The sequence below is a fragment of the Borostomias antarcticus genome, assembly GCF_949987555.1.
Source record: "Borostomias antarcticus genome assembly, chromosome: 7".
NCBI classification, from domain to species: domain Eukaryota; kingdom Metazoa; phylum Chordata; class Actinopteri; order Stomiiformes; family Stomiidae; genus Borostomias; species Borostomias antarcticus.
This window is the reverse complement of record NC_140240.1, coordinates 8,559,066-8,619,065: the sequence shown is the minus strand read 5'-3', so window position 1 is coordinate 8,619,065 and position 60,000 is coordinate 8,559,066. Positions and strand designations below refer to the sequence as shown.

General features: G+C 45.3%; 3 protein-coding genes and 1 pseudogene across 4 annotated transcripts; 2 read left to right on the top strand and 2 right to left on the bottom strand.

The window, feature by feature from the left end:
- Window positions 1-3,251: 3,251 nt before the first annotated feature.
- pank4 (pantothenate kinase 4 (inactive)) lies at window positions 3,252-20,494 on the bottom strand (the record flags this gene model as incomplete). The annotated part of the gene is made up of 19 exons (XM_084440808.1): window positions 3,252-4,969; window positions 5,938-6,006; window positions 6,198-6,298; window positions 6,483-6,587; window positions 6,762-6,811; window positions 7,006-7,061; window positions 7,796-7,947; window positions 8,240-8,327; window positions 8,692-8,804; window positions 12,687-12,842; window positions 15,519-15,619; window positions 15,740-15,821; window positions 16,272-16,453; window positions 17,686-17,839; window positions 18,582-18,674; window positions 18,838-19,021; window positions 19,442-19,650; window positions 19,988-20,064; window positions 20,377-20,494. 19 exons carry the CDS (start codon window positions 20,492-20,494, stop codon window positions 4,741-4,743), a joined length of 2,319 nt encoding a protein of 772 aa, XP_084296934.1. The 3' UTR covers window positions 3,252-4,740.
- A 4,125-nt stretch (window positions 20,495-24,619) lies between these two features.
- On the bottom strand, window positions 24,620-25,393 carry LOC311311161 (transcription factor HES-5-like; annotated as a pseudogene). The gene is made up of 2 exons: window positions 25,162-25,393; window positions 24,620-25,042 (listed from the first exon to the last, which is right to left on the bottom strand). The product of its transcript is annotated as a transcription factor HES-5-like (transcript).
- Window positions 25,394-30,477: 5,084 nt separating this feature from the next.
- Window positions 30,478-36,190, top strand: LOC311311163 (transcription factor HES-5-like; the record flags this gene model as incomplete). Its single annotated transcript, XM_084440814.1, has 3 exons — window positions 30,478-30,540; window positions 30,660-30,874; window positions 35,983-36,190. 3 exons carry the CDS (start codon window positions 30,478-30,480, stop codon window positions 36,188-36,190), a joined length of 486 nt encoding a protein of 161 aa, XP_084296940.1.
- Window positions 36,191-39,673: 3,483 nt separating this feature from the next.
- Window positions 39,674-57,512, top strand: LOC311311160 (matrix remodeling-associated protein 8-like). Its single transcript, XM_084440811.1, has 12 exons — window positions 39,674-39,786; window positions 43,278-43,304; window positions 44,967-45,275; window positions 45,495-45,596; window positions 46,408-46,538; window positions 48,477-48,656; window positions 48,926-49,073; window positions 55,518-55,676; window positions 56,513-56,543; window positions 56,651-56,733; window positions 56,818-56,895; window positions 57,141-57,512. The coding sequence occupies exons 1-12, from the start codon at window positions 39,735-39,737 to the stop codon at window positions 57,164-57,166; spliced, it is 1,326 nt and encodes a 441-aa protein (XP_084296937.1). The 5' UTR covers window positions 39,674-39,734; the 3' UTR covers window positions 57,167-57,512.
- Window positions 57,513-60,000: the final 2,488 nt, after the last annotated feature.

Below are 60,000 nucleotides of genomic sequence, written 5' to 3'. Positions count from 1 at the left end.
CTCAGAGCAACCGGCTAAGAGCTGCACCGTCAAACAAAGGCCTGCAGATAGTCAGAGCAGCCAGACAGATTTCACAGGCAACCTCTTCAGCGGACGCTTTTAGGTGGGCCTTCATGAGGTGATTTCAGACCTCAGTTGTAAATCGCCAAGGGACCCTTTTGTCCATTTGTTATCTGGTTATTTAATTAACCCAATTAGCGAAGTTCCTGTTCCGCTTGGTTGCTAAGTGTGCGTTTGCTTCTGTAATGTGGTTAGTTTGTTTGTCAGTGAGGGGTGGGGGGCCTGTCAGAAAGGGTGACAGGGCTTAGGTGGAACCCGGGTTCCCTCAATGGAGAACAGCTGTGAGAAGACCTCAGGGTCAAAGATCCGGACTCAGGACTCATCCGCTAGCTGCTTCATCCAAAGAACAACGCAGACACACACCGTAGTTTATAGTTCTGTTCCAACTGTTCAAATCAAACTACCGTCAATATCAACTGACAGCAGACAGTGTAAAAACCCTCTTCCCTTTGTAGATATACCAAAGCCAAGCTGTATTGACTGCAGTTAATCTCCTCAGGAATCAATAGCACAGCGATTCAGAAGCTTGCTTCGTCAACCCAAAGTCTCCCCTCACCCACATGGGCTGGGCTGTCGTGTGGTGGCGGTGGAGCCTGTGGTCAGCGCCTAGGGAGGCCAGGGTGATAAAACGAGCCATAAGGAAGGTCCATCTGTCAGCCAGCCAGATGAGGCTGAAGGTCCCACAGAATGAGCTTGGGGTAACGGAACTCGGGGGCAGGTACAGCAGATGTTGTTGGGCTGGATTGAGCGCGCACACACACACACACACACACACACACATACACACACACACACACACACACAAGCACTTGTACAGTACACACACACAAACACACACACACACACACAAGCACTTGTACAGTACACACACACACACACATCCAAATACAGACACACAGACACCCAAATACAGACACACAGACACACAGACACGCACACACACACACACACACACACACACACACACACACACACACACATAGACACACGCACGCACACGCGCGCACACACACACACATCCAAACACAGACACAAACATATGTACTGTACACACGCATACACACATACACACACACACACACACACACACACATCCAAACACAGATATACACACACACACACATACACACACACACACACACACGCACATTCACAGCAGGGGCAAGTTCCCCCAGACAGCCACAGAGAAATACGTTCCAACAATGCTCTGAGACACAGCATTGGGAGCACAGCAACAGACATCCCACTGAGAAGAGAGAGAGAGACTGAAGGAGAGAGAGAGAGAGAGAGAGAGAGAGAGAGAGAGAGAAAGACAGACAGACAAAAGAGAGAGGGGGAACTGAGGCTAAGAAAGCTCCCTTGCAGAGAGCGAGAGACAGACAGAGAGACAGACAGACAGAGAGAGAGAGAGCTGATGCCAATAAAACTAAGATATATTAAGGGAGAGAGAAAGAGAGGGGGGGGGAGTATGGAATCTCTCATCATTTGGCACACACTGTAAGGCCAGTTGTATGTACAGATAAGGCTTAGTTAGACATAACAAAACAACAACTTTGTATTCTAAAACCAGCGGTTTTTCAGTCCTGGATCTGGAGAGAGATATTATTTCATCAGCAATCATGATGATGATGATGATGAGAGTAAAGCTTTGGCCAGGCGGCTCAGTCAGTTTCCTCCACAGCTCCTCCTGTGATCTCCTGCCGATTGGCTTGTCTCTAATTAATACGCCTGGTATTGATGCGGCCACCAGTTACGCGACGCGTTTGCTTGATATAAATGTTAAATTGATCTCTCACCGAGACACCGGACCAGAAATATACACTCACCACTTGCATGTATGCAGACATCAAATACCCCCCCCCCCCTCTCTCTCTCTGCTTCTCTTTCTCTCTCCCTCTTTCTCCATCTCTGTTTCTCCCTTATTTCCTGACTATGTTACTTGGTAGTGAGATTTATTTTAGATGCGCCCTATAGCCTGATGAAACACAAGCTTCCTATTCCTTTCTTACACTCAACATTGATTTTGTGTTAGATTAAATTCTGCCAAATGACCACACCAGTAACAACAGAACACATCAGATAAGATGCTTCAGTGCTGGGATGCTTCATGCCGGGATGTCCATTCGAAACCAAGCCTAGAGACGGGTATTCATTCCATTTCAGACATGTCAAATAACTTTCTTTAAAGCAACAAAAGTGACTTGCATGCACTGCAATCGGGAAATAAAACGATAACCAAATAAATATATTAAACAAATTTGTCAAATAACCCACAAACTCGATATATCTGTTTTAGATGGATTATTCACTAACTATTGGGAAAAAAATATCTTACCCGCGTCTGCTATACCGTTAAGGTTGACTATAATTGCGAAAGCTTGTCAGTCATATGTCAGTAGGGTGATGCAACGAATAGGACTGAAATTCCGTCTGTGTCCTCCGCTCGGTAGGATGTAGATGTCGGGATCCTGGGTCCGCTCGGTAGGATGTAGATGTCGGGATCCTATCTGCTTTATCACCGGCTGTGGGCGCGCGACCAGGCTATGCGCGCTCATGTGAAGGGGCTGATGTCAGCGTTCGTCCCATCCAGAGAGTTGTAGCCTAATGAATTACGCCAGGTAAGATTGCGAGAATATTGTCATATTGGAAACTGGGTGGTCCGCGAAGTCCATAGCTTCAAATTGTGCTTGAAAGAACAATATTGAATAGTGTGTGAAAATTGAATGGAATGCAGTTAGTTCAGTGCCAATAGGCTACTGCCTTGATTTTTGTGATAGTTTCAGATAGTGGCTATCTATAGCTCTAGGTTATCTATTTGATCAGTAAACACTACTGGAATAAATAAAATCAAATAAATTAAACAGACAAAAAGCCATACAGAATAGCCTACTTGTGCCACCTTCCAGAAGTTTATGCGGCGGTGGGGGGGAGAGGGGTGGGGGTTCTGGATATACTGCATGACGCAAAAACTGCAGCACCTCTATAAAAAAAACTAAAATAAAACCGATCTTTTTTCTTCTTTTTTTTTTTTTTAAAGGAAAAATAAGTGGGGGCACAGCATGGAGGCAAGTTTGTCGAGGACCCCCCGCTGGCTCTACAGATACGAGTCATTAGACGAGTCCACCCACACCCCCCTCCAAGCGCACGCACGCACGCACACACACACACACACCTGTAAAATATAGTCACCATTTATTTAAAAGTGATTGTCAGGAGAAAATCATACTTTTTCCCTACTAAAACTTGCACCATGAGCTCATACTGTATGCCAAGTAATGCAAATGAATTATTTACACATTTATATCACATGTATATACAAATGATAATATACACAATTATCACAAAGTGAGTCCACAGGTCACGCAAGCTTTGGAAACATGTTGACGGCAAGGTCTTAGTCCGTGACTCTAGACAACACTGTAGCTCTTTGATTAACAGTGCAACAGTGGGTAAAACATGAAGGCGACACACATCTCCAGAATGGCACAGATTTCAGCTGTATATCAGTGGGTGGGTAGGTGGATTGGTAGGTAGGTAGTTTTGTTTGTTTGTTTATGTATGTAGGTTGGTAGGTAGGTATGTAGGTAGGCCTAAGTATTATTGCCTTTGTTAAAGCGTATTTTTGAGTTGAGAGTTATCCTCACCTCCTTGCATGTGACAGTAGTTGAGTCAAATTTAAAAGTAATTACTTTCTCAGCATAATGGCGACAAGTCAAGATTGAGTAAGAATCAACAACAAAATCAACATCATTGAGATACATGGTCATAAAGTCCATTCAACAGCGAACAAAATACTTGTTATAGACACTTCACAGTAAAACACTGCCACCTTCTGGAATTCCAATAAACTCTTGACGAAATAATAAAACCAATTCCCTGAAGCAACATGAATGATCTCCAGACCACACTTCACCGGCACGTAATCTCAAATTCCATCAGCTTCAGCAGCGATAGAAGCAGCTTGATCATGGATTCGGATGAGGACGACACTCATGACATCGATTTCGAAATGAAAAAACAGACGTTACCATCCTCCAAGGGTCATTCCCTCTACTGGGGAACTGTGAGAGTTACGTGTAATAGGTTGCGCTTTGAGCAGATCACACTTGCTTTGATCACAACAACCTCAAGGCACATTAAGCACATTTCAGTGGAGAAGCTTTGCCACTGAAAGCTGTAATTACCTCGGTAGCACAACGCACAAGCCCCCCCCCCCCCCCCCCATTGTGTTGATGCAGCGTTGCCATGGTAACCGATGGGATGTCGGTGCTGATGACCGCCTTTTCGATAAATTGTCCCTCCTCCTTGTACAAGCAGACACATTCAACCCCCATTTTACACTGGCTTCATCCAGCTACTGGAATTAAGCTCAACTCAGGCGATATTCAGGCTGTGGGTCAGCTGGAACACAAGATGAGGACGCAAGCCAAGTACAGTAGTAGAGTAGGCTACACTGAAAAACCAAGGGGGGTAAAAAACAAAACAAAGAACACATTCTGATTTTAAGAAACAACTCCCACTTTTAAAATCCCTGCAAAAAATCACGGCTGGCCACCTGGCAGCACTATCGGCATGTCATTCGCCAGGTGGTCGTGATGTCATCCCCTCAGGAATGCCTCCCCCCCCCACTGCCTGGCGACCTCCGACCGGGGGGGGGGGGGGGGGGCGGTCTGCCCCGGCTCACGGGGGCGTTGGCTTCTGGGGTGGCACCTCGTACTTGAACACAACGCTGAAGAGCTTTCCCCCGAGCCGGTCGGCCAGCCAGGAGTTCTTGATGACGGCCATCTTGAGGCTCTCGCAGCTGAGCGAGGCGTAGTAGTTGGTGTGGATGGCCCGGCCCATGCCCTCGATCACCACCAGGTCTGTGTGGCGCTCGCGCACCACCGTGGCCAGCACCTTGTCCAGGCGGCTGCAGACGGAGGACAGGGAGATGAGGCCACTGACATATCACAACAGCACGCACGCATGCACACACACACACACACACTACATATAAATGTAAGGACGTGCAATTAATGCTAAATGGAAAATGTGTTTGGGTTCAGGGCAACTATTGTTTGGCCAACATTTTATATAGGGGAGGGTCATGTGACAAGGAGGGGAACGGAGAGGTGATGAGTGAGTGACGTGAAGTGATTGAAAAGGAAACATGTTCTGATATTGTTCCAAAATGTGATATAGTGATGTAGGAAAAAAAAGACGTAATAGAGTTTAGTGAACTAATGTGTTGTGGAAAGAAAATGTGCGTCCTCATCTAAGATGGTGGATATGGTGGAGTGAACGCAGACTTGGAAAATAAGCCAACGTGCTAGCTAACTTGCCGTTAGTTTTTTTTTTTTTTATTCATTAACTGTGTTGCATTACTGTATCGATATTAAAGAACTCAGGATTATCTATAATAATCAACCCCATAGTGCTGGCATAACTTTATATTATTAAGTCCAGTTTGGGGTTACATGAAACATAGCACATACATCACAATACACTCTAAACACACACACACACACACACACACAGTAGATACGCTGACCACACTCCATTCTGTACATATTACATATTTGGCGTTTGTGCTTTTCTTTTTCTTTTATTTGGTTATAGTGCATTTTCTATGTCTTGTACTGTCCTGTCCTGTATCCTGTCTAACGTTGTCTCCATCAGTGTATGCAGCATTACCCCAGACAAATTCCTAGTATGTATGAACCATATAGATGACAAAGAAAACAGATCTTTAATCTTGAATCAGAAACTGAACTACCACTGAGACAAGGAGGTAGTATTACCCAAGAAACACACATGTTGCTCTGTGTTAGAGTATTGAAACCAGTAGAGCATCTGATAAAGGTGGAACGCCATTGGTTTTTATAGAAGAAAACTGACCTCAAGTCTAGACAGGGAGAGCTGGAGCCACTCTGTACCAAGGTCAGCCTGTCCTCCTTAACAGCAGCGCTGAGCAACACACACACACACACACACACACACACAAACACATCAGTGTGTACATACAAACTCAACAGCAGCCTAGTGTCACTGACGTTCAACTGTTCACAAGTTACCTGAATCACTGTATATATATATACCAGTAATACAAAAATTAGAACGTGAAATGGTGGGAGAAACGAATTAAAACACATGCTTACTGAATAACTGGGTCCATCGCGGCAATTCTCTCAGTCAGGATCTGGAGCTCACCGTTGGTCACATCATTCAGGGCTGGACCAGAGTTGCTGGCGAGGACAACCTTAAAAACGGCATGAACATTTTAGAACAATTCTGGAACGATCCAAGTCCTCTTGCCGCATTTCTTCAATGGCCTGTTAGTTTCAGCGTAGAGGACGTTAGTAGCAGTTAAGAGACATGAAGGGCTGGGACAGAGTGTGTGACGGTGTTACGGATCTGAAGAGGACCAAGGAGAACGTGTTTACCTCAGTTCCGCGACAGAGAAGCTCCCTGACAAAGGGAAACACCCCCAGAATGATGTCTATCCCACTATTATCTACGAAAAACAAGGCACACTTATGAGGAGGACCCTGTGAAGAGAAAGGCAGCGTAAATAGTACTCACTCGTAGTCCCCGAGCATCGCGTCAAATCACATCGCACCGTAAACAGGTACACTACAGCACGGAGCACACGCAAACCAGTATCTACCGTAGCAAATATATATTCAAAGCGTCCGTACATGGAGCGTGAGCTGGGCTCTTACCTTCAGTCTCTCCAGCCACTGGTCGTAGGCGTCGACGAGCCACGGGCGTTCTTCAGGAGGGAGTTAGGGAGCAGACGACAGGGAGACTGTTACAGGACTGTCATTTATATATAGGCATGCAAACAGTGGTCAATACCGGGAGAGACCCAAAAACAGGATTTTATCTTAGCGTTATTATCCGTTACATCACATTCATGATGGTTGGACAGCCTGTGAGAGAGGCACACGGCAGGGGCGGTCTCACCTTCCAACTGGCGCTTGGCCTCTTCAAACCCAAACTCTGGGTCCGATTCCAGAACACTGCAAAGCACGCAAGTGAGTGAAATTGTGGTGAAAATGTAGAAGAAAAAGGAGTTAAGTGACAAATATACAGTGTGTGGCATATATTTGAGTCATAGCTTGCTAGTGTCCCCAGGTAAAACTCACAACCATACACCCAATATGGTCATGGTTTTGCCGGTTCGATATATGGCCTGGGCACTTCAGCCAACCCCTGATGGGCAACAGAAAGAGGGTACAGGCCGGTTTTTGACAGCCCATTTGCTCTAGAGAGTTCCCCCAGTGGCTACAGTACTGTGTAAACAAGCATCACACATCAAACAAGCATCACACATTTTCTGGCGGGGATATTAGAGTGATTTTGTGTAGATTTGGAGGCCATAGTGTATTCATAGTACCAAATATATTAAAGAAAACATTTGGATCTTTTTGATTTCTGCTGAACCAGACAGGTTACTAGAGTGTAAGGCAACACTCCAGCCTAATAATGGACTAATAATTTGAGTAGAGCCAGTTCCCAAGGGGCTATAGAGGTGCACACATACAGTAAGTACTACTCAGCTATGTAGTGATGCGAGGACAAATCCATATGAGGTGTAAACACAGATGATAGAGTGATAAAGAAGCTAGTAAGGTGCAGTGGTAGGTGACCCCAGGTGACTGTCAGTCTCTCGGGAGACCAGGCGCACTGGTCAGTCGTCAAGCGGCCACGGGTCAACGAGCTTCATGGCCCCACCATCCGCTGAGCCACTCACTCGGACACGGCCTTGGCTCCCCAGTCGAACACGTTCCCAGCGAGGAGGCCTCTGACCAGAGCGAACTGCCTCTGCTCCCAGCTCAGCTGCTCCAGGGAGCGCACCGCCTTCTGGTAGTACTTCAGAGCCATGTCGTTCTCCTTCTGCTTGATCTGTCAGAGGGAGGACAGGAGAGGAGGGGGAGAGAGGGAGGCGAGAGAGAAAGAGAGCAGTGAGACATGGCCTCAAACCCAGGGTCATTAATTGGACATTAAACAGTCTTCAGTAGACGTTATGTTTGTTTAACCTTGGTCAGCTAGTGCCAAACCAACTGAAATAGAGCTGGATAGATCGATGGACACCAGACAAACGGTGCTAATGAGAGAATTAACAGCAGTTTCAAAAAAAGAGGAGAGGAGAGAGACAGAAAGAGAAAGAAAGCTAGAGATAAGAGTCTGCTCAGACCTTAGAGTAGGGGTCGGGAAAGTTGAACTCGTTTAAACAGTGTTCTCTTGTGTCTAACAGACTTCTGACAGTGAGCGATCCATAAGCACTAGAGGTGAGGAGAGAAGCACTCTACGTTAGCACGAGAAAAAAGACATAGGAAACTACTGTAATCACACGCACACATGCACGCTCGTGCACGGACACAGAAATTACACAATGTGGACTGTATATAGCATCATTCATAAACATTGGGACATACCGAAACCTCAGCCTTAGTTTTAACATTCACTAGACAGGTAAGCTAAATCTAGATCACGTGAGATGCAAGATGGATTTCAGGGTAGGCATCTACACAGGAAATGTCAAAGCTCTAGTCTATAAGCGTCCGACAGCGTTCTACAGACGACGACGACGGTCCACAGGCGTGTGTGGGTTCTTGGACATGACAAGGAACCCGCGGCTCTCCTTACAAGGGCTGGTGCCGCAGCGTCTGGAGCTTGTGACGGTATTTGTGACGGAACTTCTCCGCCCGCTCGCCGGCCTCGGGGAGGTCCGGCTGGCTGGCCACGGCTCTCTTCACCACCTGGACGACACACACAGCAGCAAATCAGCACTCTTAACAACAGCACTTATCACAGGGCGGCTGTGGCTCAGGAGGTAGAGCGGGTCGTCCAACGATTGCAGGGTCGGTGGTTCGAATCCCGGCTCCTCCTGTCCACATGTCGAAGTGTCTTTGGGCAAGACACTGAACCCCAAATGAATCCCAATGAGCAGGCCGGCATCTTGCATGGCAGCTGCCGCCGTTGGTGAGTGTATGAATGTGTTATTTTGTAGATCATCAAATGCTATGCAAGCAGTAATAACTTGTATATATATCTGCCACTTGTGCTTCTTTGATTGAGAGAGTCCCAGTGTATACCTCGATATATGGATTGATGAGAACTTCTCCTTTAAAGTCGCACAGAAACGGACGTTTGAGATCATCTAACTTCCGTAGTTTGACGTATTACCAACGCAAACAAGCTATGAGGGTGGGACATAATGTTTATAGGAATTTGATTGGAACATTGACAAGTGGACAGGTTTTAAGAACCTTAGACAGATTCGATAGAAGGATAGTGTTGATTGATGGGTGGATGTCGTGAGATTATTGGCCTAAAATCTAAGGTGTGGAGAAAAAACTTAGAAAACGCACACCTGGAAAGCTAGGAGAGGTGCTGGAGACGGGGAACAAAATTGAAAAGAAAGAAAGACAGATGCGAAAACGGTAGGTCACATGCAATGACGACAACAGGTACCTTAGATTTCAGGAAAGAAAGAAAGACACCGCACACTCTGGTCTAGATGCGAAAAAATGATTTAAAAGGACAACGTTTCGGCCGTAGCCTTCATCACAGTCTATGTCTAGACTGTGATGAAGGCTACGGCCGAAACGTCCTTTTAAATCCGTTTTTTCGCATCTAGACCAGAGTGTGCGGTGTCTTTCTTTCTTTCCTGAAATCTAAGGTACCTGTTGTCGTCATTGCATGTGACCTACCGTTTTCCAAGAAGTAAGAAATTATATACTTTGACACTATGACCAATCATGTGAACCAAAATGGGACAGAATGCTTTTTTCATTTCAGTGCGACTTTAAATATCACGTGAATGATCTGGTCACCAAACTGAGACAGAGAATCGGGTTCCTTTATAGAAACAAGACAAGCTTCCCATTTCACTGTAGGAAAAGGATTGTGGAAGCAGTTTTCTTATCAGTTTTAGATTACCGTGATACTATTTATAGGATTGCTAGTCCTTCAATGTTGAAGGCTCTGGACACAGTCTATCATTCTGCTCTGAGATTCATCACAGGTCTTAGTTCTGGTACCCACCACTGTGCCCTTTATGACATGGCAGGTTTGTCCTTCTTGTCAGAGAGGCGTGACAAACACTGGTCCCTTTTTTGTGCGTGGCATCGCACCATAGATAGCAAATGTCAGGTTGTCAATCCCTCCGTCCTGTTGACCTGCATTTCTATGTTGCCACCACAAGAGGCAGGGGTCCCAGAACACCAAAATAAAAACACTATGACATCGCACAGTATCAAGTTCCTTGGTAGTATAGTGGATAGGGCGTACGCCTCCCATGCCAAAGGTCAGGGGTTCAAGCCCTGGTGTGGAAGATTTTTTGTCACTGGATGTTATAGAAGCTATGTAAAAATGTGGTTACCTGGTGGTGCTATGTCAGTTATTTAATTTATGTGCAGTAATTGAACATTTGAAATACTCCTGTTTTGAAATTATACCTACAGTATCTCAGTGTCTCAGTAATTACCCATTATATATATTAGGCTATAGTTTGCATGTATTTACCAGGTAAATGTTTAGTAATTGGGGGACTATGAAAGGGTTACCCAAAAAATGTTCAGAGTAAGTTAATTTAGCAATAGAAATCCATACGCCATGGGCCAAAGGGCCTAGGATATAGACAATAAACTACCAGTGGAATGGTGGTGGAGCAATAGCGGGAGCATTTCGGATTACTAGCGGACCGCTGTCCCTGACGCTAATAATCCACCAGAGGTCCGATTGCCATTCAATGTGCAAATGGCCAGGAACCCTCAAGCGGATTCGGCTGGAGGTCCACCAGCTCGTCCATCGAGGACCCACTGTAGGTCCACTAGCCTTGTGTTATGAGTTTATCCCTTACCTTTGTCCAGAAACAGAAGTTGAACCAATTGCAGCAAAATAGCTAACGTTACAGGAATCATCAGTGTAACTGCTTTAGCCACTGACCGCTACCATTAATGTTATGGAAGCTGCTGCTAGTTGTTGTGAGCTCATGAGCTAACTGGCTATCCTGCTCTTATTGTGCAGGATTAGCATCGGAAGCATTGGAACTGATGTGTCCAGGCGACAAGACCTATCTTAATTTATCAGACATTATTTCATGTCATTTTGACTAGCTTCCGCCCTACCAGTCCTGAACAGAAACAAGCCAGCCACGCACATATGCCAGGCTGGACCTGGCCTGGTTGGACAGGAGAATCACTATCTGCTTAGACCGGAAACCACAACTGCAAAGTAAATAGGCCCTAGGCTAGCTATTACACACAACACACGAACGCGTGCATTTTTACAGTGTTCGCCAGGGGAATTTAACCTCTGTGACAGGGTAACGCACCGAGCCACCGTGCCACCCACGAGCAGTTTGGGTTTCAGTCTTGCTCAAGGAAACTTCGACACGCTGCTGGGAGCTGGGATCAAACCAGGATCGAACCAGGGACCTTCCCATCCCCAGCCGGCCGTGTGGCAACCCTGGTGAGGCCAGGGCTCCGGCATGGCCACTTGGAGAGGCCAGGCGGCCACTTCAGCACCTTGGTGACGGGCAGCGACCCCGGCCACAGCCACTTCAGCACCGTGGACAGTGCAGCCTGGTTGTGAGTGGCATCTACAGGAGACTCATCGTCTCCCAGGCAACGACCAGACCCAGCTGTTCCCACTTGCCTCATCAGCCGCCCTGCTGGAGGAGCAGCAGCTGGGGCGAATCACCTCGTCAGGGGCCACACCCTCAAAAGGACACGCTAGACCTCGTTCAGGGAGCGTAGGGCTGACGTGGGTAGGCTGTTTAGACAGAGCGCTGGCTCCAAACCCCTTATTTAGTTTTAAATGTGCTAACCGTGGTGTTTTTTCTGTGTGTCCCCGCCAGGACTAGGAGAGCCAACCCCCGCGAAGCACAGCTGCCGGGAGATGACGACTGTCGGGAGAAAGAGTCCCTGTTTTTGGTTGTTCAGACTCAGTCGCTCTTCTTTTCTTTTTTTTTTTCAGGTTTTCATCCCTTAATAAATGCACGTCTGTGCGGATTAGCAGTAACCCCGCGTCCTACGATTTGTGCGCGTCCCACCTGGCCTCACCTGGTTCCCACAGCCGCTGTACCTCCAGAGCTATGTGCCGTCCCAGCTACAAATACAAAGGCTGTCTGTTCATCCAAAGCACTTTACAATGAATTAATTCTCTCTCACACACACGCATCAATGGCAGCAGCTGCAATGCAAGGTGCTAGCATTGGGAGCAATTTGGTGTTCAGTGTCTTTGCCCATGTACACTTCGTCATGTCGTCAGGACGAGCCGGGATTCGAACCGCCGACTCTAAGATCACTGGGTGACCCGCTCTACAGCAGCAAGAGCGTTGCATAACCACAATCTCTACTGTGGTGAATAGAGTACTGCAGGTCAATGTGTAGGGGGGAGAGTGTGAGAGATCAGTCAGTGTGTAGGGGGGAGAGTGTGAGAGATCAGTCAGTGTGTAGGGGGGAGAGTGTGAGAGATCAGTCAGTGTGTAGGGGGGAGAGTGTGAGAGATCAGTCAGTGTGTAGGGGGGAGAGCCCAGCCAACCGCTCTTGTGGACTCATGGAAGATTTGCCTAAATCTTGGCGCTTGGAGAAAGAACCAAAATAAACCGGCGACAAGCGGGAGGCCTCGCTCACCCCGTCCAGGGCCTCCTCGAAGCAGAAGAGCCAGTAGTGCCTGGCGGGGGCGTCCTCGGTCAGGTCCACCGTGTCGGGGACGTAGGACGAGGCGTCCTGCAGCAGGGGCAGGTTCACCAGCTGCCTCTCCAGACGGTCCATCTCCAACATGTCGAACTGGGGGGGGGGGGGGGGAGAGATGAGAGAGAGGAAGGCAGGGAGAGAGAGAGGGATAAGGGGGGGAGAGAGAGGTGGAGAAAGAGGGACGGAGGAAGAAAGATGGAGGGGGGAGAGAATGCGAGCGTGTGAAAGAGAGAGAAAGAGAGAGAGAAAGAGAGACTCAATGCCATTTTCGCGGCATGCCTGTTGCACTCATTACCACACTTTTATACTGTGTTGCTAATGCCAAAGACTAATTTCAATTACATGTAAATTTAATGGACAACTCATCTGACAAAGCATTTCACATCTTCCCCCAATGTATGATGATCCTTTCTAACTAGGCTACCTTCTAACTAACCACACTCCACACCTTGAGGTTAGTGGACACAGACCAAACACATACAGTTACTCTAAACAAGCACACACACATCAAACCAAACAGCGACTAGTCTCAACTTTGTGCCCTATGACTAACTGGTGACAGATCCTTAGTGCTGTAATCTAGTCATATCTCTCTCTAGAGGCTAGGTGAATAAATCGGCTTCAACTATTTAAAACAGCAGTGTCTTCAGATGTAGCTAAAACTAAAAAAGTGTTCTCAGTTAAATCTAATTTAGGGTCAGACACACAGGTAGTGGCAGAAGCAGGCCTATGGCTACAAGGTCAGCAGCATCACTGCCTGTGAGCAGAAGCAAGGACCAAAAGCATGCCACACGGGCAGGGTGCCAGGAAGTACTTACAGGAAACTGGAGGGAAAGGTTAGACAAACAGTCGGAAGAGAGATGGAGGAAGTGGAGAGGAACATGAAAACAAAAGAATGTCAGGTTGATAAGATCCACGAGGGACACCGTTGCCTCAGGACAGCTGCCGTGGCATTTCCAGTGAAATACCAACACTACAATTACCTCAGGAGTGATAATAAACTGTCAGAAAACAGCTATAATGGACAGTGAAATGTCACCTAAATCCAACTGCAACCTGTCGGTTATGAGCGCCATCTGGTGGTGTGGGATGAAATTGCCCTGCACACACCTCATCCACAATCAACAACTCAGTCCCACCCCTTTAGTTTGAGATCTGAGCAGGTTTGACAAGATATGTAGCAATAGCTTCAACTTCCCCTCTGATTGGCTGGCTGGATTTCCCGCCATATTTCTTACACCTGTCATCTCAAATCACAACAAGTGCACGAGTAGTTTTTAGAGGTTGACTTGGGACTAGGGCTGGGTATTGGCAAGGACCTCACGATACGATATATATCACTATACAATGCGATACGATACATATCGCAATACATTGTGAAGCTCTGCATAGACAGTGAACCCCAAATTGCTCCCAATGAGCAGGCTAGCGCCATGTATGGCAGCTGCTGCCATTGGTGTGTGAATGTGTGTGAATGGGTGAATGAGAGGCCTTCATTGTAAAGTGCTTTGGATAAAAGCGCTATATAAGTGTAGATCATTTATCATTTACCGAAAATTCTAAGATACAGCTGAAAATACAACTCCATCCCCCGCTCCCTGGAGGTGATCCTGAGGGCGGAGGGAATGAAAGGACATTTTAAAAACATGAATAATGCATCTATGACTGAATTCTATCCTTAATTTTCTATATCTATATCTATTCTGTGACTCGTCCTGTATATTTTTCTATTTTATAAAAAAAAGTGCAAAAAAAACGTAAACTTTTTACTGTATCGATACTGTACCGCAGAAAATCGATCCAGTATCGCAGACAAAAAACTTGCAATGTATTGCAGTATGGATTTTATTACAAAGCCCTACTTGGTGACGGTCCCCACATGAGTACTTTTTAGAGGCTGACTTGGTGACAGTCCCCACATGAGTACTTTTTAGAGGTTGACTTGGTGACGGTCCCCACATGAGTAGTTTTTAGAGGTTGACTTAGTGACGGTCCCCACATGAGTAGTTTTTAGAGGCTGACTTAGTGACGGTCCCCACATGAGTACTTTTTAGAGGTTGACTTGGTGACGGTCCCCACATGAGTAGTTTTTAGAGGCTGACTTGGTGACGGTCCCCACATGAGTAGTTTTTAGAGGCTGACTTGGTGACGGTCCCCACATGAGTAGTTTTTAGAGGCTGACTTGGTGACGGTCCCCACATGAGTAGTTTTTAGAGGCTGACTTGGTGACGGTCCCCACATGAGTAGTTTTTAGAGGCTGACTTGGTGACGGTCCCCACATGAGTAGTTTTTAGAGGCTGACTTGGTGGCGACCCCACATGAGTAGTTTTTAGAGGCTGACTTGGTGACGGTCCCCACATGAGTAGTTTTTAGAGGCTGACTTGGTGACGGTCCCCACATGAGTAGTTTTTAGAGGCTGACTTGGTGACGGTCCCCACATGAGTAGTTTTTAGAGGCTGACTTGGTGACGGTCCCCACATGAGTAGTTTTTAGAGGCTGACTTAGTGGCGACCCCACATGAGTAGTTTTTAGAGGCTGACTTAGTGACGGTCCCCACATGAGTAGTTTTTAGAGGCTGACTTGGTGACGGTCCCCACATGAGTAGTTTTTAGAGGCTGACTTGGTGACGGTCCCCACATGAGTAGTTTTTAGAGGCTGACTTGGTGACGGTCCCCACATGAGTAGTTTTTAGAGGCTGACTTAGTGGCGACCCCACATGAGTAGTTTTTAGAGGCTGACTTGGTGACGGTCCCCGGTCACAAGACTTACCGTTCCACTGCGAGCGCGCTGCATGGGGTTGAGGTCAGGTGACACGCTCATCAGGCCAGAGCTGCCGGCGTAGTTCTCCCCCCAGCTGTACTGGTTAGGATCTACACAGGGCACAAACACAGCAGGCGACCGCCATCTAACACACACCCATCAGGAGGAACCAGGAATATATGATGCAATACCAATATTAGTTCTGCGAGTCACATGACATCTCAACTTACTGTCCTCCTCCGCTCCTTTCAAGAAGGCTCCAATGGCGCCCAGGTAGCCCTCATGTCTGAGGAACAGAGCTTGGACTTCACCCTGCCGAGAACACACACACACACACACACACACACACACACACACACACACACAAAATGGTATTTAGCATCACAAGCCTTGTTATAAGGTTATTAGGTTATTTATGATCATATGCATTGCTCATGTCACAGCTAAGTACACAATGAGCTCTGTGGGCATATATACTGTATGCCCAGAGATTCATTATATGGTCAGCTGACAGGAGCAATGAGCACTAATATCCCAAGAGCGCAAAGTCTGTCATGATTTCTATATGGACCGTTGTATATGATCAGAAATAACCTTGTTATTTATGATCATATTATGTTGTTATAAATAACCATAATATATATATATATATATGGCTTATGATGCTAAATACCAAACTGCTTCTTTAACATGCATTGTTACATAAACACATTCCTTTGGCCTGAGCAGACAGGCCCTGTGAGGAGCAGACAGAGTCCTTGCCTTGGTGAAGAAGTTGATGCTGTAGGTGATGGTGTGCATGGTGACGGGATGTCCCCGGATGAAGAAGCCTCCGAAGTAGACCCTGGTCAGCTGGTGCAGCCTGGCGTACAGGCAGGCCAGCTGCCCGATGTCGTTGCTGATCATGTGGAGCAGACTCTTGGCCATGTCCTCTTTAGAGAACTCTGCGATTCACAATTTGAAAGAAAACAAACTTGGCAAATGAGGCCTAAAAAATGTGTCTTTAAAGGATAATGTTCGTTTTTGACAACCTGGACGTTATTTACGGCATATTATAAGACGTTTGACTCACCGAGATAACTTTGGTGTAATTCGGAGGCCTGTAGAAGAAATTTAAAATCCAGCGCGAGCCAAGTATATCCATGTAATGGCGGCGGACGGGGCACTGAGAATGCAGCTTCTAAAAAATCTATTTTCTGCCGCGAAACGGTTGTTTTCATCAATCTGTAGTTATGAATCGCTAGTTGTGCTTACATAGAGCGAGAGCTTGTTGTGGTTTTCACATGATCTTTAGAAACGTCTTTAGAAACTAAATACAGCTTCCCCACTTGCTCCAGCACGCATGCGCACAGCGCGCCGACTGGCTATTCTCCGTCTGTAGGCTACACTCGCGGCTCACATTCTCTACGCTACGATCGGCTTCCATCATATTCTAAGTCCTCTTCTATATCCTCAAAATCTGATAAACATTCAGCCATATTGCACACAATATTCCAGGCACCAACAAGCCAATCGTAGTGTTGAGAATGTGATTTTTTAGAAGCTGCATCCTCAGTGCCCCGTCCGCCGCCATTACATGGATATACTTGGCTCGCGCTGGATTTTAAATTTCTTCTACAGGCCTCTGAATTACACCAAAGTTATCTCGGTGAGTCAAATGTCTTATAATATGCCGTAAATAAGGTCCAGGTTGTCAAAAACGAACATTATCCTTTAATGTGTCTTTCAACGTCTGGTCAGCAACACTTATTTTCACACAAATGACAAAGAAACCCATTGCATGCTGTACATGCTGTAACAGTGTAGGATCATTCCTGCCTGAGGATAGGCCACTTGGTTCAAAGCATGAATGGCATGCATGTCAGAGAGAACGAGCCAGTCAAAGTGGATTGCTTTGCTTCCGTGTGCCTGTGAGAGAGCTGCAGTACTATGACTCCTCGTAGCAATCCACCACTACCTGGCTACATTTCTGAACAGCAGCCGTTCCCCTAAGCACAGAGACAACAAGGCCACGTGCCCTAAGTGGGTCAGGGGTCTTGCTCGGCACTGAGCTCCAGAGGAATGTACACTGCTAGTAGATAGCTAACCAGACAGGTCAGTCAGAGGACCAGAAGGGTCAGTCAGGAGACACTGGCTGGTGGCTGGCAAAGCGGGTGCATCGAGACACATTGATCACCTTTGTTAGTGGTGGCCGATTTCCCAAAGCTGCTAGCGATCAGATCCCCGGTCAAGCCCAGGGAGCCGTAGGACCCGCCGTAGATGTCCTTGACCAGCATGTCGACGCTGGTGTGCTGCCCCCTAGAGGCCAGCTGGAGGAGCTCGTCAAATCTCTGCAGGAGGAAAAAGGACCACGTAGTTCTACAAACAATATTGAACTTCAGCCCCGATAGGCTTTTTTTGAGTCTGGGAAATGCAAGGTCACACGACAGTTGTGCAAAGGAAGGTCAACAAGAAGAAAAGTTGGGAGAGTTATGAAACTGCAGCCTCGTGAGACCATCCTGATCTAGCGAGGTCGCTTTCAGCTCTCTGCAGATCAGGCTGGACTTTGCACTATCTACAACGTGGGCGGGAGTACTTGCCTTGACAGACTTACTCCTTCAGCCAATCATGTAACAAAACCTTTGCCAAATGCAGTGGGTATTTTCCTCCGAGAAACTCTGCTAGTGCATACTCTTGTTCTTGTTTAATTGCCATTATTGAGTCTATTTCTGCAATAACTGCACTTATGGCTGTGTTTATTCTACTGTACTAATGTGAACTTTACCGCTCGTTGCTTTGGGAGACTGTTTTACCAGCGGCCTGTATTTCATTTTCATACATCAACTACAGGAACCAATCAGGGGCTACGGTCTACTGGGGGGAAGAACAGCAGTCAGAACACAGAGATAGGGGGAAGTCAAGACTAGTCTGCAGAGTGAAACTTGAACATGAGAGATCAGGATGGTCTCACAAGGCTAATGAAACTGTAAATCTCATAATTGGACATGAGATCATGGGACATCAGAAAATCATTGAAAATACATCAAAAGTACAGTGAGAGCTACTGCTTGAAGTGCAAGCATGAGTTTTTACCTTAGTTTTGGTGAGCAGTGCTCCAAGGCCCCAGAATGTCCCACCACCTATAGAGCTCCCTCCAATACGCTCAAACTTATCCTCAGATTCAACCTGGTTTTACAGAGACAAGTTGCCCAGTGAATCAACAGGTGTTGCTTGTGTATGTGTGTGTGTGTGTGTGTGTGTGTGTGTGTGTGTGTGTGTACGCGCGAGAGAGATAGATAGGACTTAAGTTAATGTAGGCTTAATGTAACCATAGCAATACAGTCGTTACCTTGACGATGGACACCCCGGAGCCGATGTTGACAAGCAGGTAGGGGAAGATGTCCGGGTGAGTGTTCTGGAAGCGGAACTCTGAGTCGGCGTGTTTGGCGTAGACGAAAGCCTCATGGGGGATGTTCCTCAGGACGAAGTTACAGCCCTTGATGAGGCAGGTCATCTCGTCCTCCTTATCAACTCTGGTGTAAATGCGAGAGAGGAGATACAGGTTTATATACGTATTAGCTTGCATACAGGCCCCATAGGCCTAAACACAAAATCGTCATATTGATGGTAAGCCAAAGAAAGCCAAAGTAAAGAGACCTACCACTTTCACAGCAGCAACTTAGAGTAGCCCAGCGAACTTATGACTCAACAAAACCACATTAGGCCACCGCTATTGGGGCAGACTAGCGTTACCTGCTACCCAGCAAGGTACAGACTAGCGTTAGTAGGACATGCATAATCTTCCCGGCAAAAAGACACTTCCGGGGTCAATTTACGGTGTATGTGGACACGTGATTTCCTGTCAACTGTGGAGATCCACCATTTTCTTCTGCAGCTGGGTATTCTTGCTCTCATGTGCCCTCTACCACACAGACGCTGCGAAGTGCACCTACTTGAGCTTGAGTTTCTTCTCGATGAGTTCTTTGAATTTGTGGGCTCCTCCGCCCGTGGCCTTGATGACCTTGGTGTCCGTGTTAACCAGGTGGTCTTTGACAAAGTCCAGGCAGGTCTCGATGTAGGCGTTCTCGAACTTGATGAAATGGAGTCGGGCTGTGATCTCCTCCTGCACAGATATCTCGTACGGGGGGTCGCCCTCTGCCTCCTGGTGGACAGGAACAGGGTTAGCACAGAGGAAAGAGATAGCCACGTATAGCAGCCTACGCCCACTACACTGCATTATTAAAGTATGGTTGCGCTCGTTGCGTCGTTAACACCCTTTTATGTTCCATGGAATGCATTGACGTTGAGCATTTAATAAACAAAAATAATTTGGATGAATGTCAGTTGCTTGGGGGGTTGTGCAAGCATGAAGTACGTTATGCTAAACTAGCATAACCTGTAGCCGATATATGGTTGTCCACTGCAATATCACAACTAGCTACAGTTGAATCTATACTTTGGATGTTCTCAAGGTTAAGGCATTAGTAGCCTACCCTTACCTTGTGGTCGAATGACCGAACTTTCGCTACTTTGTGTTGAACAGTGGAGTAATAGGCCAGCTTCGTCAGAGATCCGCCTGTCAAAAACAACACATGTGCTGCGTTTAACAACAGCATAACCGTATGCACCAAGTAGCGAGCTAGGCATACTAGCAACGGGATCGGAAAAATAGCAATATGTAACGCTAGCTAAACATAATCAGTTAAGAGTTAAGCACGGCTCGTAGCGTTAGCTAGCTGACTAACATCAGCTAGCAAGCAAGTGTTAGAGAAAGCCAACAACCAGAGAAGGTTAGTCTAGCTAACGTTAGTCCAGCTAGCTACCACGATAGCTACGTTCAAACAGAAACTGAAAGCTATTGGAAGTGATAAGTTGGACTCTTAAGTACCTATGTCTATTGCGAACCTCTTTGCATTCTCTAAATTTCGAAAGATCTCGTCGGGCGGCAGAGTAATGCTTTTGTCCATGCTGTGACTACTCCTGTCCATCAGTCCACACTCCGCCATGGTCAGACAGATCTGCTGGGGTCTTGACGCTGGGGAGAGAGTGCGCGGGTGGGCGGGAGCTAGAGTGATCTGGTCCAATCACTATTCACCATTTTACAAGCCCCCCCCGGAACCCCAGCCTCGTGAGTCCATCCTGATCTCGCGATGTCACATTGTTTAACTCCACACACATCACTAATCCAGAACTATGTCAGCGCCAACACCTCCCTTTGGTTACTCGTCTCCAGCAGGCCTGTTTGTTCTACTGTGAGATTCCAAAAACGCCATGGTAAGTTCTTTAATTACTTTAAAAAAAAATCAGTGCTGCTCTGGTCCATAATTTGTTTGAAACTTGTGCAGTTCTGGGTGGGCTGGACTGGAGTGCTTCCCAGACACACAAGTGGTGGAGAGCAGCCTCCCAAGGTCTTTGTCGAATAATTTAAAAATACTCAGATTTGCAGAGTCCTCTTGGGTGCTGCTGTCTCTGTAGTCCCTTTTCCCAGCAGTCACGTTGCCATGTCATAGCAGGGTAAACATAGGTGTATTTGATTAAAGTAAATGGTCCCCTTCTCTTTAGTGTGTCACAGCCATTCCAGTGAGCCAGCATGCACAATATCAACAATATCAGGGCCCTGGCACACCCAAATAGATCGAACAGGGACCATAAATTCATGTTATTAATTACACCTGTTTACCCTACTATGACACGTCAACATTGCTGCTGAGAAAAAGGCCTATTGTTTAAACGATTAAAGAAAACACTGGAGGCCAGATTTAAGTAGATCTAGAAAGTTTACTGACAATTAACTCAGTAGCCTACAATGATTCTGAAGAGCGCTCAGTGCCTGAATAAACACAATCTTCTACCTTTATTAAGTTTGGCAGAGGCAAGGACACACCCACTTGCACCATCCAATCACAGTTCTTCTTAACATCCTGAAGTTATCAATTAACCTGAACCTTACTGGAAGAGTATGTGCCTCTCTATACATTCATCTGGACATCTGGCGTAGAGATATCGGAAGACATACGTCAGAAGCATTCTGTTTCTCTAAACTTTAACTTCAATACGTGACAATGCAAGAATGGCATGCTCCAGAGTTGTGGCTGAAGTCAGTGTAGAGGGTGAACAGGAAAGGTGACTGAACAGTTGCTTTGGGGGCACCAGTGTTGCTTATCACCACATCGGACAGGCAGCCCTGCAGTCGGGCATACTGTGGTCTGCCGGTGAGGTAGTCTTTGATCCAGGCCACCATGTCGTGGTCTACCTGCATAGCTGGGAGCTTTTCTGCAAGCCGGAGGGTCAGGATGGTGTTGAATGCACTGGACAAGTCAAAGAACAGGACTCTCACTGTGCTTCCTGGCCTCTCCAGGTGTGAGTAGGGTCTGTGGAGTAGGCAGATGATGGCATCGTCCACGCTGATTCGGGCCTGATATATAAACTGCAGGGGTCCAGGAAGTCGCTCACCATGGGCCTAAGGTGCTGCAGAACCAGTCTCGCAAAGAACTTCGTGATCATCAAATCAATGATTGTTACAGTCAGATAGATAACTGGTACATACTGGAAACATAAAACATAAACATCCCCATCTCTCTCCTCCGTGTGACGCAGGTCTGAAGTCCACAGCCCCAGCCGTCTTGCATCAAGGTCGGGCCAAGATGGCGGACCTGCCCCCACTTCCTGAGCTCAGTGACTCCCACTGAGAGAAGGAGTTGACCCCTTGTCCAGGTGGAGGAGGAGTTGACCCCTTGTCTGGAGAGACAGCCTCCATGTACGGCGCATACAGAGTAGTAGTACTAGTATAGTAATAGGCTGTTGTGTGGTAATAGTACTGGAGTAGTAGTCACTACCATAGTAGGTGCTGGTTATACTGACAGTGTCAGCCTGGGACCCCCGCCCTCTCAAGGGTGTGAGTGTTGTCTGCGTGTTTTCTATTTATCTCAAGTTGCTGCGTTATACTGTTAGTGGGGTTTGTATAAGTGTGTACTGTACTTTAGTAAGTGTCACTGAGTAACATAACTGTGTTTGTGGCATGTGTGTGTGTGTCTATGCCGTGTGTGTGTGTGTGTGTGTGTGTGTGTGTGTGTGTGTGTGTGTGTGTGTGTGTGTGTGTGTGTGTGTGTGTGTGTGTGTCAGACGTGTTAGAGGTGAAGCAGAGGTCAGAGGTGAAGCAGAGGTAAGGTGAAGCTGTACCGCAGAGCAAGGAACCTGAAACACACTGAGCCAGAGTGAACTGCTGAGAGCTGCTCTCTCTCTCTCTCTCTCTCTCTCTCTCTCTCTCTCTCTCTCTCTCCCCCCTCTATCAATGCAGTTCAAATAACTTTATTGGTTAGGATTTTCTTTCAGACACGGTGGTGCTTACAACAAAACAACAATGGACAGGTGCAAGGACAGGACAGGACAGTGCATGACAGGGCTTGTAAGTGTATATGCTATGTTTATGTGTGTGTATTTACTGTATGTACACTATATGGACAAAAGTATTGGGATTGAGTTGGTCCCCCCCTTTGCAGCTATAACAGCTTCCACTCTTCTGGGAAGGCTTTCTACAAGAAAAATACGGTTTGTGTAACTCTGGTCCTCGCTGTCTCAGCATGTTCATCTGCATCGATTTCCTAAGAGGAAAAAATAAGAGCATGTTCATACAGGAGAGAAGCCATACCACTGTGACCAGTGTGAGAAGATCTTCAGTCTAGAGGCTAAGCTCAGGACACACCAGCGTGTTCATACGGGAGAGAAGCCGTACCACTGTGATCAGTGTGGGAAGAACTTCAGTTTAGAGGCTAAGCTCAGGACACACCAGCGTGTTCATACAGCAGAGAAGCCGTACCACTGTGAACAACTGTGGGAAGAACTTCTCTCAGTTAGTAAATTTAAAGAAACACCAGTGTGTTCATACAGGAGATAAGCCGTACCACTGTGACTAGCATGGAAAGACAAGCTTCACAGAGTTCACTGAACTCTGTGAATTGACTATCCTCTTGGGACCCAAGGAAAAAAAGTGTCTTCAAATTTCCCTTTTTCTGTGATTTCCTAATGGTTCCTATGGTTAAAGAAACATCTTACAATTTAGACTTTTTAATTTTAATTTTTAATTTTACAGCATGTCCTCTGTAGTGGACCACAGGTCCATTTCAGTATGAAAACACTGCCAAACTTTGAGAATAAAAAAATGAACAGATTTTGGCTGTGAACTGTTATTAAAACAAGAGGGATATGCATGTAGACAGAATGTCCACTACATTATATTCTGAAGATCATTATTTTTTTAATTCTGAAGATCGTTATTATCCCTGAAGGGCAACTAGACATACTGTACAACTACACATACAACACAGCACATGAAGTGTTTCTACACAAACCTGAAAAAAATCTAATATTACCACAATCAAAGCACATGAAACAATCAGGTATGTTCAGATATTTTATTTTCTTTGAGAATACATTTCCAAACACATTATTGCTCAGAATATCCTCTTTCTTCTGTGAAAAAAATATCACTACGATAACTTGAAAACATCTTCAAGACATGTACTCAGAATAGAGTAGAAGTAACAGTATAATAACAATCTTCATGGAAGAAATATTTAGACATATGCAACTGAATAACAACAAAGATTAGCATGTTGATGAACACAGCACACCACAGCTTTGAAAATCAAGCAAATCCATTTCGTTTGCATCTTGCAAGAAATTGTGTCCCTTAGATTTCATATTATCTTCACAGAAGGGAATTGCTGGGTGTTTTCATATTTTGTTTCACTGTAAATGTAGCCCAATGTGGGTTATAGGCTATTGGTCAATGTGACCTTTAAAGGAATACACTTTCACACAGACAAATTTGTTTAGAAAAATGCTGTGACGAATGTATATTTTGACCTTGTGCTTTAGTTAAAAGCAAAACTAAATAAATATTGGAACTCATCTTATCAAGTAAGAATATGTTAACATAATATCCATGAAAGATACATTGACAATGTTAATGTTACCACATAGAGGCATTTAAAAAAAAAAGTTTAACATCTTAGAACTCCTGCGAGGAGAATAAGGAACTGTATCTTATAATAATTGCATTTTGTCTCATGTTCATCTCTGACCAACATGGTCATAGTTTGTCTGGAAGTGGAGCTCCAGTCTGTAGGTCTCTACCAGGGCCTCCAGAGGGCGCAGTTGACTGGACTCTTCTCTTTACTGATGCTGTGCTGGGCTGGGGAGCTCAGCTGAGGCAGGTCTCTCTCCCTCCTGTTCTTATCAGAGGATGACTGCAGGCTCTGGAAGTGTCTCAGCAGTCCTCTCTGGGTCTCTGTCTTCACATCCTCCTTGGACAGGAAGTGCACCATCTCTTGGACACACCTGGAGTGACCCTGATTGGCAGCTGCTGAGCAGGAGGAGGAGCTGATTGGCTGCAGGCGTCTCAGGAAGCAAACTGTCATCTCCAGGATGTCGGCTTTCTCCAGCTTGGAGTCAGGCTGCTGGTTGTGGAGCTCTAGACCCAGGACAGACTTGAGCTGCTCAATGCTGCTGTTGATACGATCTCTGCGTAACTTCTCAACCAGTGGCTTTCTGAGCTGCAACAGAGAAGAAGTAATACATTAATAACCTGATTCTGAAGAGTAATAATAATGAAGATAATAATTATTAACCATTCAATGTTTACATATCGGGTTGAATTGGGTCTTCAATGTACCTTGTTAGTGAGAGTCAGGTGCTCCTCAGAGAAGGTTCTTGCTGAAGTGATTGTAGGAGCCATGGCTGGATCTCTGTGCAGAGTGAATCTGATTCCTAGTGGCTTCATCCCTCCTATATATAGTCCCTCATCTCCATATGAATGTGTGGGTCTTGGGCTGGTTGGAGTTTCTCACAGTCTGCAGCCAATGCGAGAGCTGGGAAGGACAATGGGGAATGTGGAGTTGCCACATGCTCAGTGTTCTTATTGCTGGGGCACAATGATCACATCTCAGGGGAACAGGTGGAGGTTGGGGGTGATGGAGAGAGACTCCCAGAGTGCTGTGTGAATCTGGGAAAGTGGTGACCCTGTAAAGAGAGCAGATCTGCTGCCTGATGGTGGGATCAATGATCCCGACAGAGCACACGCTCATCATGTCAACACAAGTTTATACACACACATCCTTTAGTTTATACCTTACACCGCTTTGGTACATTATTGGATAATTCATACCATTTCCCTGAATACCGTAGGTGGGGTACCTCAATAAATTTAGCAGCTAGAGAAACTGATTTCAGTTTCATGGCTTCCAGTTGCATTGTTGCATCACAATTTAACAGGTTTAAGTCCGTCTCTAATCTTTTTGTCATCCTGTCTTTGCTTACACATTCACAGTCAATTTGAAAATTCAAAGACTTTTAAAAAATATACTTTAAACTTAACCATGAGCCGTTAAGAACAATTTCTCATTTACAATAGCGGCCTGGCAAGAGGTAAAAGCCTCTTGAGAGAATGGAAGGGGGGTGGGGATGAAAAGGAATGCAAAGTTAATTTAAAACCAACACAGTTAAAAGACAACAGCACACATCCAACCAATCAATAAAGTTAACAGACAGCAGCACACATTCAGACATTTCAACACAGTTAAAAGACCGCAGCACAGATCCAATCATTTCCCGCATACCCTCTACTTACATTCACATAATCAGGCAACACAGTAAAGACAGCAGCAGCAGGACAGGAGTAACATTTAGCATTAACACACACAGGCAAGAGAGCAAGCAAACATCAGATGTTTCCAACCCATCCTCCAATCACAACATCAGGAAACACAGTAAAGGAACGGAGATAGAGAGAGAGAGACAGGTAAACACAAGCATGAAGACAGACAGGTAAACACATACATGAAGACAGACAGATAAACACAAGCATGAAGACAGACAGGTAAACACATACATGAAGACAGACAGGTGAACACAAGCAGGAAGACAGACAGGTAAACACATACATGAAGACAGACAGGTAAACACAAGCATGAAGACAGACAGGTAAACACAAGCATGAAGACAGACAGGTGAAGCATGTCAATAATAGAGTCCTTGTAAACTGACTTTGGGATGAATTTGTCCAGTTTTAGTGTTTATTGTAAGTCGTTCCAGTCTCCAGCTGCTGCAGCCCGGAATGACAACAGGCTGAGTGTGTCATGCCCCGCCCTGCATCCTGATCATGCCACGCCCAGCTTCCTGCCATGCCCCTCCCTGCTCCCTGACCATTGACTGCCTTGTTTCCTAGACCATGTGGTTCTCTGTGTGTGTGTGTGTGTGTGTGTGTGTGTGTGTGTGTGTGTGTGTGTGTGTGTGTGTCCTAGCCTGAGTAATTGGCTGCCCCGCCCCAATTGACTACACCTGTTTCTGATCTTATCTGGTGCCTACTTAAGCTGTGCAGTCTCTTCCTCCTGTGCCAGAATGTTGTACCTCCATGACCATGTGGATCAGTGGCGGCTGGTAACTCAAAAAAACTGATGAGGACAGGAGGAAGAGAGGCGAACCATCCATGGGCCCCGGGAGGCACTTTCCCTCAGTCAGTTATTATTTGAAATATCAGCTTTAAAGTGGATTTACAGTCAATTTTAGCATATTAAAAACTGAAAAACACTTTCTTTAACTACATGCAGCATTTATTTATCATATTCATGATAAAATATTACAAAACAACAATAAAACATTGTAAGCAATAGTTGTTGTAATGGATTTAGACCTGGTCCAGGGTGATATCCTACAGATAACGCCCTGTTACTCTCAATGCAATTTACCTATGAATGCGCTTCCTCGGCCCGGTCGTCCGAGTCTACAGACAAAACCGTTTCGTTACTCACCAAAGTAAACACATCGTTGGAAAGATGAAAGCCTTTTCTCCGAGGACTGAGATAATATTAATTATGAATAAATAAAATCATAAATTTATATTTATATTTATGAAACTCGGTTTACCGAGTTTTTGTATCTTTTGCGTTTTGACCGGTTTTGGGATCTTTTGTGTGTTTGACCTTTTTGCCTGGACCTTCTGTGCTTTCATGTTTGGTTTTGTTTGTTGGATTTTTGCTGCTTACTTTTGAGGAGTAAAGACTGGTGAATTCTGAACACTGCTTGAGTCTCCTTTCTCTGCGCCTGGGTCCTTGTTCTTGCCTAGAAGTGTTACAGAGTGCAGTGTTTGTTTTGGGAATTTCTAGTAGAATATGGTGAGCTGATCGGGTGTTATTATTTAACGCATTCAAATGTACTAGGCCTACTACATTACTGTCAAAATCCTTTCAGATAAATATTGAGGCTTAACACCTTAATTCAACTGATGTCACAGAACTCCTCTTCGTTCTTCTGCGCAGTATTCAGGGAGGAGGATCTGTGTCCAGATGTGTTGGGTGTCTTGTGGCTGGTAGTCAGTGTGATTAGAGGTGCTCTGAGTTTCCCACACTGAGCCCTGTTGTGATCAATGCACTACAAAGGCTGCTCAGGACACTGAATGGACCTTTAGTGACGGCTGTTGGCTCTATAGAGCGAGCCTCACGTCACAGGCCATCTGGAGGGAAGGAGCTCCACTGACATGTTAACTCATTCACTTTTAGTGCTGCATTGACAAAATAATTTGATTAAATACTGTACCTTCTTGGCTTGTTTACAGTTAAAAGTATTGAAAATAATTAATGACAATGAGGGAGGAAAAAGACTTAATAGACGACACATGAAACATGAACTTTCATCCCTTTTGCTCTCCCCTAAAAGTGTGCAAGTGTGCCTATTCCCCTGGGGGGGGGTCGTTAATGATTAGACAGTCAGGTGCTGGTGGGACTGCTAATGACAATGAACTGTGATTCTGCTCTCCAGAGCTTTCCCACACTATGCTCATTGAGAGAGCTTCCACTGTACAATAGAAGTGTGCCTTGTTAAATGTTAATTCGTGCGCACAAGCAGTTCCCTAAGGTCCCTCAGGGATAGGTGCCATGCATAGCATTTGTATGTAGACATTTTTTTTAAATATATATATATATATATATATATATATATATACATGTAAAAAAAACAGAGCTTTTAGAAAGGTGCGGAATAAAAGTGTTTTTCCCCCACAAAAAAATTGGATTATGAATTTATTATTCAATAAAATTTGACAGGTCCGACATTAAGGTATGTTTATCTCTGTCTGAGATGTCTGAGGTTTGGTTCCCACCTCTTGGCTCGTGAGCCAATAGTATTACAACCATTTCTGTGTCGGGAGTGATCTGGAATTCTAATACTATTGGCTTACAATCCTTGTTAGAGTTTGTTTTTGATTTGTCTACATAAAATGTCATCTATAGCGCCTTTAAATATTCCTCATTTAAGAAAGTGATAAACACAATATTTATACAATATAAATACAATATTTTGGCATGTGATTGGGGTTAAACCCTTAATACTGTACCTGTATAAATATCTCAATGGATTTACCTACAACTGCTACCCATCTCTCTATGTTGTGGACCATAAGCCTTTTTATAATGTTTTAAATGACACCCCTCCAAACCTACTCACATTACCTACAGTATAAGAAAAGGACAAATGTTATCTAATATTGGAGAGTTAAAGTTAAAGGACCATTTTTATGTTTGCAAACTCAATGGTTTCACATAGTATCATCTCTCTGGTGTATGTTATGAAATACAAGCATTTTGTATTAATTGCTTTTTTCGTTAATTGCATTTTTCAAATATTACAGTAGTTTTGTGTCACCCGGTCTATTTGAGGTATTGTTTGCTTTGCTTAAAGCATGGCTGGCAATTCACCCTTAAAATGGCTCCCATAGTATAGATCTTGCTACCATATGTATTTGCTATTAACTTAACATTAACATTTTATGGTAGAAAACACCATACAATTAGTGACTATAATTTATTACAATGATAAGGTTAGCATATTATTCAATAATCATATTAACTAATATTATTTCTGAGTAATAATCTGGGTAAATTATTTTAATGGTTTGGGAAATTAACATACAAACAATTGCTGGAATTTAGTAAACACAATTCCTGTCTCCAGGGCTTGACCCCCGAGGTAGGGGTCTGAATCTATTGTCCCACAGGGGGTCTGTGAGTGAGTGTTCCTCAGTTTCCCACACTCTATCCATTCATTGCTTTCAACGGGGGAACAATAGAAGTGTGTCTTATTGCGCATCACATTAGCTATTGGAATTGGGAGTCTAGTCTTAAGTCTAGTCAGTGCCATAGAGTCTAGTCTCTGAGAAAAACTCTCCATCTATTAAAACCAAAATATCATTAGGGAGCTTTTGTGTCATGGCATTTTACTCAAGATGATATAGAACATAAACATGACAAATGAGAATTGGTATTTATTTCAGTGCATTGTGTCTGTGTTTCAGTTTCCCTGGCCTTAACATTTCTGCTATATGTCCCTACAGCCTTTGGGGTGTATATGACCTTCATATATTTAGTAGGAAAACTCATAACAAGCAACATATTTGTAAATGGCAAAGCACCATATTTGTTTTTGAATTTAAATTTAAAATCTTTCAGTCTGACTGAACACCATAACTGTGTTTTCTCCTGTAAGAACACTGTCAAATCCCTTATACAACTTTGTGTCTTTGGTTTCTCACTAATGAATGAAGGAGTAATGATGATGATGATGACGATAATGATGATGATGATGATGATGATGGGGTATTGATCTCCAGAATGGATGTACTAGACATGATGAGCGTGTGCTCTGTCAGGATCATTGATCCCACCATCAGGCAGCAGATCTGCTCTCTTTACAGGGTCACCACTTTCCCAGATTCACACAGCACTCTGGGAATCTCTCTCCATCACCCCCAGCCTCCACCTGTTCCCCTGAGACGTGACCATTGTGCCCCAGCATTGTCCTCCCCTGCTCTCCCATTGGCTGCAGACTGTGAGAAACTCCAACCAGCCCAAGACCCACACATTCATATGGAGATGAGGGACTATATATAGGAGGGATGAAGCCACTAGGAATCAGATTCACTCTGCACAGAGATCCAGCCATGGCTCCTACAATCACTTCAGCAAGAACCTTCTCTGAGGAGCACCTGACTCTCACTAACAAGGTACATTGAAGACCCAATTCAACCCGATATGTAAACATTGAATGGTTAATAATTATTGTCTTCATTATTGTTACTCTTCAGAATCAGGTTATTAATGTATTTCTTCTTCTCTGTTGCAGCTCAGAAAGCCACTGGTTGAGAAGTTACGCAGAGATCGTATCAACAGCAGCATTGAGCAGCTCAAGTCTGTCCTGGGTCTAGAGCTCCACAACCAGCAGCCTGACTCCAAGCTGGAGAAAGCCGACATCCTGGAGATGACAGTTTGCTTCCTGAGACGCCTGCAGCCAATCAGCTCCTCCTCCTGCTCAGCAGCTGCCAATCAGGGTCACTCCAGGTGTGTCCAAGAGATGGTGCACTTCCTGTCCAAGGAGGATGTGAAGACAGAGACCCAGAGAGGACTGCTGAGACACTTCCAGAGCCTACAGTCATCCTCTGATAAGAACAGGAGGGAGAGAGACCTGCCTCAGCTGAGCTCCCCAGCCCAGCACAGCATCAGTAAAGAGAAGAGTCCAGTCAACTGCGGCCTCTGGAGGCCCTGGTAGAGACCTACAGACTGGAGCTCCACTTCCAGACAAACTCACATGAATGACTATGTTAGTCCAATGAGTAATTACTTTTTACAGGAGTTTTAACCTTGTTGTCTCGTTTGAGTTTCTTAATTTGCTTTCAAACTGAAACGAAAAATATTGATTTATTTTCATTTTTATCTCCTTTTGCAAAGGAGCGACTGATATGACTTCTATGAAATATATTTCTTTATAGAAAAGAAAACATGACAATGTCTTTGTTGTATGAAGTGAATATGCTGTTTGTTTGTTCCCTGTAGGAATGTTCTCATGATGTGATCTGCCTTGTTTAAGGTGGATAGCCTAATGCTTACACTTGAAATGTTATGTTTTGATGAAGAACACTTGATAATTTATTTGTAAAGAATAGCTATAAGATGTACAAACCATGTCTGTGTTTTAAACAGATGAAAAGTATTAATCTCTATCTATCTGGGAGATTGTTAAAACATGCTTGCTGGTTTGCCACTCTGTGAGTGTGTCACTAAGCAGTACCTTCAGTGAAGGCACTGTTTTGTTTGAAAAACTAAATTTACAAAATGAATGTATTCATCCTGAAAAATGAATTCATTGCGAATAAAAACAATCACCGAAATATCTGTCTGCTGATCTCATTCTTCTCAGGCATTTTTCACACATACAGTACAGGTTGTGCCTGGTCTAGTTCTCTGTTTATTACAGTATTTGTTTATAACTGTACAAAATATGATCAAAGATCAAACTGTATTTTTGTAGCCTGAATAATATCTTTCATTAGACATCTATTACTACAATATCATAAACTGCCTCTTCCAATTACTTTCATACTGTAGCTTGTCTTGGGGACGTACGTAGGAATTTAGAGTAATCTTTAAATTGGTGTAATGAATTATAGTCATGTTGGCGATTGCGGGGTGGGGGAAGGGGGGGGGGCAATAGAATGGCAGTGAAACACGTTCATGGACTCATCAGAGCACTCACAGTCACAGACCGCTCTGCCTCATGTAGAGAGACTGTAACTAGACAGAGCAGATTAGCACACTCCAGCACCACAGGAACCTCTGTTCGTGATAAACCAGGCTTGTTTGAGGGGGCCTGGACCTAGACCACATCACTCCCAATCCAATCCAACCTCCTCCCTCCGTCTGTTCATTGATCAAGTTTACGTTGATCTGACATTGATTTGTTAAATACAGCTCTCGATGCACTTGGATGCATCATCAGTGATGATTGTGGCATCACAGGAGATTTCAGGTCTTTCAGCTGTACATCCTCACCCACGTGACCCAGCCAAAGGTTGGTCAGATAAATTTCATTGTCATTATTCTCAATAATTCCCGGACTTTGAAATTATACACTTGATATTTTGATTACTTCACTGGAGAGAAAGTTCCCTGGATGGATTTAATCCACAACATCATAAAACAACCGGTATATGTGAAATAAAGTGAGGGAGAGGAAGTTAATATTTGTTCACATGATTTATTTGACAAAAACACAACATGAACATTACCGTAATTTAATTCCCTTTGGGTTTATACAATACTGCAAAATAAAACAAATCTAGTCTGTATCATCATACATTAAAATGATCTTCCTTTTCAAAATAAAGGCAGGGATGTGAATGCACTTACCACCTTAAATTAAGGCAGTATTGTCAGTTGACACCATGGAGTACTGGGTCTACATTTTCACAGAAAGAATAGAGCAGTTCAACGTCTGCTGATATAAATGCCCACAATGCATTTGAAAAGACTTCAGCTGCTATAGATCCAGAGCAAAAGGTTCAAACAAACAGGGTCCAGACATAATGTAGAGTACTATGGTCTGGCTAGAAAGAGAGACAACCGCTGAGGTACCAAACCAACAACAACTTCATTTAAATATATACAAAAACAGTGCAATATGTCATAATAGGGCTCTGTGACTTTGACACAAGCTGTCAGAGGAAGTGACAAAATACGTCGTCACAGCAGTCAGCTGGCTTCCCATCTTCTGGCCATAAAACGGAGCCTCTGCTTCATCTGAACTTTGACCTCTAATGTCCTCGCTTCATCTCCCGGTCACGGCTGGAGACAGAGTGGCGCCAGGTCCTCCTCTGAGGACGGGAAGAGACGTAGGATCTCCCTGGAACATTTAGAGTAGCCATTATGGGAGAGCAGGACCTTCCTCAGAGTGAAGAACGCCACAGTCTTTTCCAGGAGGTCTGAGGTAGAAATCCCATTCTGGAGATGTTCTTCCAGAGCAGCTTTCAGCTTCTCCACTCCGCTGCTGCACTTCCTCTCCAGCACGTGGAGTTTACACCTGAGAGAAACAAGATGGCCATCAACACCTCTTCCCACACACACAACTCTATGTTGAACCTCGGTAACGTCCCTGTACACGGCCAGAGGATCTCAGTGGCAATAAACCTAAACTTACCGAAGGTGAACTTGAAGCTGCTGCTCCTTTAAGCTGTCCTGAAGAGCGATGTCCAAGTAGGCTGGCATTTTCTGCTTTGTGGTCTGAATTTGCAGTCTTTCCAGAAATAAGCCAATGTTCCTCTTGGGTTCGTTCGTTGAAGGAGGTCTGGGGTTGAAGTGTTGAAGGGGTTCCTCTTCTCCCTGCGATGTTGCCTGTGTTGAGGATATTCAGAGGATCTTCACTAGAGAGCTCTGCCTCTCCTCTCTCTATTTATGCTCCTCCCTGTGCCTCGTCTCGGACTCCCTAGCCAATCAGAGGGCTTGGATCTGGGGACAATAGACAGTGGGGAACAGAATGACAGGTGGGATGTTGGTCTCCATAGCATATGTTAATAACATCTGACAGGACAGTCCCCACCCTGGGACAGTGTCTGTACCCATGTAGACCCAGAAAAACCATGTTCCCATCATCACGTTCAGACGTCGGCAGGGTTTGGTATTGACACATCTGCTAGAATCAATTCAGCTTGTAGTCACCTAATGCAACTAGATACGCAACAGTGTCTTTTCTTTAAGCCATGATCACGTTACAGTTTACATTCACAAACAGTTTCTGTTTAAAAAAAAATCTTATATATATATATATAATTATTTTATTATTATTTCTATATATAATACATTTCTGTTTACTTATTTGTTTTATATTCAAAATGTAATACATTAATGTTTTGTGTGGTGTATTAGCGAGGTGGGTTCTAACTCATCCTCCAGATGGCTGAGCCCCACTCTGCCTCAGTCTTAGCCCAGCCCTGCATGGGAGCAGACTGGGGCCCTCTGTGGGAACAGACACACGTCTATTGTGTAAGGGGCTGAACGGGCTGCATACAGGAGTGTGGGAAGCCGTGTGTCCCTGTGGCTCCCAGCCCCAGGGAGAGGAGGAGGGCGTGTGACTGGGGCACACTCGGCCTTGTGGCAGGGTGGGAGCTGAGGGGAGGGAAGTGTGCTGCCTGCCTGGAGATGCTGGACACACAGGAGGCAGGCAGCAGCACCTCACAGCTGCACAGTCAACACTGGAATCACATTACCTGAGAGCCACACAGAGACTCATAAGGGGCCATCGGATCCAGCTGATAGGCCTACTTACTGATAGCCTGTAGCTTTAAGACAGGAACTATATTAACATCCAAACATGTATCCCTAAAGTGGTGAATCAGGATTTTGAAAATGATGAAAGATCAATATGGATTATGATAATGAAAGGATACAGCACAATCGATTGCAGTGTTTAATCACCATGAAGGTAGGCTATAACATGTGACTCAGTGACAATCAGTGACAGAAGGAGGATTCACTATCCATAAGAATAATCCTCTCATAGCTGCCCAGACAGCAATCCGATCAGGGCCATATACAGGCCAGATCTGGCACTTGTGGCTTAATTCCGGCCCATATATGGCCCAGATCTGTTTGCTATCTGGGTGGGGATTTGGTCACTGTAAGATCTATGTAAAGAATGTTTGTTAAAGTGTCTGCACACTGCCCCAACCAACACCAACCAATACCAACGTTAGATTGGTGTGTCGTGTTTGTTGGTGACTGTTGGTGTCAGTTGGATGGATTTTGCAGTTGAATTTTAAACTTCTAACATTTTAACAACTGCCAACTTTAGAATGTTGGGTGTTGGGAGTTGGTTGGCGTTGGTTGGGGCCGTGTGCAGGCACCTAGTCTCACACGTGTGTGTTGACATGATGAGCGTGTGCTCTGTCGGGATCATTGATCCCACCATCAGGCAGCAGATCTGCTCTCTTTACAGGGTCACCACTTTCCCAGATTCACACAGCACTCTGGGAGTCTCTCTCCATCACCCCCAACCTCCACCTGTTCCCCTGAGATGTGGTCATTGTGTCCCAGCAATAAGAACACTGAGCATGTGGCAGCTCCACATTCCCCATTGTCCTTCCCTGCTCTCCCATTGGCTGCAGACTGTGGGAAACTCCAACCAGCCCAAGACCCACACATTCATATGGAGATGAGGGACTATATATAGGAGGGATGAAGCCACTAGGAATCAGATTCACTCTGCACAGAGATCCAGCCATGGCTCCTACAATCACTTCATCAAGAACCTTCTCTGAGGAGCACCTGACTCTCACTAACAAGGTACATTGAAGACCCAATTCAACCCGATATGTAAACATTGAATGGTTAATAATTATTATCTTCATTATTGTTACTCTTCAGAATCAGGTTATTAATGTATTTCTTCTTCTCTGTTTGCAGCTCAGAAAGCCACTGGTTGAGAAGGTACGCAGAGATCGTATCAACAGCAGCATTGAGCAGCTCAAGTCTGTCCTGGGTCTAGAGCTCCACAACCAGCAGCCTGACTCCAAGCTGGAGAAAGCCGACATCCTGGAGATAACAGTTTGCTTCCTGAGACGCCTGCAGCCAATCAGCTCCTCCTCCTGCTCAGCAGCTGCCAATCCGGGTCACTCCAGGTGTGTCCAAGAGATGGTGCACTTCCTGTCCAAGGAGGATGTGAAGACAGAGAACCAGAGAGGACTGCTGAGACACTTCCAGAGCCTGCAGTCATCCTCTGATAAGAACAGGAGGGAGAGTGACCTGCCTCAGCTGAGCTCCCCAGCCCAGCACAGCATCAGTAAAGAGAAGAGTCCAGTCAACTGCGCCCTCTGGAGGCCCTGGTAGAGACCTACAGACTGGAGCTCCACTTCCAGACAAACCTATATGACCATGTTGGTCAGAGATGAACATCACGGACAATATTTTTCAGAAGTGAAGAAAGACCTCAGCCAGACCTCCTCTGAAGGTTTTAATGACTTACTGGTCATTTGGAATTAATACTTCCGATGCAAGTGAAAATATTCATTTCAGACAATTATCACATTTATGAACAGTACACTAATGAAGTGTTAATGATTTAACTGCTTCAGGTGTTGATTATGTTCATGAACAATATTAGATGATAATATGCCTTTATATTCCTCTGTGAGGACCTCATACATTCAATTCAAAAGAGATTTTCTATGACTGATCTGTTTTAAGGTCAACTACAACTTTTTTATGAAAGAGAATAGTTTTGCAACACTACTTGTACGATAACATGCCTTCTATGTGAAGTTTGCACTAGTTGCTGTTTTAATGTAGACTTGAGTTATAGTATCACTGTTCCTCCATGAGGATTATTTACCAAACTAGACATCCCTTGTATTATTACTATGTGATTATCATTAATTGTTCTGTTTTGAGATCAAAATATTTACATTTTCGACTTTTCCCTTAATGATTTCTGCTGAAATTTTATTTATGTTTTGAACCATGTTCATATTTTGGAATGGAGAACATTTTTTCTCAGAATGTAAAAGTCCTGTTTATGTTAGACAAATCCATGTGTCTTTTATAAAGACAGTTGGTCATTATTCTCTACTCTGTTAGAGTACCATGTGTCTTTTATGAAGACAGCTGTTCAGTATCCTCTATCCTGTTAGAGTACCATGTGTCTTAGAGATGTGTCCAAGTTCTTTTGTGATGATGTTTCATCACCCTACCTGCCTCAAATTGAGGTTTCTTCCTCTATGATGATGTGACTCTTGACTCAAGATGAATAAAACAAAAAACAACTGAATATTTCCTATTTTGCATTAATACTATTAGAATGACCTTTAGTCACCAGTAAACGTTTTACACCTTGCATGAACCTAAAAATGAACAACATAATATGCAAAGAAAACAAAAGCCTGTAGAGATGACAGGTGTTCATTTCCTCAACATGGCCTCTTACAATCGTAAACAAGTACACATGTACACGTTGTCCCCCAGCCATTATGCATGTTCCCTTGTGTTAATAAGCCCCCTGCCTCTCACTGACTCTGGGACCTCCACCCTGTCTACTCCATGCCTCCATCTAGTGGGCAAAGAAGTCCATGTACCTGTATGGCCTTCAATCCAATATAATGGTAAATGGACTGCACTTATATAGCACATAGATGTGTTCAGGACAGAACCGTCATGAAGCGTGAGATATATATCGGACAAATTGGATAATGTATGGAGGAGTTATGGCGGACTTCGTGTTTTATGGCGAAATGTCAAACTTTGGCGGGGCGCCACGGCAAGGGAATTTGGTGAAAACTCAAATTTTTTGACCGAATATGAAGTTGATCAGATGAAATCTGTAGGAGATGTTCGTTGAAATACGAGGCATGGAAATGGTAAAAACAAGGAAAAAATGGCACATTAAGAGCAAAATGGCTGACTTCCTGTTGGATGTTGGGCATAGGTCCAAGAGACATTTTAGTGTGTCTCGATGAACTACATATGCCCACCGAATTTCGTCCGCCTACATCAAACTGAAAGGTGGGGCTCGCCATTTTTAATTTTCCAGGGGGCGCTCTTGAGCCGTTTTGCCACGCCCATTTCCGTCACCCATGAAATATCTAAATTTTCACCGGGACTGACGTATCTGCAAAGTTTAATGAGTTTTCATGGATGTTTAGGCCACCAAAAAGGCATTCGTTTGGGGAGAAGAAGGTAGGAAAATAATAATCCTTACAATTTCAATAGGGCCTCGCACAGCCAGTGCTCGGGCCCTAATTAACAAGGTGACAAAACCTCATTTCTCCACCTTATAAACGTAGCTAAAGTAGGCTATAGCCATTTATAAATCAAATGGATGCAGAAAAATTGATTCACACCTTTGATTTCTTTGATTACTGTAATGCACTCTTCACTGGCCTCCCCCCAAAAAACACTGACAGACTTCAGCTCATTAAAAACTCTGCAGCCCAACTATTATCAACCAGGCCAGGTCGAGCCTGGCTTATATGCATGGCTGGCTTGTTTCTGTTCAGGACTAGTAGGACGGAAGCTAGCCATGCCACTGAAATAGCTGTGAATTGAAATGACATTAAATAATGTCTGATAAATTAAGATAGGTCTTGTTGCCTGGACACATCAGTTCCAATGCTTCCCATGCTAATTCAGCACAATAAGAGCGGGATAGCCAGTTAGCTCATGAATTCACAACAACTAGCAGCAGCTTCCATAACATTAATGGTAGCGGTCAGTGGCTAAAGCAGTTACACTGATTCCTGTAACGTTAGCTATTTTGGTAAAGGCAAGGGACCCAGATAACACAAGGCTAGCGGACCTACAGCGGATCCCCAATGACGAGTTGGCAGACCTCCGGCGGAATATAACACAAGGATAGGGGACCTACGGCGAGTCCCCGATGGATGAGCTGGCGGACCTCCCGCGGAATCCGCTGGCAGACCTCCAGCCGAACCCTGGCGGTTTCCTGGCCATTTGCACATCGAGTGGCATGCGGACCTCTGCCGGATTATTAGCGTTAGGAACAGCTGGTCTTCCTATGGTGATGTGTTTTCCGCCGAGTTCACAGGACTCATGAACACGCGCCCAGCGTCCCTGAGGCTCGTTCACAGCATATTTCTAAAATCGTCTCGATACAGGTAGCCTATTGGTGGCTTAAAAAAAAAAGATGAGTTAAAAGTTTATATTTTTTAGATTGGTCTTTAATGCTGAATGATACCTAGACAAATGTTGTTTTCCTCTTCTAGCTCTATCTATTATAATCTATTTTTGGTAGAAATAAGGCTTTTGGGCCGCATGCCGTTACGTGACTTGCAATACTGAGCTTTGGCCACTACTACAAATGGCTTCATGCGCCGGTGAGCAACTTTCATTGAAATGAATAGGCAAGCCATTTTCAATGCCGTCTCCAGTTATATTATACCTCCATTGCGCATGAGTAGCCTACTACAGTGGGCTGTTATCGTCACATGATGTAGGTACCCGGCCAGGTCCTATAGGGGGCAGCATTGTCTTATGTAAACAGTAAGGTTATGTGCTTTTGGAAAAACTTTACACCAGTGAAGCAGAATAGAAAAACAAGAATAGAAAAAAAAATACATCGTTCAATGCCTTAAACATGCAGGATGGCATTACTCACCTGTAGGCCTACATTACATTGAGTTGAGAGGCTGTGGGGCGGAGTTGGGTTTCAGCACCGGGGGTGGGCGTCGAGAGGCAGTCCGAGGAAGCTTTGTTACTGTTTCTGCTCCGTGTCGGTGCAGTTGCCCTGAACGTGGTTCATCAATTCCTTCACACTCCCGCTGTTGTCGCTGGTAGATGAACAGCTTACGGATGAGCGGCCGGCAGCACATTGTCTGGGTGAAAGTGACCAGATGCTTGTAGCCTATCCGCCAGCTTTGAAATGAAGATTCTCTCAATGGACTTCATTGGGCAATACCTTCTCTGGTCCATCAGTGAGTAACTTTTGTTTAGTTTGAAAAATTTACTTAATTGTTGTGGCCAGTGTGTGTGTGTGTGTGTGTGTGTGTGTGTGTGTGCGCGCGCGCGTGTGTGCGCGCGCGTGTGTGTGTGCGTGTGTGTTTTGATGTTCTGTTTTATGGTTTATAAAGGCAGTTCCCCGTGTTATTTCCTAATGTGGTCTCTCTCTCTCTCTCTCTCTCTCTCGCTCTTTCAGTTCAATTCAAATCAAAGGGGCTTTATTGGCATGCGAAACATGTTTACACACGTAGCCTACACAATTTCTTCCTTCCCTCGGCCTTGCCTGCTAGCCTTCATTCCTCTATTCTGATCACAGCCTCATTACTTTCACAGTTTGGTCATTTAGCAGAGTAACCAAATACAGCTGTAGAGTCAGTGAACCAACTGTAGGCTAGCCTACTGTAGGCTACATCCCAGTCATGGTCAGGTAAACCTTCAATTGGAACAGGTGCCACCAGAAGACGTGCTAGAGAAATTACTCTTAAAAAACAAAACAAAACACATAGGAGATACCAAGAGTTTTTTTTTTTTTTTTTACTTATTGTTTTTTGTGGGTGGCTGGAAGCCAGAACACCTAGTATAGCGTTTGTCGGATTATCAATCCCTCCTTTACTCCGTTACTCCCGACAATGTTGGCCTGCATCTCTCTGTTGGTACCACAAGAGGCAGTAGTCCCAGTACACCGAAATCAAGAAGCACACCAAAATCAAGCCGCCGATCTCCACTGCACAAGTAGAGTAGTGATGAGAGCATTGGACTCCCACCCAGGAAACCGGGGATGAAGACCCGGTGGGGATGACTTTATGGGACTATACCCCAAACCTCCACATGTTCATCCTTTCACTCCAACCTTTACCCCTTGCCTTATGGATCACATCCTGTCCCAACCCCAATCCTTATTCTAACCCCAACCCACACTAGGGAATGGAGGAAGGACATCAAAATCAAGCTGCCGATCTCCACTGCACAAGTAGAGTAGTGGTCAGAGCATTGGACTCCCACCCGCGAGACCGGGGTTCAAGACCCGATGGGGATGACTTTATGGGACTATAGCTACCCCAAACATCCACACGTTCATCCTTTCACTCCAACCTTTTTATCCCTAAATTCCACAAGTAGAGTAGTGGTCATAGCATTGGACTCCCACGCAGGACATTCTCGGAGATTACCGTCTACTTTCTTCACCACCTAAAGGGAAGTACATAGGCCTACAGCAGGTTATGCCTTTTGTCCAGAAACAGAAGTTGAACCAATTGCAGCAAAATAGCTAACGCTACAGTAATCATCAGTGTAACTGCTTTAGCCACTGACCGCTACCATTAATGTTATGGAAGCTGCTGCTAGTGGTTGTGAGCTCATGAGCTAACTGGCTATCCCGCTCTTATTGTGCTGGATTAGCATTGGAAGCATTGGAAATGATGTGTCCAGGCAACAAGACCTATCTTAATTTATCAGACATTATTTCATGTCATTTCAATTCACAGCTATTTCAGTGGCATGACTAGCTTCCGTCCTACCAGTCCTGAACAGAAACAAGCCAGCCACGCACATAAGCCAGGCTCTGGTTCTTGGGTCTCTCCTGTAGTCTCTCTCCAGACAGACAAATTAAGTTGAATAGCTGGGCTCCGCAGAGTCTGTGCCACTTCGCCGCTCAAGCTGGTGTTCTGAGGGCGAATCGACAGCTCAAAATGGAAAGAGTGACAGGTCGTAGCAGCAAATGAGAGACGCTAGCCCAGGTTACACCCTCCCTAAAGTCATTACTGATTGGTTTCGCAGGGATTCCTGCGAAAGCAATGAATTGCCAGGATTTGAGCACCAGATTTTTGCATGAAGTGTCCCAGACCCATAGAGAGATCTGCAGCATGCAGTAACGTAGTTAGCATAGTTTACGTAGTGTATCAGCGAAAGAACTCTCATGGGTCTGGCGTTGAGACTACCTGTGTCCTGACAGTGGTTAGAGACGGCTGCGCTGGCTAGGTATAGAGACTGTTCAGGCGAGACGCAAACCTGCGATGTTGCGCTCATAAATCGTGAATATTTGCCACCACTGAAAAGATCAAGTTAACATTCTACCAGCAATTTCAATGGTAAACTAAACTACTATTAAAACTACTAAACTACTAAACTACTATTAAAAGTTAAATGACTAAAAAAATATAAAAAATATCAAAAATCTGAATAGATGTGTGAAACAGCTAAACATCCCGAACATTTTAAAGTTTGAATGAAGTTTCTAGCACAAAGTATGAAGTAGTTAAGGGCCAAACATTGGGGAGAATAAGAAAGAAAGAAAGAAATAGTGGGAATATCATTAATTGGGCTAGCTTTTGCAAGCTATTTTTATGTTTTACAACGGTTTTGGGAACGTTGGGTGTAAACTGACTACAGTTCCCATGATGCACACGCCCCATGTTGCTGCTTCCTGGCTATGTCAACAGATAAGTCTTTTTCTGTCGTGCAAATTTATCAGATTTGTCGCGTTCTATTTTTCACTCTACCATTGTACACAATAGTACGTGGATAGCTAGCTGGATAGCCTGCTAACGTTAGTCAAACCAAGCTCATTCAGATGGGATTTGCCAAATAGAAAATGTGTTGGGCTTTGCAGAATCAGATATGGAGGGCTGTTCCCTCTTTCTACCTCCCACCCTCCCTCCACTCCTCTCCCTCTCTCCCTCCCTCCCTCCAGTCTCTCCTCTCCTTTGCCAGAGTACGACAGCTGTGCAGCACAGTCTCTCCCATGTCTGGTCATGTCCAGGGCCGTCAGACGGTGTTAGATATTGGGTCTCAGGATGGTATGAGGGGAATCGTCATGCCAAATAGTGAAAACATATACAGTAAAGATATCAACATTTCTAATTAATTTGAATGAAAAATACATCTAGAGTATGGAAAAATCTCATCCGTGAACATTAGCTACTAATGTCGTCCACAAACATTAGCCAGCAAGCTAGCTCCCAACATTAGCTACGAGCTCCCAAGTAGCTACAGTAGCTAACGTTCGTGGACAAGATTTTAGACTTATACGTTTTATAGAATTAGAAACATTGATACTATGTTTACTAACTACAGTAAGTCAAAAGTTACTAACTTCAGACAAGCTACAGTAGCTAGCAAGCTAAAATGTTATTAGAAAATTAGACTTCTAACCCGGGCAGGTGTGATTCAGGAGGTAGAGCAGATCATCCAAAGATCACAGGGTCGGCGGTTTGAACACCGTCTCCTCCTGTCCTTGAGCAAGACACTGAACCTCAAATTGCTCCCAATGAGCAGGTTAGCACCTTACATGGCAGCTGCCACCATTGTTGTGTGAATGGGTGAATGAGAGGCCATTGCAAAGCGCTTTGGATAAAAGCGCTATATAAATGCAGTCCATTTACCATTACCCCGGACACTATTTGGCATGACAGAATCAGACGGTGTGCATAGCATCTGTGTAATTGATTATCTCATATTTCTGTTGCAGTCCCTGCAGCCTTCCTCTTCATTACTGGTGAGAATTCTCTTCCTGTTCTACTACTACAGGGTGTGGCTGTATAAGCTTTATAACCAGCCTGCACTACTGTACATGTCATAACCAGCCTGCACTACTATATAAAGGCAATACTACAAACCCAAACTTGCCTTGAGGCTCCAGGTATGATGCTTGCAGTTAGACACGCTCGTGATTGTAAGCCCAACAAAAGAATGAAGGATCCAACAAAGTTCATTTTGAAAGCAAACTATTTGATTACAACAGCTCCAATAGCTGTAACTATAAATACATATGATTCTAAGCCCCCAAACAATCTGATTTCTTAGCAATCAAGCCCGGTCAATAACTGTTTGATACAGTACCGCTCTTACCTGAGGCCTGACTGAGCTCTGATTGAGTGCCATGTTATAGGAGTGGTAACGGGGGAACATGGAAAAAAGGGTGTATACCCAGGCAGGACATGGAGTGTCCATATTTAGTATCCAAATTAATACTTCAGTTGAGATCACTTTAGTCAAAATTGACCCATTTATTAGCATGCAATAATATGTACAGCATATTAATTTTTACGCATATGAATTTTGGCGGTGTGATCTGTTCGGGGGGCCCCCTGCCTTCCACGCATGTGGAAAGCGGCAATCTAGATGTTCCCCCCCTCTGGGCCGCTTGGCCCAGAGTGCCGGGCCGGAAGAGGGAACGGCATCTAGCCCCCTGCCTCTATGACGATCAGAGTGGGCCGCGATCGGGAAGACGCTCGGAGGTAACTCAGCCCACTAAGACCGTCAAAGAGCGCCACAGGAGGACTGCTGTACATTATAGTCCCTGGCCTCCACGGGCCAGCGCTTCATGGAGTCCGAAGGAGATACAGCCTAGTGTCTCTGCCTCCATGGTGACCGGAGGGACCGCTGGATGGCCCTTCGGAGATGTTTCGGCCCACGATCACCACGGAGCGCCACAGAGACTAAGCTAGTGTAATTCCCCGGCTTCCACTAGCCGACGCATAGTGGAATACCAGAAGAAAGCAGCAATACCCCCGGAACAGAGAGCAACGACGACAACAGAGACGACATCGACAGAACACAGGCGGAGCAGGGGAGGAGGTGGGGCGAGCACGCAGATACAAGCGATCAGCAGTAATGGCAGAGCGGACGCAGAGAAGAGAACGCGGAAGCAGCGAGCGCTCAGATACGAGCGATCAGCAGTAATGGCAGAGCGGACACAGAGCAGAGAACGCGGAAGCAGCGAGCGCGCAGATACGAGCGATCAGCAGTAATGGCAAGAGCGAGCAATGACGTGTTTTGAGAGCTTAAATACATGTGCTCTAGCGAGCTGAACCAATGCTATGACAGCTGACAGTCAGCTGGTGGGTAGCGTCATACGGGGTGTGACTGATTAGCCTCTGCCGATTAGCCCGGCGTTGACATCCGTGTCTCGCCTGAAGTACGTCGGAGACTTCATAAATAATAATAAACCCAACAATAAACCAATGTAATAAACACAATGCACAAATTATTTAACAAACTGCACATCTAATCTAAGTATATAATGGGGCAACAAAGATGCAATTTTAACAAATTAGAACATAAGAATTTTGGCTCCTACAGTGTATATGAATGTATTCCCGTCCTCTCTCTCTCTCTCTCTCTCTCTCTCTCCCCCCGCCCCCCCCGCCCCCCCCAGTCCCAGCCCAGCCAGACAGCAGCAGCAGCAGTGTGGTGGTAGCCGGCAGCAACGTGAGCGCCCCCGCTGGCTCCAGGGTGGTACTGCAGTGTGTGAGCGGGAGGATGGTGTGGACCAGGGACAGGCTGAGGGACAGGCAGAGGGTGGTCCACTGGGACCTGTACCGGCCCGGCCCGGACTACGCCATGGAGAGGGTGGCGGACATGTTCTCTGCCGGCGACCAGCGCATCTACAACTCCTACAACCAGGGCAGGGTCAGCCTCAGCCAATCAGCTTTCAACGACGGCAACTTCTCCCTGGTCATCAGAGGTGAGGGGTCAGAGGGGGGCTGTGATCTGCTGAGCCCTGCCTGTGTACCGTAGGTTAAGCCGGTCACAATTGGACGGACATTGTGTCAGCTTGTTCTTACTCGTTGTGTGTGTGTGTGTGTGTGTGTGTGTGTGTGTGTGTGCGCGTGCGCGTGTTGTGTGTGTGTGTGTGTGTGTGTGTGCGCGTGCGCGTGTTGTGTGTGTGTGTGTGTGTGTGCAGATATAGCGAGGACTGACAGAGGCCTGTACTCCTGTAACCTGCACCATCACTACTGCCACCTGTATGACACTGTCAGAATACAGCTTAACGTCACCAAGTCCCGTGAGTTCCACTACCACACATTGTTGTGGTCCTAACCCTCTCCCTCTCTCTCTCTCTCTCTCTCTCTCTCTCTCTCTCTATGGTCATACTTAAGTGATGGTTGTGGTTGTGATGTTGTGTTGTGGTCCTAACCCTCTCTCTCCCTCCCTCCCTCTCTCTTTCTCTTTCTTTCTTTCTTTCTTTCTTTCTTTTTTTCTTTCTTTCTTTCTTTCTTTCTTTCTTTCTTTCTTTCTCTCTCTCTCTCTCTCTCTCTCTCTCTCTCTCTCTCTCTCTCTCTCTCTCTCTCTCTCTCTATGTGGTCGTAGTGATGGTTGTGGTTGAGTTGTGGTCCTAACATCCTCTCTCTCTATGGTCAAACAGTAGTGATGGTTATTGTCAATGTCAATGTCATTTTATTTATATAGCACCATACAAATCAATGTAGCACATTATGCTTTACATAAAAGGAGAAGGATAAAAACATAAACACAGTGACAACAGATTTAAAAGAAACAATACAATTTATAGCAATAAAAATTTAAAGATTTAAAGAATAAAAATGATAAAAACAGAGTGCAAATTAAGAACACTCTCTCTATGTCTCTCTCTCTGTCTCTCTCTCTCTTTCTATGTCTCTCTCTCTCTCTTTCTATGTCTCTCTCTCTCTTTCTATGTCTCTCTCTCTGTCTCTCTCTCTCTCTTTCTATGTCTCTCTCTGTCTCTCTCTCTCTCTATGTCTCTCTCTCTCTCTCTATGTCTCCCTCTCTCTCTATGTCTCTCTCTCTTTCTATGTCTCTCTCTCTCTCTCTGTCTCTCTCTCTCTGTGTTTCAGGTCGTAAGGAGCAGCGGTTCTGGGACGGTCAGAAGGCGGTGTACGTGGTGTTGCTAGGCAGCACGGTGGTGTTGCCGTGTGTGAATCGTAGGACTGTGTGGACAGAGGGGGGCAGCGAGGAGGAGCAGCAGGTGTGTGTGTGTGTGTGTGTGTGTGTGTGTTTTTGTCTGTTTTTAAAAGCTCAGTTAAAAGCGTAATTTGGTATTTAGCCTGTTATAAGGTTATTTATGATCATATATAATGGTCCATATAACATTTTTGACAGATTTGGCATATTGTGATATTGTAGATATTAATGCTCATTGCTCATGTCACAGCTAAGTACACAATGGATCTCTATCAACAGAACTATCTGTATTCGTATTTGTATTTGGGCAGAAAATGGAAGTGGGCATAGTTTATACCGGATGTTGTGTTAATTCATATTTTCTAATAACTTAATATTCATTGGCAATGCAATGTTTGAGCATTCAAAGCATCAAATTTATTTAATATTGACATACAGTCATACTGTATAATTAGTTCTGAAATATATTTCCATGTTCAAGTCCGCCCACTAAAAGATTGTTCATTCTAAATTCAAGTTCTCAATGGAGTTCAACGAGTTGATAATTCTGTTCAACTCAACTGGGATGTGATGGAAAACAACTGTCAAATACAACAGTAGATGGCGCTGTGCTACCATTTCAGATGCCAGCTGTCACATGACTAGCAACTTTCGCTCTCAGAGTCAAGACAACATGAAACGATCAAAATGGAGTTTGGACATGAATGAAGTGCGCTGCTAAATGTGCAATGTTTTTTTTTAAACTTAGCAGCTGTGCCACATATGTAGTAAATATCCACAAGCCACATTTCGTCTCAGACTGAGTGTAGCCTATTTTTGAAGTTATTGTCTAGTTGACAATACGTTTTGGATTAAGCCATGTTTTTTTTCCAAAATGTTACTGCAATGGACGTAAAGTCTGCCAATGGAACGCACTTTCAAATCCATACCTACCAAAACGTAATGACCAGCTAACATTAGCTGAATTAAGAAATTTGCTGTTTGACCTTCCAACTTTATCTGCCAACGGGTGAGTGAAAATGTGTCCTCTTTTACCGCCTCACTGTAGGCATTGTCAGTGGTCTCATCAGATTAGCGCGGCATTTTCTGATTCACTCATCAACATCAACAATAGGCTAATGCACATGTGTTTGACGCATGACGCTAATGCGCATGTTTTGTTTTTAATGATGCGCATGATGTTTTCCCCTCCGAATAATAACGAGTAACTTTGGATAGAAAAAATATCTGTTTCCAAGGCATTATCTGTGCCTTTCCAAATAACATACAGTATCTGTATTCGGGTACACCCCTACTACTTACCTATAGCACTAAAAACTAACTACAACTATATGGACCATTGTATATGATCATAAATAACCTTATACTAAGAATGATGCTAAATACCAAACTACTCCTTTAAGGAGATTAATGCCTTATCCATACTAAACGTAGGTGAGTGCTATTCTGTTCCTCTGAATGTGGTTGAAATGTTACCACTTGGTAAAAGGACTGCACTTATATAGTGCTTTTATCCAAAGTGCTTTACAATGAAGGCCTCTCATTCACCCATTCACACACCAATGGCAGCAGTTGCCATGCAAAGTTCTAGCCTGCTCATTGGGAGCAATTTGAGGTTCAGTGTCTTGCCCAAGGACACTTCGACATGTCGTCAGGAGGAGCCGGGATTTGAACTGCCGACCTTACGATCATTGGACGACCCGCTCTACCTCCTGAGCCACAGCCGCACTTCCAACTAACTGCTGTGCCTGGTGGTCAGGTGGTCCACTGGCCCCGCTGGCCCCTGGGTGCTGGTCATGGCCATCTCTCTGGTAAACTCACTCCTCAAAGGAGCACCAAGAGGGACGTCCCTATTGACCCAACTGTCAGCGAGTCCGCCTCGCAATCGGAAGAGCTCATAAGAACGTGGGTTCAAATCCCACCCTGGGAATGCCCTCAACATAGATCTACTGTTACATCTCTCTCTCTCTCCCACCCCCCTCTCTCTCTCCCTCTCTCTCAGGTGGTCCACTGGGACCGCCATGCCCAAGGTGTTGGTCGTGACCGTGCGGACCGGCTGGTGGACCTGTACGCCTCCGGGGAGCAGCGCAGCTACGGACCCCTGTTTCTCCAGAGGAAGATGAACATCAGCTCCGACGCCTTCTCACAGGGAGACTTCTCCCTGACCATCTCCCATCTGCAGGTCTGTTCACACTGGGAGTGTGTGTGTGTTTGTGTGTGTCTGTGTGTGTGTACGTGCGTGTGAGTATTAGAGACAGCACGTTTAATCAAAGAGAATAGAGACCCTTTAATCAGTGATAATAACCTTCAATTTCTAGTTAGCCAGTGTGTAACTGTGTATACTGTGTGTGTGTGTGTGTGTGTGTGTGTGTGTGTGTGTGTGTGTGTGTGTGTGTGTGTGTGTGTGTGTGTGTGTCTGTGTGTGTGTGTGTCTGTGTGTGTGGTCTACAGCCGGGGGACCAGGGGGTCTACTCCTGCCACCTACACCACCACTACTGTGGTCTACACGAAAGACGAGAGTTTCAGCTCACTGTCGGACCACCCCAGGCCCAGCCCCAGCCCACCCTACCACCCAGAGCCATGCCCAGTGAAGATAAAGGTGAGGTGTTTATAACACACACACACAAACATTAAAGGACAGGTTCGGAATTTAGCATTATAAGCCATGTTATAAGGTTATTTATGATCATACTGTATACAACGGCTGACATAGCCTGTCGCTGCTAACACACTCCATCCATAGGTGCATAGACAAAATCCCTCAAAAACACCATCAACTCTTGTTTTCAAAGACAGGAAACTCACTCAGTGGTCACTGGTGTCCGTTGATATTCTGACAAAGAATCGCAGTTTTGCAAACGTGGACCCCTTAATCATTGATGAGAAATTAGCTGATGTCTGTTTGTCATGAATGTTTTATTAGACTCAGTAGTGTTTCCTTGATACTGTAGCCACCTAGCAGGGACAGGGGTCCTATTGGGGGAACAGCCAGGGGGAGTGGCCCTGTTTGTTGAAGGTTCTGTCGGGGCATGTCTCTCTCTCTGGTGTCTCTTCCCTGCCCTCTTGTGTCTAACCCCGAGAGCGTTTTATTGTGTATTTTCTGTTTAATAAATACACAAGTGCGAAGAACTAACAATGTCTTCATGGCCTTTTTGACGTTGTTACAATACGATGGCTTCGTAGGGCATGAATGAGAGAAATGGGCAAGGAAATGCACTTTCAATATTTCAGGATGTCTGTGATTTGTACATAGCATCTGTCCCTACAGCCAACATTGTAACATTAGCTACTAATGTCATGTTATGAATTGTAATTAGTTAGCTAGCTAGCTAGCTAACTTAAAGCTAGTCCACTAACTAGCTAATGTTAGCTTGCAAGTGCTGTTCGCCTGTCGGTTGGTGATCTGGGTCATGGATGTATTAGCTAGTTAACAGTATAAATAGCTACTGTTAGCTAACTTGGTTTTAGTTTTAGCTTAGCCTGCCAACCAGGCAGCTTGCAGTTTTAGCAGAGATGACAGAGGAATGGCTTGCCAGCTACTTTATCAGCTTGCACTGGTAAGGTGATGTCATCATATTGTAGGCTGAAAAGTTAGCATCCCCACCATTTGGTTCTGAGTTATGGGAGAAATTAATGGGATTCGCGAAATTGCTGAAAATGAGGTATGTGTTTAACAGAGACTACCAGACTAGAGTATGTTTTGTTATAAAAAGTTAAAATACATACTTGAAGATGGGTTTTGTGAATTTCAAAGCCCTTAGTTGGCTCAGAGGTCAATGTTATTGAAACTGGACTACAGCAGTCAAATGGCCGCCATCTTTTTCATAACGTGAGCTAGCACTAGAGGACGTGAGATTACCCAAACTGAATAAATACCACACATATAAACACAAAACTACCTTCGACGGTTTCAAAAGTTTTGAGCGACGAAGCATAGATTGGGCTTTGGCGTGTGTACAGTAGCTGAGTGGCAGCAAATAGAACTCCCATCTGCTGTCTCCCTTCATTCCCTCAACCCCTGTCCTCAAACATCGTGGGCTCTGACTCCTTCTCCAAAGTCGAGAGCGTGGAGGAGGAGAAAAGAGGAGGGGGAAGAAACCAAGTTCTTCTTAGAGGATTATATTTGTTTTCATGAGCAGTTCTTCCTGCATTGTCAGCTTCTCTGTCGCCAGACCTCTAAACCACCGTCAGCCCCCCTCCTAGACCCTCCCAGTCCTCCAAACCTCACCCATACTGAGACCATTAAACCACCCTCACCCCCCCCCCCCCCAGACCCTCCCAGTCCTCCAAACCTCACCCATACTGAGACCATTAAACCACCCTCACCCCCTCTCAGCCGTTCAAACCTCAACCATACTATACACACCCCCTCCAAGCCCCCCTCTCACCCCAACCCTCACCAACCTTCTAAACCACCTCTCTACCTTCCCTGAGAATCCACTACATCTCTACCTACCCTTTGTGTTTGTGCGTGTGCGTTTTTGTGTGTGTGTGACGTGTGTGTGTGTGTGTATGAAGGAGTGTTTCTGAGGTCAGTCGGAGGATCTGGTTTTGTCCTCACTGATTTAGTCTGTCTGTTCTCCACAGAGCTCCCTCACCTCCTGTTTTTCTCCTTCTTTCTCTCTCTCTCTTTCTCTCTCTCTTTCTCTCTATCTCTTTAATGCTGCACATTCTTTCCCACTTCCTCCCGTCTTCTCCTCTCCTCCTCCCTGTTTTGTGCAGAGAGAGAACAGACCTACTGGAAGAGGGGTGGGCACTGGGCATTCCAGACTAGCTCAGATTCTTGGAGAATGAGAGCGTGTGTGTGTGTGTTTGTGCGTGTGTGTGTGTGTGTGTGTGTGTGTGTGTGACAGAGAGAGAGAGAGAGAGAGAGAGAGAGTATTATGAGTTGGTACTATTGCAAAGCCACTAATGGGTGAATGTGGGAAAGTCATTTAGGTGCTTGAGAAATGTTAATGACAGGAGCCAAGTCCTCCCTTTGTTGTGTTTCTGTGTGTGTGTGCGTGTGCGTGTGCGTGTGTCTTCTCAGAATCCAGAGTTCCTCTAACCTCAGTTAGCTGGATAACATATCACATATTTAACTGTAACCTAACGCTGTCCTTAACCCTTAACCCCCTACTCCCCCTTCCCAGACCTACACACATGACACAGTACCACACAGCCAGGCTAAAACTAACTACACTGTACCACACATTATACAGCACCATACAGACATGCTAATGTGCATGGTGGTGCAGTACCTTGTACTGACGCCTCACAACAAGATGGTCTCCGGGCCTTTCTGTGCGGAGTTTGCATGTTCTCCCCATGTTCGCAAGGGTTTCCTCCCAAAAGAACCCAATATGAAAAACATGCAGAAGAACAGAGGCTCTTCAGTCCAGTCCCTGACCAGGACCCGCACTGAGCACTTGAACCTGGTCCCCAGGCACCATGAACGATGGAACAACAATTTCCACCGACGGCTCCCGAAAGTTGCATGTGTGTGTGCTGTGTGCCGTGTCGTCGCTTACGATATGTAGCCTAATGTGTGTGTCAGCGTGTGGCGGAATAAAGACCCCCCCCCCCCCCCCCCCCAGGTCCGGTAATTTAAAACTAACTACACTATACCACAGCAGCTGGTGATCCAGTGACTGGTTATCATACTCACCATGCTAACCAGACAGTACAGGACTAGCTTTCTATCTCCTTCTCATCCTGGTATCCAGTCTGCTCAATACAGTTCTATATACAGTAGTAGTGTTGTCAATATCGCTGGCTGGGTTTGTGATAGAAATTATGTGCTTAGCAGAGAGATGAGTTTCAGCTGTTTTTCTTTACTGCTTTACTGTCTTGCCCATCCTGCTTCAACCTACTGACCCCTGTGTCTGGTGTTTTCATTCTCTTTGAAGCTTGTAAGAACAGACCCCTGCTCTGGGCATTTTGTGGTTTATTATAGGATAACCCCTCTAGGGAGTAGATTAAATGACCTCTCCAGGCCCAGTTTATATTACTAGTGTTTACTGAACTGTGGTCTCCTATTGTGTCATTGTTTTTGGTTGCTATAATTGCACCAAAACTACACAACTACACAAAATTACACTCTTAACCTTGTTTTGTTTGCCATTGTTGATGACGTGCAAATTATGTGTTAGCCAATCAGCTTCTATGAATGTCATACCCAGTCCTAGCTTTGAATATAGAGCTGTGCCCAAGATTAAAAGCTCAGTTCTTGGGAGAATCTCTCTCTTTGTTTTCTTGCCAAGAGCCCAGTTGCAACTGCATGTATTTTTGGAATAAAGAACCATTTTTTTTAGTTTTTTGATCGAACCTCTGCAAATCTTTTTACTCTTTATTCACATCTAGATAGTTAAATTAAATCTAGCATTCACAGGTTAGATAGGTGTCATCCATTATTGTCTATTGAAGAAAATCCTCAAGCTATCCCTCTCTTGCACGCACGCATGCACACTCGCACACACAAACGCACAAGCGCGCTCGTGCACACACACACACACACACACACACACACACACACACACACACACAGGCAGTAGCACTCTGTTTCCTTGTGTGGCGCCCTGGTAGCTAGCTACCCTCTGATCCAGCCCTGTCTGCTCAGCTGTTGACTTTGGCCCAGACAGAACATTCTGAGGGAGTCACAGCAGTTTTTCATTCTCTCCCTCTCCCTCTCTCTCTCTCCCCCTCTCTCTATATCTATTTTTCCTCTCTCCTCCTGTGAAAATCTCAGTTCTGTTGATCTCCATATTAATTCTGACCAGGCACCATATCTCTGTCTTTCTTACTTTCTCTCTTTCTCTCTCTTTTTCACACTAACTCTCCATCTCTCTTTCTCATTCCCTTGTGTCTTCTTTCTCTCTTTTTAGTTGTTTATCGACAAGAACAGGAAGTTGGCTTCATGCTTCATCTGTACAACAGCTGGAGAGAGAGATGGAGAGAGAGATTGAGGGAGAGGGGGGGAGAGAGGGAGGGGGAGAGAGAAAGCCACAGTATGTAGAGGTGGCTTTGTGAGGGAGAGTGGGAGATGTAGGTCACCCCCCCCCCTCCCTCCCTCCCCCCCTCCTTCCCCCCCTCCCTCCCTCACATTATACCCATGTCTCAGTGTAGTTAAGACTGAGGGGGGAAGTGATCTGTCAGGGTCCACACACACACACACACACACATACACACACACACACACACACACAGCACAGGATCCCACAGTTCCGCATTGTGTGTGTGTGTTTGTGTGCATGTTTGTGTTGGGTCTGTGTTAGATCAACTGTGTGAGGCAGGCCTCCGGAGAACAGAAACCACAAATGTCCCCTTCTCTTCCTTGGCTCTCCTCACTCCTCCCATCCCTCCCTCCATCCTTCTCCTCCCTCCTTCTCTCTCCCCTCCTGCTATCCCCCTCTCTGTGTTGGACTGCCAGGAAAAGTAAATCACAGCATGACTTCAGGTCTGGAACTCATTTTGGCTCTGAGACGCTGGCTCAACGCTACCCAGCTGCCTCCAGTCCTGCTCGTTTAGACTGAGCGTGAAGGAAACCAGCCTTTCCAGTGGCTCACTTCTCACCACTCATCAGAACTCACCACGGCTACTGCTGCCAGTCTGATGGTGGTGGTATACAACTGTGGAAAACTCTTAAATCTTTACTGTATGTTTGACAAGGAGCAGAGCTGAACCATCACACACGGACACAAACACACACACACACACACACACACACACACACACTTGCTGACAAAGAGGAGAGAGAGTAGCTCTACTAAATGGCAGAAAGCGTAGGGGTATGTAGGGTCGACCATGCACTTCAACGCCTAGCCACCAGAGGGAGCTGTGGGGGATTGAAACGGCCATATCTCCAAGTGGGAAGGTCACAGAGACACACGGTTTGGACCGGCAGAAAGGGCTTGACTTAACCAGCGCAGCAATACTAAACATGTCCTGCTTACATGCATGTATGCGTGCAAACTTTGAGCAAAGCCAGCTCCCAGGTGGGGGCACTAGAGACACAGGGTTTGGACTGGGGTGAGCCGGGGTAGAGTCCCAAGTGCACAGAACCGCCCCTGGCTGACTCTGACCCGAGGGGGGTTCCACAGAGCCGCCCGAACACGGCCGCCCATTCACCTCCATTCAATTGGACTTGGGCTCAGGAGCCAAAATGTCAGTTTTATATAGATACTGTACATCGAACGATCGATCGATAGACCACGACGGAGCCAGGGGCACTGTAGTTTCCAATTTGGAAGAATTCCTTATGTCACCTTCAGATCCACCAGCTCTCCATCTAGTCTGCCACCCCAAACCAACACAAACATACACACATTTGCATATACCACTATACTATACCAAACACACACATACACATATACCACTATACTATACCAAACACACACATACACATATACCACTATACTATACCAAACACACACATACACATATACCACTATACTATACCAAACACACACATACATATACCACTATACTATACCAAACATACACATACACATATACCACTATACTATACCAAACACACACATTTACATATACCACTATACTATACCAAACATACACATATACCACTATACTATACCAAACACACACATACACACATACATATACCACTATACTATACCAAACACACACATACACACATACACATATACCACTATACTATGCCAAACACACACATACACACATATACCACGATACTACTGTATACTAAACACACACATACACACATATACATATACCACTATACTATACAAAACACACACATACACACATATACCACTGTACTATACCAAACACACACATACATACACCACTATACTATAACAAACACACACATACACACACATATACCACTATACTATACCAAACATACACATGTATGCATATACCACTATACTATACCAAACACACACATACACACATATACATATACCCATGTACTATACCAAACACATGGAAGGGAGGGAGGAAGGAAGGGAAGGAGGATGGAAGCGGGGAGCAAGGAAGGGAGGAAACATTTACAATGCTAACTTATTTTTCTCCCCCTCAGACACCGGCAAGGCAGAGGCACCACGAGTCATCAACGTCATCCTGCCTGATCAGCAACATCACTTCCTGCTGCCGCTGGGCTACGTCCTGACCACACTCCTCCTCCTGGCCTTCATCATCCTCATCATCATCCTCATCACACGCAGACGCAAGAGCAGAGGTAGCTTGGCTGTGTATGACTGACTGACTGGACGGTAACAATGGGAGCTACCTCCGGGTGACTGTAGCTCAGGAGGTAGAGCAGATCGTCCAATGACCGCAGGGTCAGCGGTTCGAATCCCAGCTCCTCCTGACGACATGTCGAAGTGTACTTGAGCAAGACACTGAACCCCAAATTGCTCCCAATGAGCAGGCTAACACCTTGTATGTCAGCTGCCGCCATTGGTGTGAGAATGTGTGTGTGTGTGAATGAGAGGCCATTGTAAAGCGCTTTGGATAAAAGTGCTATATAAGTACAGTCCATTTAGCATGTATTTTAGCATCCATGTACGGTACGGTATGGCATGACCTGTGTTGGTACTGTACATAGCCGTCCGCTAGCCTATGGCTCATGCTATTCTAATGAAGACCTAGCGTCCTAGATGTAACCTAGAATGGTACTTTCCCCGTGTGAATGATAGGACATGGAATTGATCCTACCTTATCTCGGTGAGTATTACTCTGAACCTGGCTAGAGTAAATGGTAAATGGACTGCACTTATATTTATCCAACGTGATTTACAATGGCCTCTCATTCACCCATTCACACACAGAGCTACTCACCAGACGTTAGTCAACAGGAATTGATCTTGAGACATTCAGAGACAGCTCACTCTGAGTCTGCGTTGGTAGCACCATTCCATTTTCTGCTGAGCCAGCTTTTAGTTACATTTAGTTAAAATGTATTTTTAAAAGCAAGGTGTGTGTGTGTGTGCGTGTGTGCGTGCGTGTGTGTGTGTGTAACATCTCATAAGATCTTGTCCTACACTGATATCTTAACATATCTGTGTGTTTCAGGCATGGAGTTTTACCCACAGACATCTGAAAGGTTAGCACCACACACATTAACACATACACAGACACACACACACACACATGCAGTATGAACGCGCACTCACACATATGTGATGTACTGCAACTCGCTCCCTGTCACAGGTCCAACAGAAGTCACACCAGCTCTGAGATAGAGATGGACGTTCCTGAGGTGAAGACATGCAATCAGGAGGACACAATACTGGGTGAGGGTGTGTGTTTGTGTGTGTGCGTGTGCGTGCGTGTGTGTATTTGAGAATGCGTGTGTGACTTTCTCTCCTATGTCTCAGAATACAAGAACAATCTTCTGAAAGAAAAGGCCCAGATGTCCACACTCACTCTGCCTAAAGTCATCGACCTGGATAAAGGTAACGCGCACACACACGCACACATACACACACACACACACATACACACGCACACATACACACACACATACACACGCACATATACACACAGACACGTACATACAGTACATTCAGGCATTCATGCAAAGATGGACCTAAGCTTTGGACACTTTTATTAGGTGAAGCTTTACTAATGTCTCATTTTCATTCTGTCTCCCATCTCTCTCTTCTCATCTTTCTTTTTATCTGTCTTTTCCCTCTCTCAGAGATGGAGACGGTGATGTGGAAGTGAGAGAGAGAAAGAGAGAAAGAGAGAGAGAGAGAGAGAGAGAGAGAGAGAGAGAGAGAGGGGGAAGGAGCCACTGGCTGGACCAGAGGCTGTGTTCCATACCAAATACCTGACCTGCGGCCCTCCCTCTGGGCTGTGTTCCATACCAAACACCTTTCTTGGCTGTGTTCCATACCAAACACCTATCTGGGCTGTGTTCCATACCAAACCCCTCTCTGGGCTGTGTTCCATACCAAACACCTCTCTGGGCTGTGTTCCATACCAAACACCTCTCTGGGCTGTGTTCCATACCAAACCCCATCTGGGCTGGGTTCCATACGAAACCCCCTCTGGGCTGTGTTCCATACCAAACACCTGACCTGCAACCCTCCCTCTGTCCTCTAGAAGACCAGACAGATGGGGGGAGGATGGAATGATTGAGGATGTGTTCAGGCCAGTAGTAGAGGGAAGGAGAGAGAGAGAGAGAGAGATAATACTATCCTGTCCCTAAGGCTGGTCTATTAGGTGGCCTATGTGTAGGGAGGTCTTCCTGGTTAGCTGGGAGGTCTTCAAGGTCTTCCTGGTTATCTGGGTGGTCTTCCTGGTTCTTCCTGGTTAGCTGGGTGGTCTTCCTGGTTAGGTGGGTGGTCTTCCTGGTTTGCTGAGGGGTCTTCCTGGCTAGGTGGGTGGTCTTCCTGGTTCTTCTTGGTTAGCTGGGTTATGTTCATGGTTAGCTGGGTTATGTTCCTGGTTAGCTGGGTTATGTTCCTGGTTAGCTGGGTTATGTTCCTGGTTAGCTGGGGGGTCTGCTAGTCTCTGTAGTCTCTGCTGTGTTGCTAGCTGAGCTCAGTGTGTTCCTGCTGAGAAATAGAGATAAGATGGTGTTGACCGTGGAGCATACGGTGTATATCACCCCCCCACCCCCCTCTCTCTCTCTCTCTTTCTCTGTCTTTCCCTTTCTCTCTCTCTCTGTTACCCTCTCTCTCTCTCTCCCTCTCTCTCTCTGCTAGGGTGTTTTTGTGTTTCAGGGAAGTACTTTCTCCAAACTCTGACAGCGATCCACTCAGGGCAAACCACACCAGCCCAGAACCCACAAACCGACCACTGACGGTCAGTTCTGACCATCAGTGACATTTCTAGGCTATTCTATATCATCAATTGTATGCAGTTAAACAGCAATATTATTCTTCTCATATTGTTTTCCATCATGTAAATGCTTTTGTGAGTCAGCCTTCTAGGTAAAGCTATTTATTTACACAAGGCCAAATAGACCCCCTGGTTGGAGGTCCAACCAAAAGGCTTGTTCCGGCAGATTGTTGTGTTAAAGCACTTTTGCGCCATCTAGAGGAGAGTTTAAGCATAGCCATGACCAAGGCTAGCCAGAATCTGCTAGTGCCTCTTGTCATAGTATTTTCAAATCATTTGACGGGGCATTATCTGGCCTGTTGAATTAACCAGTCATCATGGACTGCTATGGTCCATAGTTGAGTGTCACTTGAACATGTGTTCTGAGGTACATACTATAATCAGAAAGAGAATCAGATCTGTCTGCATCCCACTAGGCCTGAGCTAGCTAGGTATTATCATGAATATCGACAAGTCAAAGGACTTGGCTGACGCACATCCAGCTCTACAACCAGAATACAGTACATCGCATATTGATTTATGAAACGTTTTCTTACCTGGGTACTCAGACGTTGTATGTCGTTTTAAATGTTTTATTTTAGCTTGAATGGACTGAATCTGCTACTATGCTACTGCTACTCTTGTTCCTTGGGGCATGTCCATACCCTGTAACAGGGGCATCCTATCTGGATTGTGTATGTGTGTTACTGATGTATGTTTTGTAATACACTTTCTACCATATTAACCTGTGATGCCTGTGAATTATTCTGTCCACTGCTGAAACCATGCAGTGTGTGAATTACACACACACACACATACACACCTATACGTGTCGTCGCTTGAAGGAAATTCGCTAGAGATTGAATTGGAGGATTTGCAATACTTGTCTATTTCTGAATAAGTGGATGGTCCCTGCTGCTGTATCTGGATTTAAGACGCCGGCTACCTTATAATCCTCTATGGGGAGAAACGGGTCATACATTTGGAGTGTGTGGTTTTATAAATGAGTCCCTGTTAGTCTGCTGCTCGAGCCAATGACGCACTCCTTGCCTGCGTGGCCAGAGAGGTGACAGGATCTCTGCTTAACAGGATGAGATATTCTCCTTTTAAATCCAGAGCTATTAACCATAGATATATGAGCCTGTCTGTTGCTAAACACGGTCACAGTCTGTCACACGCGTGTGTGCGCATACACACACACACAATATCAGTCTGTCACACACACACTATCTCAGTCTGTTTCACACGCACATGATCTCAGTCTCACACAGACACACATACTTGCAATCTTTCACACACACACACACACACACACACACACACACACACACTGTAATCAGAGTGTATGGCGTATATGTGGTGAGGTGGCTGGAGTTGTGAATCACACCAGCCTGAGTTATGGGGGTGACGGGACGTCGGGGCGGCTCCTCAGATCTCCCAGGAGCAGAGAGGAGAGAGGGGAGGGGGTGAGGAGGAGAGAAAGAACAGAGGAAGAGAGGCGAGGAGAGAAAGGAAGAGTGAGGATAAGAGAGGGAAGGGAGAGAGGTGAGGATGAGAGAGGGAAGGGAGAGGTGAGGATGAGAGAGGGAAGGGAGAGAGGTGAGGAGAGGTGAGGGAGAGAGGGAAGGGAGAGAGGTGAGGATGAGCGAGGGAAGGGAGAGGTGAGGAGAGAGAGGTGAGGATGAGAGGGAAAGGAGAGGTGAGGAGAGAGAGGGAAGGAAGAGAGGTGAGGA

What these genes read in the sequence shown, in the direction of transcription:
- LOC311311160 (XM_084440811.1), top strand. Translation starts at nt 39,735, where the DNA reads ATGAAGATTCTCTCAATGGACTTCATTGGGCAATACCTTCTCTGGTCC. An exon ending in GCAGCGAGGAGGAGCAGCAG is followed by an intron (nt 46,539 to 48,476) that starts GTGTGTGTGTGT and finishes CCTCTCTCTCAG; the next exon opens with GTGGTCCACTGGGACCGCCA. An exon ending in TGACCATCTCCCATCTGCAG is followed by an intron (nt 48,657 to 48,925) that starts GTCTGTTCACAC and finishes TGTGGTCTACAG; the next exon opens with CCGGGGGACCAGGGGGTCTA.